This window comes from Eumetopias jubatus, unplaced genomic scaffold (assembly GCF_037043125.1).
Source record: "Eumetopias jubatus isolate StellerSeaLion01/CBP00866 unplaced genomic scaffold, mEumJub1_p1.0 scaffold_11, whole genome shotgun sequence".
Taxonomy (NCBI): domain Eukaryota; kingdom Metazoa; phylum Chordata; class Mammalia; order Carnivora; family Otariidae; genus Eumetopias; species Eumetopias jubatus.
Genome location: NW_028274817.1, coordinates 83,159,356 through 83,231,444, shown reverse-complemented (window position 1 = coordinate 83,231,444; position 72,089 = coordinate 83,159,356). Strand labels below are relative to the sequence as shown.

Genomic DNA, 72,089 nt, shown 5'->3' with positions numbered 1-72,089 from the left:
ATGTTCCAGGCCCCATGCCAGACTCTGGGGACACAAAGACAATCATTTAGTCTCGGTCCCAGAGCCAGGAGACTTCAGAAGATAGAAACATTCAGGCTAATAAATATAATAAATAAAAATATAATTTTGATAAGAACTATGAAATAACAACGCAGTGGGGTACTTGGGAACATAAGAGTATACTCTACCCCAAGAGATCAAAAGGGCTTCTCAGAAGTAGTGCTATTTATAAAGGTAGGGGATATGATTATCCCCATTTTACAGAAGAGAAAACCAAAGATTAGAGAGGTAAAGTAACTTGGCAGAGGCCACATTCAGTTTTGATCCATGGCCTGTTGGGACTCCAAACCACTGTTTTAATTTACAACCACCACCTACAGTTCCATTCCCCTGATTCTTTTTTTCTTGAAATTTTATTTTTTTTAATTTTATTTATTTATTTGACAGAGTTCAGAAAGAGCACAAGCAGGGGGAGAGGCAGGCAGAGGGAGAGGAAGCAGCAGACTCCCCATCAAGCAGGGATCCCGATGCGGGGATTGATCCCAAGACCCTGGGATCATGACCTGAGCCAAAGGCAGACACTTAACCGACTGAGCCACCCAGGCGCCCCCTGCCTTGAAATTTTAAAAACCTGCTAAAATTAGAGCAAACTCAAGTTAGGAAATGACTTCCAAAAAAAGAGAAATTTTGTGGAATTTTTCTGTTTCTTCTAACAGAAACCTTGGAAGGGAAAGCTCTGCCCAGCTGGGGCTAGTAAGGGACACTCTTAGGTAAACCTTTCACTTGGCCTTTTCCAAGAAACCGCTGTTTCTGGAGAACTGCTTGCTCTTGTATTGAAACACACTTAGAGAGCAGGAGTAGAATGGGCAGCTTCAGCTTCACAGTACTTCGCACTTACAAAGGTGTTCATCTTTCCTGGAAGGGGCCTCCAATGTTGTTCTTTCCGCCTGCTCCTTCTTTACTCACGAAAGTTGGGGCAGACCCCAAGTCTGTTGATTTCAGCACAGCTTCACTACTTCTGCCTTTACAGAATTCTAAGCACAGTCAAAAACAGAAGGAGGGGCGCCTGGGTGGCTCAGTTGGTTAAGCAACTGCCTTCGGCTCAGGTTATGATCCTGGAGTCCCAGGATCGAGTCCCGCATCGGGCTCCCTGCTCGGCAGGGAGTCTGCTTCTCCCTCTGACCCTCTTCCCTCTTGTGCTCTCTATCTCTCATTCTCTCTCTCTCAAATAAATAAATAAAATCTTTAAAAAAAAAACAGAAGGAATATCTACAATCTGGGATGTTAACTACTTACTCTTCTGTTTCACCTACCTTTGACTATAACTTTAAAGTTAATGAATATGCGGGGCGCCTGGGTGGCTCAGTCGTTAAGCGGCTGCCTTCAGCTCAGGTCATGATCCCGGAGTCCTGGGATCAAGTCCCACATCGGGCTCCCTGCTCTGTGGGAAGCCTGCTTCTCCCTCTTCCACTCCCCCTGCTTGTGTTCCTGCTCTTGCTGTCTGTCAAATAAATATATAAAATATTTTTTAAAAAGTTAATGAATATACAATTAACAAGTCTACAGCCACTATTTTTTTTTAAAAACTATTCAAAAATGGCATTATTGATTTTTATAAAATTCCGTAAATTTGTTCCCTGGAGACTCCATCTCTTTGCTCTTTCACATTGAATATGAACTAGACTGTATCAAATATCCTGTTCAACAGAACATGAGAATCCATTCCCATTTTCCAATCAATAAGAATTTAACTCTTTCTGTTTCAATGAGCTGAATTAAGAGGGAAAAAATGCTAACACTGGCCTGTATCAAGAGAAACACTTGCCACTCCAGAGTTTGTCAGCCCTCTCTTTTTGGGCATTTGACCTCCTGGGCTAGAAGAGGCAACTTGGAGCCAACATATTCTAAACAATCTAAAATTTTCCTTCCTCCTCTCTCTGTGCCTTATATATTAGCTTTATTAAGAACTCTGATAACTATATTAACTTTTTCTTATGGAAAATGTCAAACATACAAAAGTAGAGAGGAGGGGCACCTAGGTGGCTCAGTTGTTAAGCGTCGCCTCCAGCTCAGGTCATGATCTCAGGGTCCTGGGATCGAGCCCCCACATCAGGCTCCCTGCTCCGCGGGAAGCCTGCTTCTCCCTCTCCCACTCCCCCTGCTTGTGTTTCCTCTCTCGCTGTGTCTCTCTTTCTCAAATAAATAAAATCTTTTTAAAAAAAGTAGAGAGGAATATAGGTATATATAGAAATATATATAGGAATATAGATGAACCATCAGATAACCATCACCCAGCTTTAACAATTATCAACACAAGGCCAACCTTGTTTTATCTCTAATGCACTTAACATCCACTTACTATGAAGCAAATTCCAGATATCATTTCAACCATATTTAAGAATGTGTCTCTAAAAGTTAAGGACTCTTGTTTTCAACATAACCACAATAACATTATTCCAATGAATATCAAATATCAAGTCAATTTTATAATTATCTGGATTCTCATAATTGTATTTATTTTACTGTTTAGTCAAATCAGGATCCCAAAAAGATCCATATATTACAGTTGGTTGGTGTGTCTCTAAGTATCTTTTAATCTATAGGTTCATCCTCCATTTCTTTCTTTCATCCTGGCAATTCATTTACTGAAGAAACTGGATCATTTGTCCTATAATTTCCTACAGTCTGGATTCTGCTGACATCAACTCTGTGGTGTAATGTTTCTCTATTCCCTTTAGATTAGCAATGTCTAAAGACATAGACTGATTTAGGTTCAAACTTGTGGCAAATATATTTAATAGGTAGTGTAGGATACTGCCATCAGGAGGCACATGTCTGGGATGATAGAGACATATGAGTAAGAATTTTTGCTAATATCTCACGGTTGCCTTGAAACAGTGTATGACACCTGGTATACAAAAACACATATGTGCTAGACAGCAGTTTAGTGTCCTAACACCAGATTAGGTGGTGAATGCTTTCCCACTCAGTGTCATTACAAAATATGTTAGACGAATCTTCAGTAATGTCTACCATATTTCAAGTGATGTCTTGTAGATACATAAAAAGACTAAGGAAACTAGGTCCTTACACTCAAGGTCATATAACCAACCTGGTGGGAAATACACATAGTCATAAAAATACAAAAAAGGCCCTATGTGCCAAATTAGAAGTCTACAGATACAGTGGTAGTGTAACAACCTGGAGAATAGTCATTGTAATAAACAGGAAAGTGTCCAAAACCATAGGATGAGCTTGTCCTCGGGAGTGTGACAGAGCTCACCTGTGCTTCACAATTCCAATCATTGGGTTCACATACTTGATTCTTTCAAAGTAAACCTGAGTAACATCTATGCCATTTACCTAAAAAAATCTTATTGTTTTATTGGTTCATCAATTCCTCTAGGTACAAATATTGAGAGCCTACTAATGTTCATCAACCACTCTGTATTGGAACAGCCTTCAGTGAATTACCCAATTCAGTTCCACTCTGAGGCCACGTGAAAATAAGATTGTTCCAGGTAAAATATGAAGCTAAGAAATCAAGAATATACTAGTAGTCGACATTTCTAATCTGTGGATCAACAACAAATGTCTCCAAATTTTAGCCATTCTTCTAGGCTCTGACAATAGGGGCAGGATTCAGGCTGGGTCCTACTCCTCAAAAGAGTTCATAGTCTAGCAAGCCAACAATCATTCAGAAGGATGATTACAATACTAGAATGATGCTGAAAATATTTCCTGTTTTTCTTGGTGCTTCCACCAAAGGGACACTGAAAAAGAAAACTCTAGCCAGCTGTTAGTACTTAGGCTCTAACACAGATTTTTCACCTTCCTTCTCCCAGTTAACAACTTTGGATAAAGGGATTGTCTTTCTTCTAACTGGACTCCATTTAAAGGGGAAGTGAGAGGAGCAGCTCCAGCTTCAGAGCCCTTTAAATCATCTGTCCCAGAAAGGCCCTCGAACGTTGCTGCAACCTCACAAACTGCTTGTTCCTGCTCTTACACTCTTACACACACACACACACTTATTTGATGTTTCATAATATAAAAATGTTGAAATCTTTACAATTCTTTCAAATGAAACCATACAAAGGAATTCAAAATATTTATAGCCACCCTCCATCCCTTTCAGAGTTAATTCGTTCAACAGTGATTTGATAAAACAAAACACAGGTTTCTTAGAAAATAATACATTAGACCGAGGGAAATTATGTACCAAGCATATCAGTATCACCTTTATTCCAACATGTCTTTTTAAAACTTTTTAAAGATAAGAATAGGCACTTATCCAGTTGGGAAAAGAAAAAAAAAAAACAACAGCCTTTACAAAATCATGCTGAAAACAAATTTCTACCTCATATTTGAAAGTCTTATTTATCTTTGATCAATGCCTTTTTTGGGGTGCTATGAGCTGAAAGATTCATCTGTTCATTTTTTGTGCAATCATCACATAAATAATTCATGGATGCTATATACTGACTCTGCAAGGAGAAAATTCCAACTGTGCATCAAACTCTTAGAGGATGTAAGTTATAGACATGGTTAGGTTCGTTAGCTCTGTGCCAACTGTTTTAGCCGGAATTTTTTGGATTTCTCTTTTAAAATGAAAGGCTATTGTTTTGAGGTTCTTTCTTAATTTTTTTCTAGACTGAACTCCAAAAGCATATATAATAACTTCCCGTGTGACTTTGAAAGCTTAAGTGTGATAACTGTAAAATGTTCTGTTGCAACTTAGAAATTCAAGCCGTGAAAGTTTTACAAATTGCATAAAGATATCTGAGCACTGAAGAAAGTTCTAGCAAGTGACAGAACTCAATCCAAATGTTTCTGAATAAAATACAGTAAATATAGGCTACCAATTCTTAAGAGTTAACAACAACACTGTACTGTTCACATTCGTCAAATACATAGCTCAAAAGGCATAACATAAGATTGTGCATTATTATCTCCAAAAATTCCATGTGTAGGTTAAACCTCCCAGGTATTTGTGGCAGCATTTTAGATGAGGGTAGTTTTATATATGAAATAATCGTAAAGCAATAATCCAGTTCCTTTACTGTTAGTTTGTATTTTGAAAAATCTCAGGTTACAGAGAATATCTATCAGTCTATTTGGATTATTTTAACAGGAAAGGTCAACGTGTAGAATTTAGAAAGTTTAAAAAAATAAGACATGTCTTTCTGTACAAAGAAACATTTTTGAAAAACATTAGATGATTCTGCATAATTTACAATATGAAATTTATAATTGGCTTTTAAAAGCTGTTGATTTTCTACTCATTCCTTTAACAATAATTTTTGTTAACTAAAATATGTACTTTATTCAGACATATTTATATATGGCAAATATTAAAAAAAAACAAACGGTTGCACCAAAGTTAAAAAAAAAAAAGGTTAACAAGTCAATTCTACTAGGGACTGTGTTCTTTTTAAACGTTAATATGCAGAATAACAAAGTATGTAGATATTATCCACTTATATTTATTACTAGTTTGTAGAATATTTTCTAGATCTTAAATGTTATAGGTAAGGTGATATTACCCATCTATACTCTCTTCACAAAACAGGCTTTTCCTCAACCTTCCTGAAAGAAGATAAGGAGTTCCAAGAGGAATCGAGACTTCCAAAATTTCTTAATAGAGTGCAAAAAATGTGACCCTCAAAGTTAGCTGAGTGACACAAAAAAACACCTATCAGTAACGATTAAAGATATGACATATTCTCAGTTGCCCTAAAAATTAGGAATGATTTTTCCACCCCCCAATACCGACTTCGTGAAGTCGACTGTATTTTTACCTACTATTTAACATGGCTGGGGTGGAACACAGGAAGTTTCAAGACAGATTTAGGTATTTTAGATGGTATTCTAAAATACTTGCAAGTTAGCAAGGCAAATGCAAGAATTTTTAGTTTGGCACCAAAAGGAGTTTATCTTCTGACACAAAATATTTATCCTAAATCTTTAAGAGAGATTATTCAGGTGTCCTGGCAGTTTAAGAAGTCTGTAAAAGCTGAGTATCAAGAAAGGTACCTCACTGGATTGGGATCTTATCACCATATAAATTCCATTCCTATGGTTACTGGTAGTCAGGAATGTTAACTGGAATGTCACTACATTCAAATATGTGAAATAACTTTCAAAAACTAGTTTATATTGAGAGAACCATGGTTGTTCTAGGGTATTAAGAAAGGGGCAATGGAGTTGGAAGTGGAACATACTAAATCGCACTCTGTGAATACAGTTTTCATGATAGTATGTACATATTGGGATGTGTTTGGTTAACAATACTTTCCCAAGAAGATATTCTCTGTGTAAAGTAATATTTTGTTAAACGACATTTGGGCTATATGGGAAATGACCATTTCAAATAGGCAAAAACAAAATACCACTAGTGAAAATTCTTTTGAAAATCAAATCATGTACAAGAGTAATGAAACTTTTGAAAAGGGCAAATTAGATCACATTACTGAACACAAAATTATTGCCCGGTGCGGAAAGACCACAAGATGTAAAATTTATATATATATATATGTGTATATATATAAAAAACACTGATTTTTAAACCAATTCCCATCACAGAAGGGCTTGCAAGTTAAGAGAATTAAAGATGCCACACAACCAAGATGTTCAATTTTAAAGGTGTTCAACTACAAAACAAAGCACATGACTGGTACCAAAAACGCACACGTGCACACACACACGTGTGTGCAATGTAATAAAACAAACCACAACGTGTACGTACACACACGCTAAAGGCTGGGCAAGCAGTTAAGGCACCTTAAAAAAAACCCAAAAACCCATGTGGTTTAGGATTACCGAAATCTGTTACAGTGCTACCAAGCAGCGATTTTCAAAGCATCTGAAAAACGTGCAAGTTGTCTGAAAACTGTGCCTGGCAACTGAGACAGTTTGCAAGCGTGATTCAGAGGTCGGCCAAGGAAACAAAAGAAGCCCCCCCTCCTCCCCGTGAGACCGCACAAGGAGTGAGAGGTGCTCCGGGTACTATTTATTCTAAGGTAGGCGGAACGCAGAAGTCTGTGCAGGAGCGGTAGGTACATACTAGGGATCGCTCTGTGGCAGGGACGGGGCCACGGAGTTTCCACTGGTTGGGGAACCGCCCAGCTTTAGTTTTTCCAGATATTCGGCATGCATAGGCTTGTGGCACTGGAGAACCTTGATCGCATCTTCGATTTTGAACCACTCTCGCTTCCTCCCAATGCTAACCGAATCTTCCCAATTCTCCAGAATCTCAGTGACAGTCAGTACGTACACGTAGGTTCTGTGCTTGCGGTCTTGGTTCTGTTCGAAAATGCCCAGGAGCCGGCCTAACTTCCCCTTGACTCCCGCCTCTTCGTACACCTCTCGGACTGCCGCACCGCCCGGCTCCTCCTCGGGCTCCATGCCCCCGCCCGGCACGATCCAGCGGTCCGGGTACCGACTGCTACTCACTAACAGCACCTCGTCCTCGCGCTCGCTCCGGAAGCAAAGGCACGCCGCCCGCTTCTTGAACCCCTCCGGGTCGTAGGTGCGCGTCTGGTTTGGCTTGCACTTCATCGTCTCAGAGGCCGCCCGCTCCCGCCGCTCGCTGCTGCTGCTGCTGGAGTCGCGGTAGCTGCCGCCGCCGCCGCCGCCGCCGCCGCCACCGCCTGAGGTGCCTGGGAGAGAAAGGGCCGAGGAGAGGTGTAAGGAGAGAAGGCGCTCCAGGAGTGAGCCCCGGGAGCCCAGGAAGCCCAGGGGTAGATGAGGCGGGGGCGGGGGCGGGGGCAGGGGCGGGCGAGGTACGTCAGTCAGTTCGTCCCTCGTGCGGGCCGGAGGGTCCCGAACGCAGCCGCCTGAGTGGACGAGGCGCCACCGCCCCCGCCCCCGTGCCACCGCCCCCGTGCCGCCGCCGCCGCCGCCGCCGCCGCCGCCGCCCCCGTGCCGCCGCAGCCAGCGGGTCCGCCACTCCGCACACCGCCCACCCGCGGCTCCCGCGCGCGCCTCCCTCCCTCAGCCGCCGGCCGGGGGTTGAGCGAGGTGAGGCGCATTCGCGTGCGCGTCCGCGTCCGCCTCCCGATTCACGTGCGCGTTCACGTTGCAGGGCGAGGGGCGGGGGCGGGGGTCTCGCGGCTCCCGCAGCGCGCGCGGCGCCTTGGGCCCACTGCGCAGGCGCCCCGCACCTCCCAGGCTGGAAATCTCTTTCCACGCGAGGTTCAATTCCCGCATTGTGACCGGGGCCAAGATCGCTTCCACGTGGCCCTTTGAGTTGCACTTGGCTGTGGCGTGGCCGGACCTTTCTCCTCATCCTCGCCGGCAGGTTGTATGAAACACATACCCTTATTTTACAGGCGGTAAGGTCAAGGGCATCATCCTTGCCCATAATGAATGCTACCGCCTTATGTTTAGGAGGGCCCGGGGGTGTCAAAATGATCCTCAGTATTCTTGGCAAAATGGTACCTAATCTTTGCTGAGTCATATCATACCCTTTTAGTTCTTGAACAGGTTTGTCCACCTAAAAGGTAAAACAGCCGGTTGTAGTTTATCAGCAAAATGGGTTGATTTGGGTGTAGCAGAGGAATTGCAGTTTGGGGCAGGCAAACTATGGCACCCCATAGGCCAGTCTGGAGATCAGACCAGAGGAACTTTCTCTAGGGAAAAGGAGGCAGCTGGGAGAGATTGCTGTGAAGGAAAAGGCCGCTGGAGGAGAGCGACAGTTCCAGGTGCTGGCGTTTTTCTCATGGGCCCCGTTGTGGTATTTTCCTGTTGGCTGAGCTTGTTGCTGGGTGAGGAGAAATTCTTCCTTCCTGCTGCTGGAGTAGGAAAGTAAGCTGCTTCCTGCTGGGAATGCCAGGCACCCTTTGACTTGTTGGGGTCTGCAGTGAACTGCAGTGGTAGGGCATGAGAGGTCCCCCTGCTAGCCACCCGCCTCCATTTTAAATGAGGTTTCCTTGATTCCGGGTGGCAGGTTCTTGGCCTTGCTGGGCATGTTGGCACAGCCCATAACTTAACACTTTCCTCGAACTCCTATTGACCTCTTACCTGACCTCTGTTCCTCAGTTTCCTAGAGTAAACTTCTCGCCTACTTCTTTCAGCCCTTGGTACTTGGAGTCCTAGTCACCCAACAGCTGCAGAACCTACCCAAGTCGCCTTTTATGAAGTCCCAGCAATCTTCACCCTCCACACACTTCCACCCTTCTCTGTCTTTCTCACTGATAGGTACTGCTTCGGGTTTTGGAAAACATGCCTATAGAAATCCCTTCATTCTCAGTCTGATGCTTAACGAGGCTCCCGGTGTGGGACTCCAACAAGGCCCCTTGGTGCTCTCTCACCACCTCTCTGTTTGGTCATGCTGACCTCTTGGCCAAGACGTGGCCCATCACAGCCAAAAAGTTAACAAGCAAAAGCCTTCCCTCACCTTTTCAGTTTTTCTTACTGTTTCTCTGCTCTAACAGTAGCCTTATGGAGAAGACCTCTGATGTCCCCTAACTTTTGCCATACTGCAGCTTAGGCATCTTTGTCTCTGTCTTACCCACAGACCCTCGGCTGGCGTCAAGCAACCAGGATCATGAAAACTCCCTTTTCCAGTGAAATAATCCCTCATCAAAGGGAAGTAGAATCTGAAATGTAAGTGCGAAGGACTTTTTTTTTTAGAGAGAGAGAGAGGGAGAGAGGGAAGGAGGGAGAAGGAGAGCATGTGAGCGGGAAGGGGAGGGGCAGAGGGAGAGGGAGAGAATCTTAAGCAGGTTCCATCCATGCCCAGTGCAGAGCCCCATGAGACCCTGAGATCATGACCTGAGCCAAAATCAAGAGTCGGACACTTAACCGACTAGAGGCACCCAGGCGCCCCAACAGCCCAATTCTTAAATAACAAGTGAGATCAGCTTCCCAGGGTCTGCTGTCCTCCACGTATACTCAGAATAGCTCCTAAAAACGATCCTGTTCCCAGTGGCAACGGACACCTGCAATATCTAGAGGATAATAGGACAAAAATGTGTGGGTTGCATAAGAAGAAAACGATAAAGTGGAGACATAAAGAGAATGACTTCAACCACTAGAGATACTACTAGTGTTGACCATATCTTAATAGTATATGGATGATCAAAGAACATTTGATGGAATGTGACAGCCTGCAATTAAAAACAAAGTAGGAACGTAGATACTTGCAGGCTGTATTCCTCAGTGTGTCTAATATACAAATACACAAATGATGTTAAACAACTAGAAAAAATTCCATTACAATCAGGATCTAGGCAAATATACTATACCTATTATCACCAGTATTATTAACTTTTGCTTTAGATGGTCTTTCCAGTGTAAGGAGATTGTAAAGAGGAAAAAAAAAGCATTGTTTTAGTGAAGAAGACAGAATTTTCATTATTACCAAATGATATGAATATCTTCTTGGGAAAAGCTTAAGAAATGAGTAAAAATGAATTCCCTTCGATGGTAGAATGAAGGATTAATATTTAAAGCAGCAATACTTTCGTGTATGCCAGCAGTAATCACATAGAAAATATAATGGGGAAATGATGGCCTTCACGGTAGCAATATCAACCACCACACAGTAAATCAAATACCAAGGGATCCTGAACAATATAGTTAGGACGCTGTAGTAGAAAACGATAGAGCTCGGACTCAGCTTGGAAAGATGGCTTGAATGAATCAAGAGGAACTCTAGCAAAGCTGGGAGGTGGGGCTGGTGACTGCGGGGACAAGTGGCCCAACCAGGCCCCAGCCACATCACAAGTGTTAGGGTTAGTTAGCACGTAGCTTCTCCTCGTCTTACCAGAGGGGCCGCTTCCTAGTCTAGTCCATCACTTCCCCATCAGATGATGCCTATGCAGTAGGTCTCTGCTGGGGGCGTGTTTTTTGGAAGGGAGAGGAATAGCAGCATTATGATACGGAAAGAGGGGCAGGCTGCATTCCTACTGGCAGAGTCAGAGCACATTTCTGGATAAGGGGATCCACAATTTATAGGTATGGTACAATGCCAGGAAAATTTCAAACTGGTCTTTTTTGGCAGAATTTCATAAAATAATTTTATTGTCCACCTAGTAGACTGATAACAGGGCAAGATAGCTATGACTTTTTCTACAGAAGAGTAAAAGTCATTTTTGAGAGGCTAGCATTCATTCCCCTGTCTGGTGCACCCATAGTTAAGTATTTCTCTAATGATGAACAGGGTCATTTCACAAACTACTGTAACAGTAGACTGTTACAGTAACAACTGTATTTTGTACGTGCCTGCCCATATCTCCTCCCACATTGCCCTTGGCCTTGGCGATGGAATTTGCTTTGTTCACTGGAACACTAGCAAGTGTGAAGCAAGCGGAGAATTGAAAAGTGCTTGCACACCAGGGTTTGCCCTCTCTTGCTGCTCTTGACATAAGAGAACAACCATGTGAAGAAGCGTGGGTTAGGTGGATGATGAGAGACCCAGGGCCCGTGCATCCCCTCCACCACAGCTGACAGTGAACCAATTGCCAGAAATGTGGTGAGACCGTCGTGGGTGAGACCGTCATGGACCATCCAGCCCCCAGAGCAGAGCCAGGGGCACTGACCACAGATGCATAAGCAAGCCTTCTGAGAACAGCAAAAGGATCTCTCAGCTAAGCCCAGCTGAAGTTATTGTCCTGCAGAATTGTGAGCAAAAGAATTGGTTGTTTAAAGTCACTACATGTTGGATGGTTTGTTGTGCGTCAAAAACTGGCTGGCACAACCGGTAACTGCCAACCCATTAAAATCCAACCAAAAATGAGAGAGAGAGAGAAAATAACTTTTCATGGTGGAAATGTAACCTCTGCTTGCAAAGGTTGACCGTGAACTCCCCTGGAGTCTTAACGGAAGGGGTGAGGTTAACACATGAGGTATTTGGGGCGCCTGGGTGGCTCAGTTGGTTAGGCGACTGCCTTCGGCTCAGGTCATGATCCTGGAGTCCCGGGATCGAGTCCCACATCGGGCTCCCTGCTCAACGGGGAATCTGCTTCTCCTTCTGACCCTCCCCCCTCTCATGCTCTCTCTCTACCTCATTCTATCTCTCAAATAAATAAAATCTTTAAAAAAAAAAAAAGATGTGAGGAATCTGGCCCGTAGAGTCTGTGTGCCAAGGCCTGTGTTGATCCCTGCATCCTATTTAACAGCCCATTAAGTCTTAACGAGGAGGTTACTCTTTGCAGTTCATCCAAGAGAAGACTTAGAGTGGAGTTTGTATTTGAATTCACATCTTCATGTCTCTATAGCCTGTGCTCTCCCAACATCGCCATGTCTCGTCAAAAGGATTATTTTTTATCAAGAGCTATGGTTTGTTGTGTCAGTTTTTTTTAAATGATGTTCAGAGTTGACTTGTTACGTAAGGTATTCATTTGCTAAGAGTCACTGGGTTCAAAGAAAAGTATTTTCCATCTGGATGTTCTTCTCCTCACAATCAAGTGAAAAGAACACCTGAGTGCCTACCTCACGGCCATCAGTCAAGTGTGTCACCTGGGCATGTTACTTGACAACGCGAAGTTCACTATCTTCTGCACACATAAGATGGAATTAAGTGATGCAGTAGAGAAGTTATTTTGTTTTGTCATCACTCTAGGCATTGATTTTGAGCTATAGATGGTCTGGTTGGCTTTACACACTTAATATTTATCTACCAACAAACCTGAACAATGAGTATCAGAATCCCCGTCAACAGATTAAGAAACAGGCTGAGATGTGCTTAAGACAGTGAGGGAGCTGAGGTTCACACCTTTGGTCTGTGTGACTCCAAAGGTAATCCTCTTCCTTTCTCTCTGAGACGTGTCGTTGTATGTTGACAGTGGCTGACATGCACAGTACATGCCATTCCTGTGGTACGGACATCTTCCTTTTTTTTTTTTTTTTTTTTTTTTTACTACCAGGAAGACCCAGGCACCCGGGAGAACATAGCTTCTGTGGAATGTTCTAATGCTGAGGGGAACTGCTGTGAGACCAGCAAGTCTGATACATGTTTCTGCCTTTTTTCTAGAGTAGGAAGGAACAGGCAGATTGGAAAGTGACAGCGCAGTGACACTAGAAGCGTCTTTGTGGGACGCCGAGCACCTGACTTAGGTGAGATGGTGGATGACAATTCTAAGAGAGAGGAGCTCTCCAGAACAGCTGTTACCTGGGATAGAGACTGTTACAGGACTTCCCAGAGCCTTTTAGCACTCACAGCTGGAACCAGCTTGCGGGAGAGTGACCACAACATACCTGAGAGGATTTCAGGATCTAGTAAAGGGAAACAGTCAGGTGAAGTGATTTTTAGTAGTAGTCAGTGAGAGAAAATACGGTGTTTTGCAAACCAAATGACCTAGGATTTCAATCTGGCTCTCTCGAGTAGTTATGCAGCCTGAAGCAAGGGAATATCTCTGACTGTGTTATTTCTCCTCTGTAAAATGGGGCTTCTAAAAGTACCTACCTCATTAACCTCCCCTCGCCTGAAAGGGCTTTCCTGACCATGGGTGCTCACCCTCCCCGTACACTAGGATTCAGTTACCCCCCTCATTTTTTCTTTTCCGGGATCCCTTGACACTAGTTCTGTCGTCGCTCGAATCAAGGAGCTCTGTAATGATTGGCCAGCATGTTTGTAAGCAAGTCGGAGGCTGGGAGCCAGCCTGAAACATACTTATTCCCCCTGAGTCAGCCCAGTGCCCGGAACTTGGTGTCCAGGAAGGATTCAGAGTATATTGCTTGAGTGTAAGAGTATGACGGAAGCTCCATGGATCAACGGCCAGTGATTATTGTACCTGTTAATGGTTTATTAGTGATATAAAATGAAAGATGGGTGAACAGAGGCGTCGCCATATATCTTTTCACTGGCGGAAGTGGGGTGGGTCGTGTCTTTCAAATCACTCTGCACCTGTCCCCCAATTCGTTGCTTCTTTGTGTATCATGGATACTCTGTTTTTCCCTCCATCATAGAAGTGGCTCCGTAGGGCATCTACACTAGATAATTCAGTAAAATCTTCCCCAATACAAAGTGATCGGAGCAAAGAGTACGTCTCCAATTTTTCCCTTTGAGTAATGAGTGAGTCACAGGGTGACTACAGGCCTTTTACTTTTGTGATTTTGTGAGTCACGGCACAACTGTGCAACCCAGGGTGTGAACACAAAGCTCAGTGGATCTCAAGTCCAGGTGAGTGCTTCCGTTCTCTCCAAGAGGCAGCACTCCTTGATTTGTCCTGCTTCTTTGGTCACTCCCTCTAGTTCCCTGACTGCTGTGTCTCTCCTTTCCACTGACATTGTCCCGGTACATACATCTCATTCAGCACCTAAACCATTTCTTTCTAGTGCTCCTCTGTTCATGTGTCAGAGTCCAATGCTAAAGCCTCAGGAAGGTCTACAGGCCCCCACCACCCCCTATTATATATTGCTAAGTGCACTCCCCTTTTCCACCCCACCCCATGTTCCTGATCCCCTTTACCTTGGCCTGAATTATCACCTACCAGACTGTGTTATTTACTTCTTTATTGTGCTTATTGCCCCCCCCCATCATACCTCCCGCTTGAATAGAAGCTCCTTGATCTTAGGGATCTTTGTCTCTTGCCCACTGGTATATGTGAAGCAGCCCAGAACATTGCTGAGCACACACTGTAGTCATCCAGACCATATCTGTTGATGTAATGGACACGTCTGTCTCCTTTGCTGCGTTGTGACACCCTTGAGGGCAAGGACCATGTTTCCTTGGTCTTTGTCAATCCACCATCCAGGTCAGTTTCTGATACAAGTGGAAAGACGTTGCTGAATATCTGTTGAATCGGTCAGTTAATCGTTTGAAAGTGACACTGATTGGGAAAACATTCTGTTTCCAGACTGCGCTTGTTCTGGGAGGTGCCATCGGTGTCAGCACTATGTGTGTGTCAGCTGCCATGCGAACTCTGCTAGTCAGCTGGGAGATATTTGAGGGTTGAAGTCTGACTCACTTTTGTGGATCCGTCCTAGGGCTGGCACTGTTCTTCCTGCACAACAGGATTTAGAGTGGTGTTTCGGATAGCCATTCATCACCTGATGACTTGATCTGTGCAGGACTTGTACTATAATTTACATAGTATATATTAAAATAAAGCTGTATCTTTGGGGATAAATCATAGTTATATAATCAAACAGATCAAATGAAAACAGTTTACTGACAGAGTTGAAATAAATGTTGAGGCTCATGTGAAGTAATAGTGCACAAAATGACAGGCCCTACACTAGGCTCTTCATCGATGTTTCATTTAGTCCTAATAAAAGTGCTTCAAGGAAATACTGTCATTCCCATTTCACAAGGGAGGAGGATATTGAGATCAAGGACATAGTGGAAATTGCCCAGGATCTGAAAGCTGGTAGGTAGGTACATGAAGTGGAAACTCGGGGCTCATTGATGGCAACGCCCCAGAAAGTCTGCAGTGTAGGCCGGCCCCGCTTAACCTGCCCGCAGCAGTCCTGTCTGCTTCCCCTTCCATTTTCCACTGACACAGCTCTCCACTGTCTCATCCTGTCTCCCACCGTTTCAGAAGCTCTTCATCCCAGAGATCTTTCCCCTGTTCCTTTGGCCCAATGTTGATATATTCAACACTGATTCTGGCTTCGGCAGAGGAAAGATGACTGTTTCGAGTGCTTGTGAAGGAAAAGAGTAATTGTTATTTACCAGTCCTTCATGACTTTTGATGATTGTGGATCCTGAGGAGGGTCCTTCGTTGCAGAGCTGGTTTCCTTGTATGAGAATCCTGTTTTTGGCAGGATGCCCTTCCCTTCCACTAAGGCATCAAACCTGCCCAGGAGGGAAGATCGCTTACTTGTCAATGATGCTGCGCACCCACGGGCCCAGGCACCATGAGACCAGTTCCCTCAGAGGCAAAAGAGGTTTCTCAGGGCCACCAGGCTGTTCCACACATTTCACAGGCTGCTTAGATAAAGACAACAAGGCGCGTACAACCGATGTTTGGTATCAATTTGGGAAAAGGAAAATGGCTGCCTTCCTTCTTTCACGGTAAAAGCTTCGAGTACCCCCAGTAACATCAGCCTGTTCTGGAAAGATGCACCATTAGTGAGCACCATGGTAGAGTAGCTATGACCAAAGGTTCTGAGCCAGGCATTATTCTCTGGAATTTGAGATTGGTAGGAAGGCAGCTTTTCCTTTTCTTGTTTTCCATCTTCTTTTGGGTTACCTATTTCAAGGCAAGTTTGAAAATTAGTGTTTTTCTCAGAAGTCCTCTCAAAATCCGGTAGTATATCTCCTAGTAGAGGATACCAATGAGACTCTTAGTTTCTAAACTTCACTTTAACTTTGATCAAATAGCTTTTTCTAGCAGCCTACATCTCAAAAGAAGTATCCAAGATTTGTTGCTCTGGATGGACTTCCTGATGTATGTAATTCCCAAAATCCTCATAGAGGAGTCCTACGTGGTTTTTTGTTTGTTTTTTAACTACTGTATCAGAAGAGATCATAAAAGCTCTTTGAGGGCCTACCACGTTTCAGGCATTTTGCATATTTTGCTGATCACTTTCATAAAATTCCTATGACATAAGTACCATTATTCCAATTTCACAAATGAGGACATTCAGGCCCAGAAGGATAGATACGTTGGCCCTGACCCATGGCTAGAAAGTGACAGAGCTGAGATTTAGGACTGCTGTCACAGTCCATTGCCTGCATTGGCCAGCGTATACTGACATTAAAAAAAAAAATGAGGGGCGCCTTGGTGGTTCAGTCGGTTAAGCGTCTGCCTTCGGCTCAGGTCGTGATCGCAGAGTCCTGGGATCGAGCCCCACGTCGGGTTCCCTGCTCAGCAGGGTCTGCTTCTCCCTCTCTCTCTCCCCCTGTGTGCTCGTTCGCTCGCTCTTTCTCTCTCTCAAATAAATAAATAAAATCTTTTTTAAAAATGCCTGTGTTTTTGAAAGTCACCCAACGTAAATTAAAATATTCTCTACCATTGCTTTGTTATCGCTCTATTTACTTTTAGAGTTTTGCTCTCGCTGTTAATGCTTTTCCTTTACATGAAATACTAAGTTTATAACACTGTAGTCAGGGTGGTGGATATGGAAACGCATATACATGACCGAATCCTAGGAATTGTTGCTGTGAAGCCGTATTGTGTGCTGAAAAGTATGCCATGTGCTATGTAGAGGCACATGGACAAATGGACCAGATTTCTATTCCTCCAACACCTCCTAGCTTCTAGAAGGGCTTACATGGCACCTGATCCTCAAAAGCCACAGCTATGGTAGTGATATAGGAAACATCTAGTGGACTACCTGCACATTGGAAGTGGGTGTTCTTGCTGTCAGTGTTTCTTTATGAAATAGATGACTTCAACAAACCTTCAGCAATGCCTCCCGTGTGTCATGTAGTCTGCTTCATACAGGATATGCCAGGAACAAATCATGGTCCCGGCACTTAAGTACCTCACAGGAAAACGAGGAAAAAGCGGAATATAATTTGTGAATTAGAAGTCTCCACAGGATACATTTGCAGTGCAGGAGAGGGAAAGGGGCAGAGGACACAAAGAATTGGACTGAGGAAGAACAGAGGCAATAGGAACAGGAGTCAGGTCAGGGGAACTGAGTCCTCGTGACTATGAACGTGTATGCCTGTACCTGAAAATTCTAGACTTTGGGCACTCACAGACGTGATTCCTGTTCCTGAAATTTATAATTTTCACCAAAACAATAATCACATTGCAGTCTTCTATTTATTAATTTCTCCAGTTCAGTTGTTTTGCAGGTGTGATTTCTGTATATTAATCACTTCGTATTTATAAAGCCTAGGAGACTTTCAAAACTTCTCCCACTGAGAGGACATTTGGGAAACTGAAAGATTATTAGAAAGGCCAACACGGCTTAGGAGGCAGGAGGTCAGCAATACACTGATACTAGAAGCTATTGAACATAGGCAATGGGATGAAAGTCAGAAAATCCGTTTGTACCACACACTTTAGTAGGCTCTGGGATTAGAGGGGAGATCATTCAAGCTGATCCAGCTGTCTTAGTAGCGAAAATCATAGAGGCAGATCTTAACTCCAGTGGTCTGTAAAGATTTGTCAAGATTGCTCATCAAGGAAGTGTTTTACACACACACACACACACACACACACACACACACACACACACACTTAATAAATTAGAATTCTGGAATTCAGCTAGGATCATAGAGTGTTGGAGCCAGTCTGACTCTAATGCCTCCAAGAATGTCTATGACACCTGACCCTTTTTCTTATTTAAAGATTTATTGATTTTAGAAAGAGAGAGAGAGGGGAGGGGCAGAGGGAGAGAGCGAATCCTGAAGCAGGCTCCCCACTGATCGTGGTGCCCGTTGTGGGTTTTCAATCACAGGACCTTGAGATCATGACCTGAGCCAAAACCAGGAGTCAGCGGTTTAACCAACTGAGCCACCCAGCTTCCCCCAGACCCTTTTTCATAATAATTTTTTTCAATTTAACTCAGAGCCCTTATCTGCAATTCCCCTGACTGTGTATTTCTGTTGTTGCCCTGTAAGATATCCTCAGAACTGAATGCTCTGCTTTATCTAAAGGGCAGGGACTGAATGGGCAGCTTCAGCTTGCAACTCCTTCACACTAAGTATGGCACGCATCTTACCGGGAAATGTCCTCACGGTTACTGTCGCAATTCAAGCTGTCCGTTCTTGCCTCTGTAGTGCAATTAATCTTCACTACGTGAGAATTAGAGTTCTCTGCATTGTGACTTTGGCTGTGCTTATTTTAATTTGCACCTTAGAGCTACGTGTGGTTATGGCTGGGGCAGAAATTATGTCCCCTTCTCTCCAGTAAGTTGGATAATACAGAGAGTTACCTTAACCACAACAGATTCAATGTGCTAATAGCATAAATACCTGATACCAGTTTTCTATTGTTGCACAACAAATTGCCACAAATTTAGCATCTTAAACAACCCATATTTATTATTTCAGTTTCTGTGAGTCAGATGTGTGGCATGGATATAGTGAGTTCCCTGCTTAGGGTCTCAAAGAGCTGCTTAGGCTGGGATCATACCAGGAGGCTCTGGAGAGGAAGCTATTTCCCAGCTCATTCAGGCGGTTGGAGGAATTTAGCACCCATGGTGCAGGATGTTGTCAGGGCTGCTCTCAGATTCTAGAGGCTGCCTGTATTTCTCCTCATGTGGTTCTCTCCATCTTCAAGCAAGCAGTGGTGTGTCAAACCCTTCTTGTGCTTCCGATCTCTCTTGCTTCCCCTTCTGCTGCTAGCCAGAGAAAACTGTCTGCCTTTAAAGGGCTCCTGTGATTAGACTAGGCTCTTTTGGATAATCTCTCTATTTAAGGTCAGTTGTTTAGTAACCTTCATTATACCTGTAAAATCCCTTTAGCCATGTAACTGAACACAAATATGCACAAGATAATTCATCTTATTCATGGTATCTGAGATTATGGTGGGAAATCTTGGGAGACCAGTTTTAGAATTCTACCAACCACAACCTTTAATAACCATCACTTAATTATTTATGAAAACCTTTTTTTGTGACCCTGATTGTTTGAATCCTGTGAACATAGTGCCCACTCTTTACTGAGTTATATCATGTCATCCTGTAGTTGTACTTCAACAAGTGCTTGTGCCTTCCCAAGTGTATTAGAGTTTTCCAGATGAACAGAATCAATAGGATATATATATATATTTAGCTCTCAGGACAGAAAATCATACAGGCAGATCTTAACCCCAGTGGTCTGTAAAGATGTGTCAAGATTGCTCATCAAGGAAGTGTTTTACACACACACGCACACACACACAGACACACACACACACATTTAATAAACTAGAATTCTGGAACTGAGCTAGGATCACAGAATGTTGGAACCTGTCTGACTCTAAAGCCTCAAAGAATGTCTATGACATCAGACCCTTTTTCTTTTTTAAAGATTTATTTATTTTAGAGAGAGAGAGAGAGAGGAGGGAGGGCCAGAGGGAGAGGGAGAATCCTAAAGCAGACTCTCCACTGATTGTGGCACCTGTCATGGGGCTCGATCCCAGGACCCTGAGATCATGACCTGGGCCAAAACCAAGAGTCAACTGCTTAACCAACTGAGCCACCCAGCTTCCCCCAGACCCTTTTTCATAATAATTTTTTTCAATTTAACTCAGAGCCCTTATCTGCAATTCCCCTGACTGTGCATGTCTATTGTTGCCCTGTAAGTTATCCTTGGAACTGAATGTTCTGCCTTATCTAAAGGCCAGGGACTGAATGGGCAGCTCCAGCTTGCAACTCCTTCACACTAAGTATGGCATACATCTTACCAGGAAATGTCCCCATTGTTTTGTATATATATAAATATATATAAACTTGTTCTCTATGTGTTGTTTATATATATAAATATATTAAAATATATTTATTTTATATAATATATAAAAATATAATAAATATATTTCTATTTACATAATATATTAAATATGTATTGTTTACATATAAAATATATTGTTTTATGTGTATATATATATAGTTATATATACCACTGAATGTCCTCACTGTTTTATAAATATATATAAAACACTGTGTTATACATATATAGTTATATATTATATATATAAAACCTTGATATGTATATATATATATATTTAGAGAGAGAGTTATTACAATGAATTGGCTCACATGATTATGTGGTCTAGGAAGACCAACATCTATGCCAGCAAGGTGGAGAGCCAGGAGAGCTCTGGTGTAGTTCAGTCCAAGTCAAAAGGCCTGAGAACCAAGAGAGGCGATGGTATAAGTTGCAGTCCAACAGCTGCTGAGATCAGGTCTCAAGAAGTTCTGATCTTTCAGTTCGAGTGTAAAGGCAGGACAAGAGCAATGTCCCATCTCAAGCAGTCAGGCAAGAGGGGAATTCCCTCAAGCAGTCAGTCTTTTTGATCCATGTAGCCTTCAACTGATTGGATACAGGGCACCCACATTAGAGAGGGCAGTCTTTTTACTCGGTCTACCTATGCAAATGTTAGTCTCATCTGTAAACATCTTCACAGACACACTCAGAATAATGTTTGACCTAATATCTGGCCATCCTTTGGCTTGGTCAAGTTGACACATAAATTTACACATAACACCAAGCCTCTTGACACAGTCCATCGATTAACATTGATTTTTAAATTTCCTTTGTATCTCAGTTAAATACTCTATTTCCATGTTTCCTAACTAAAATGCATCTGTGAATGATTGCACTTTCAGTCGCATGTTAACTAATTAGCTTTAAGGTTATATGTGTGATAGGGAAAACAGATGTGCAAGCAGTTTACATTCTTTACTGTAAAGGGGAAATTTGCATCAAGTTGCATGCAAATTTAACACTACCTAACATTTATGAAATATTTACCATATTTGGCAAGTCCTTTTGTAAGCTCTGTAGGTGCTTTACCTCATTTGGTCAGCACAATACCATGACATATGTGTCATTAATAACCCCATTTTTATGTGAAGAACTTGAACACAAATTAAGTAATCTTTCCCTCATGACAGCTTGTGACAGGCCCAGAGTTGGAATCTATGGCTTCAGAACTGATGTTCCTAACTAATTCATGTGCCTATATAATTTATCATCTAACCTAGTACATAAAATTTATTATCTGAGCCAGAATGAGAGTATTTTTATAAATTATACCTGCTCAATAGGCATAAAACAGCAAATTTGTAGATATGCGTAGACATTGCTCACTCTGTTCATGAAAATTCTTTTTGTTGCAAGTATCGGAATTCTCACCTAGATTGGCTAAACCAAAAAAGAAATCCATGATCTCAGGGCATTTGTAAGATCATCATTACTTTTCCTCCCTCTGCTAGATTATTCCTTTCAGCCTACAAACTGGTGTTATTTGTTTTCATCTTTTTTTTTAAGATTATATTTATTTGAGAGAGAGAGAGACAGAGATAGAGAGCAGGAGCGAGGAGTAGAGGGAGAAGCAGCCTCCCCCCTGAGCAGGGAGCCGGACAAGGGGCTCTATCCCAGAATCACAACCTGAGCCGAAGGCAGATGCTTAACAGACTGAGCCACTCAGGCGCCCCTATTGTTTTCATCTTAAAAACAAAACCCAAAACAAAACAAGCAAAAAACCTTCTTTTTATCTCACTCCTTCTACCACCTGCAAGACCATTTATCCTCTCCTTGATAGCAAACCTCCCAGAGAGAGTTTTCTACACGTACTGTCTCCAGTTCTTCTCCCATTCTGTCTTAATCACATACCAATCAAGCTTATACACCTTCTACTAAACTAAAACTCTTCTGGTCAAGATATCGTTGTCATCAGTATTTCTAAATCAAATGGCCTCTCCTCATTTGACTTATCAATAATTTTGGATAGAGTTGATCACTCACTCCTCCTGGAAGTACTTTCTTTCCTGGTGTGTTTTTCAGGGTTCTCTAGAGAAACAAACCAAGTTGACACATACACACCTGGGTTCCGGGACAATACTTTCCTGGTTGTTCTCTGACCTCCTCAATCTCCTTGGCTGGCTCTCCTCCTTTCCTTGTGACCTTTTGACATTGACCTTCCTCAGAACTCAGTCCTTGCTTCCTTTCTCTTCTCTGCCTACACTCATTCCCTTGGTAATCACATCCAATTTTGTGGCTTTATATGCCATCTATACCCTTAAGGGTATGCCCAAGGACAGAAAACTCTTTATACTTGACCCAAATATTTCAATTGTTTATATTTTGCATATTTTGTCTCTCTTATTTTCTCTCCCTCTCTCTCTGACTCTCTCTTTCCCTTCCCTCTTTTTCTTTTCCTTACACACACTACATACAGATACACATCCATACAAATTTTTTCCAAAATATTTGAGAGTTAGCTGTAGATAAGTCTTTCTACCCCCAAATACCTTAGAGTACCTTCATAAGAACAAGGACATCCTTTTGCATAAACACACTACAATTATCAGGCACCTGGGTGGCTCAGTCGGTTAAATGTTTGACTTCGGCATTCAGATATAGGCATGACCTATATCCAATGTCATGATCCCAGGGTCCTGGAATTGAGTCCCGTATAGGGCTCCCTGCTGAGCAGGGAGTCTGCTTCTCCCTCTGCTCCTCTCCTCTGTTTGTGCTCTCTCTCTTGCAAATAAATAAATAAAATCTTAAAAAACACTACAATTACCAAAATCAATAAATTAACATTGATACCATATTATTATATATTTCATTACAGACCTTATTCAAATGTGGCTAATTATCTCAACAATGTCATTTATATGAGTGAAATGGTATAGTATTTATCTTTCTCTGACTTATTTCACTTAGCATAATACACTGTAGCTCCATCTACATCATTACAAATGGCAAGAGTTCATTCTTTTTGATGGGTAATATTCCATAATATATATAATAGAATGTTGTATATATAACATTGGTGTTATATGTATAATGTGAATAAGCATAATATGAATAAAACATACATAACATGAATAAAAAATCATAAAATATAACATGAATAAAATATATATATAAACACATCTTTATCCATTCATCAGTTGGTAGACATTTGGGCTCATTCCATAGTTTGGCTATTGTTGATAATACTGCTATAAACATTGGGGAATTTAAGAAACAAACAGATAAACATATAAGAAGGAAATAAAAGATGGAAGCAAACCATGAGTCTCTTAACAATAGAGAACAAACTGAGGGCTGATGGAGAGAGATGGATGCGGGATGGGCTAAATGAATGATGAGTATTAAGGAGGGCACTTGTTACGATGAGCACTAGGTGTCATATGTAAGTGATGAATCACTAAATTGTACTCCTGAAACCAATATTACACTATATGTTAACTAACTAGAATTTAAGTAAAACTTTGAAAAAAACCCAATGTCATTTATAGAAAATTTTATAAATTTTATAGTTTGTCCATTCTTCTTTCCAGTCTAGTATCACATTGTATTTAGTTGTTATTTCACTTCTTTTTCTTCACTCTGGGACAAGTTCTCAAACTTATTGTCTTACACAGCCATCGCAGTTTTGAGACGTATGAACCATTTACTAGAGTGTCCCTCAATTTGGGTTTACATGATTTTCTATTCTCATGATTAGATTCAGTTTATGCATTTCTGCAAGGAAGACCGCAAATTGGTACTATATCCTTTTCATTGCATTGTATCAGTTAGCACATGATATCCATTTATTCCATCATTGGTGATACTAAATTTTATCTCTTGGTTAAAGCTGTATCATCAGATTATTCCAACATAAAGTTAATATTTTCCCTTTGTGCACTTAAATATTTTGTGTGGAGATACTTGGAGGGTATGGAAATATTCCATTCTATCATCCATTGATGATTCTTCACTGAATCTATTAACACATGACGTTTGAAAAATTATGTTTCCAACTTTATCATTTCCCCCCATTTACTAGTAAGGATTCTTCTGCAATGAAGAGCTTTTCTCTCACCCTCATTTATTAATTATTCATGTCTTCATTTGTTTCAGTATGGGTTCATGAATATGTATTTTATTCACTTTGTAATGACCCATTACCATCATGATTTATTTTGAGGCTTGAATTTGCCCAGATTTGGTCACTGGAAGCCCCTTGACTCCTGTTCCCTTGTCCTTTTACATGTGTACATTTTTCTTTGAAACCTTTTTTGGTGCAGCAAGATGTTTCAGACTCTTTTTGTACTTTGGCTGTTCCAGCCCTGGAATCAGGCATTTTCCCAAGGAGCCCTGGTTTCTTATAGTATAGGATGGTATTTTGAATGGAGTCTGTGTTTTTAAGCATCATTCTTTATTGGCACTATGACTTGACAGTCCTCTACATTTCCTTTAACTCATTACCTAATATGTAAAATTGGCATAAAAATAGGATATTTGTCGTAGGTATGTGGCAAGGTTTAAACAGTAAAGAAAGCATTTAGTGTAGTGCTTGGCACACAGGTAATGTTTTAAGATGGGACAATTTGAGCATCATAATGAGAAAATAATAATAATAATAATGGATTATGACCCAATGAATAAAATAAGAATCTATAAGTACATTTGAAAACAAGTGGTAGCTATTTTTATCTTTTTTTTACTATCAAATACTTCTGGGTGTCGATAAGATCCACCTCTGGGGAAAACCTCAGGATTACAATATTTGTCTTTTCAAGTCAAGGCCTGCTCAAGCATTGCAGAGCCTGCAAGAATAGAAACATGAAGAATAATTCCAGAAGCAGACTTCAGGACTTGTTGACTGACAGACTTCAATATTAGAGACAAACAACATGAAGTGAAGAACATCAACCACTCCTACAACCCCTACTACTAGAACCCAGTACTTTCCTTATCATGGCCCTAATACCACTATGCTATAAACAGACAGTTATTTGTCTGCTCATTCATTAGACTGTGAACTGACAGATGTAACTTGTTTATGACTTACCCTTGACACCCAAAGCAGTGCTGGTCAGTATAGGAGACATTCAATAAGTGTGTGCTGAATGAATGAATGAATGAAAGTGTTGAGCAGTTTCAAATAGCCAATTAGCATAACTAACAAGAGGAGGAAATTAAGACTGACAAAAGTAGAGAAGCATCCCCAAAGTCATACACTTTTAAGAGATAGAGGTAGAATTCCATCCTGTTCTGATTCTAGAAGACTGAAGCCTTAGTTGTATTGTCTCCTTGGATGATGGGCCTTCCCTAAGTCTGCCCAGTTTCCATGTTTCCCAGAGTTCAAGTGGAAGCCCTGTATGGACCAGACTGTGTATCCTAGACTGGTTCAAGGGTCAGTTAATTATTTCAATGAGTATTTATGGATCACTTACTATAGGTCTTTCAGGCTTTGGGGATACAGCTGAGAGCACAACAGTCAGATTCCCTGCTCCCATTAATATTTCGTTCTAGTGTGTAGAGCTATACAATGAACAAAGGGACTCATAAAATTTTAAATGGTGGGGAAATCAAAGCTTGATTAACAAATGGAGAATCATCCAGCATGTGTGCGTACAGAAGGAAGAATGAATGTGGAGGTGAAAGAGAGCTTGCTGGGTTCAGGGAACTTGGAGTAGTTTGTTATGCTGGAAGTTGAGTGGAATATAGGCTGGGGTTCAAATGGGAAATTAGAAAGTAGGATCCACAAGAAGATGAGTCATGTAACTTCTCTGGGACTAAATGTTTTTGACAAGAAAAGAGGGATGTAAACATCTGAGAAAATGTGTGGCAAATGTCTAAAGCTCAAATCTAGAAACATTAATGTTCTTTTCTGTTATTGAACAATGACAAAAATTATAGCTGGTGTTTTTGAGTTTGCTATTTATTAGGCACTGTGCTAATTGCTTTACGTGTTTGTTTATTTCCCTATAATGAAGAGTAGTGGGGATTTTTATAGTTTACAATGTTGGGTAGCAGTAGAGGGCAAGTATTAGGATTAAATCCCAAATCTGTCTAATTTCAAAGTGCTTGTTCTTTTGTCTAAATATTCTCTTTTCTTTTTTCTAAAAGTGGCACTCAGGTAAGGGGCAGCAACCAAGATGAATTGAGTGGTACACTAAGTGTAAAATGGGGGCAGCTGGGTGGTGCAGTCAGTTAAGCATTTGATTCTTGGTTTGGGCTCAGGCCATGATCTCAGGGTCCTGAGATGGAGCCCCACCTCTGGCTCTGCACTCAGCACAGCGTCTGCTTAAGATTCTCGGTCCCTCACCCTTTGCCCCTCCCCCCCATACTCTCTCTCTCTAAAGTAAATAAATAAATCTTTGAAAAAAAAATTAAATGACAGTTTTGAAGATTAAATAACTAAGCATTTCCAGAGTGTTTAGTAAAAGGGAAATCAATTAAGTTTATCATTTATATTTCATTCTTAATTTTTAAACTTTTATAGTTTTCTTCATTGAATTAAAATTTTTATCCTTCAGAATTTTTATTTATAATAATTTCTACTCAACCGAGAGAAGTTAAACTTGTGCTTAATGAAATATATGATATATTTAGGGACAAGTAGTCTAAATTTCTAAGAAGACAGTGTTTATAGGTTATAAGACCTCTGATGATGTCATGTGCCATTCCCATTAATAAAGAGAGTCCTTCCTGAACCCAGCTTCCCCAATATGGAGACCCTTGAGAGATGTGGACAGTGTACTAGTTAGAAATCCAGGTATAAATGGATGTGTGTGTATGTGCTGGTGGTTTTAGAATATGAACATGAATTCTTGGATGCTCCTCCATTTAAAAGGTGGAGCTTAATCCCCTCCCCCTTGAGTGTGAGATGGACTTAGTGACTTGCTTCTAAGAAATAAAATGAAGTGGAACTGATCTTGTGCAACTTTAGAGACAAGGTCCTTCCTTTCTTGGATCTGAAGGAAGCTGAGGGAAGCCAGCTGCCATGTCATGAGGATACCCAACAGCCCAGTGGAGAGGCTCACGTGGTATGGAACCGAGGCCTCCTGCCAGTGGACTATCCAGCCCCGGTCAAGTCGTCAGATAACTGCAGGTCTGACTGACTTCTTGAGAGGAACTTCATGAGACACACTGAGTGAGAACCACCAGCTACACCATTCCTAGATTTGACCTTCCAAAACTGTGTAAGATAAATGTTCACTGTATTAAGTTGCTACATTTTGGATGCAATTTTCTATGCAGCATAGATAATTACTATAGTGTGTGTTCATTGATGAATAAGAGAGCAGTGTAAAGTAACTTTTCTAAACTTGATACTATTCAACTGGTGAAAATCTATCATCTTGACCCAAGAGCTATCACCACATTGCAGTAAGATGCTATGATAAAATGGTTTCTTTCTTCTTCCTGCCAGTTGCTACTTTTTATGTCACAAGCATGTCAGGGTTTGTCTTACCACTTAGCATAACTCCCTAGAATGTCTGTGATGAAGTTTGAGTTCAGTCTCAGTAAGATAGAGATTGTTAATAAGAGAAGGCTGGTAGCCTCTCTATGGAGAAGCCCCACAGAGTGAAGTTTGCACAATACAGTCTAGGTTTGATTTGTTCTTTGTCCTAAAGGGTCAGAAACTATTTTATCAGAATATCTAGAATTCATAGACTAAATTGACAGACTTGGGGGCTGAGCTATACAAAGTAAATTCATACAAGACTAATGTATAAATCAGAAAGCTTCTCTAAATTTACTGTGTGCAGAATGGAATTCTGGTGCTCTCATCCAGAGTTCCTTTTATCCCTGAATTTTAGTGTAGAGGCCATATTAGCAAATCAAAAGATGGTTCAGTTAAGCTTGCAATTAGTGCCCAAAGTGGTGAATCTCAAGGTATGTTCTTCCCAAACCACTGCAAGTCTTGATAAACTGATACTTCCTCACCACATGTTGATTTGATTAGTTTTACTCTTGGGGGTATCTTATTACCAAGTCCTTAGGAGGTATCTCACTGTTGTCTTCACACATTACTGGAGTTGAGCTCCCTTTCATAGTCTTCTTTAGGTGGTGGTAGTTTGGCAAGATTTTTATCAGGAAATCTATTTGTAGTATCTGGGGCTGTGATTGCTCAGTCTGCATACCACAAAGGCAGTCTGCACCATCGATCACTCTATTCTCAGGGATGACCTCAAAACATATTCAGGTTGCAACAAGCTGCAATGATGCAACCACTTGTCAATATTAGATTTCTGTCCACATATGCTTTTGATACAATAACATTATTATCTCCCATTTTCATGGCTTGGGAATAATAGCCAATTTCAAACACATTATTGGTGCCAACGATCATAGGTTTCAGTTATGGATCTTTAGCATTAGGGGTGATATCAGGTTGAGCATTTATGATAAGCACCTGTTCTTCTATTAGGTTACCTTCACCAGTCACTATTGGCTTGGCTTCTGTAATAATTTGTGCTTTAGAGTGGATCGCTGTCCTAGATCTTACAGTTACATCACCCCAGATTTCACTTTCTACATACACAGCTGCTTCAGGAGCAATCTTTACACTCTTTTGAGCCTTCTCCACCATGGTTTGGCCCCTGTCACTCATGGAATTAATTTTTAAAAATATTTACCATAGCATGTAATGCATGTTTTATATTTTCAGTACTGATATAAAATTTCCTTTAAATTGAGTTTGAGTAAAAGATGATACAATATAAATGAAAACATTAAGAAATACTAATCTGAATTTTGAGCATATTTTGTAAATCTTAAAGTTCTATCACATGCATGACTGAGGTGCTGTTAAAAACACTGTGCTAAGTTAGGCTTTATAATGAGAATTTTGCTAGATAGCTGGTGGGGCTGCTAAAATTTTTTTGTTAATGAGATTATCCCAGAAATCCTCACAGTACCCAAAAAGTTTGCTTGAAAGCTAATTTCAAAAGTCATAGAAATTATACCTACAAAAATAGCATCCACTATATCAAGTCCCTATTACAAGTGTGCATTTTTCCTATCTGTGTTGTCTATAAAATATTAATTTATTATGATAGCAGATAGTTCTGTCCACCATATTTACATAAGTGTTCTTTGCCCTGGATATTCAAAGACCAATGAAACATTGTCATAATCATGGATTTCATAACCTTATGTTGGAAGCAGACAAATAAAAACAAACAAACTGTCGACTCTGAAATATAAATGGGTACAGACTATAGTGGGAATGCTAAGGAGGGGCACAGGGGAAGTGGGCCAGAGAAATGGACAGAGCAGGGGTAGCTCAAAATGTAGAATAGGAAGAGAGCTGTCCGTTCCTTGCTAAGGCTGAAGTATTCATTTGTACATGACCATTACTTTCATCTTTGAATTCACATTCTTGGTTTTGTCAGTATAAACTTGATAAAATCTATCTTTGCAGTTTAAAATAATGTAATTATTAGACACATATTTGTTCAACTCGTTCTACAGCAAAACAAGTAAAAACTACTTAAGGAGATATGTTAAAAGCTAATCATTTTGTTTACATATACCACATCTTCTTTATGCATTTATCTATTTTTTAAATTCCATTAGCCAACATATAGAACATCATTAGTTTTTGATATACTGTTCAATGATTCATTAGTTACTTGATAGACACTTGGGCTGATTCCATAATTTGGCTATTGTAAATAATCCTGCAATAAACATGGGGGTGCATGTATCCTTTGGAATTAACGTTTTTGTATTTTTTTTGGTAAATACCCAATAGTGCAATTACTGAATTGTAGGGTAGTTCTGTTTTTTAACTTTTTGAGGAACTTCCATACTGTTTTGCACAGTGGCTGTACCAGTTTGCATTCCCACCAACAGTGCATGAGGGTTCCTTTTTCTCCACATCCTCACCAACACTTGTTTCTTGTATTTTTGATTTTAGCCATTGTGACAGGTGTGTGGTGATATCACTTTGTGTGTGTGTGTTTTTTAAATTCCAGTATAATTAACATACAGTGTTATATTAGTTTCAGGTGTAAAATATTGTGATTCAACAATTCCATACATCACCCAGTGCTCATCATGACAAGTGCCCTCCTTACTTCTCATCACCTATTTCACCCATCTCCCAACCCATCTCCCCTCTGATAACTATCAGTTTGTTCTCTATAAGAGTCTATTTCTTGATTTGTCTCTCCCTCTCGCCTTTTTTCTTTTGCTCCTTTGTTTCTTAAATTCCACATATGAGTGAAATCACATGGTATTTGTCTTTCTCTGGCTGATTTATCCCATTAACTATAATACTGTCCAGTTCCATTCATGTCATTGCAAATGACAAGATTTCGTTCTTATTTATGACTGACTAATATTCCATTGTACATATATATGTATATACACCACTTCTTCTTTATCAATTCACCTATCCATGGACACTTGCTCTGCTTCCATAAAGTGGCTTTTGTAAATAATGCTACAATAAATATAGGGATGCATCTATTCATCTGAGTTAGTGTTTTTGCATTTTGGGGGTAAATAGTAGTGCAATTACTAGATTGTAGGGTAGTTTTATTTTTTGCATTTTTGATGAACCTCCATACTGTTTTACACAGTGGCGGCACTTTTTTACACAGTTTGCATTCCCACCAAACAGTGTAAGTGTTCCTTTTTCTCCACATCCTCACCAACAGTTGTTTCTTGTGTTTTTCATTTTAGCGATTCTGACAGGTGTGAGGTAGTATGTCAGTGTAGTTTTGATTTGCATTTCCCTGGTGATGAATGATACTGAGCATCTTTTCATGTGTCTGTTTGCCATCTGGATGTCTTCCTTGGAGAAGTGTCTGTTCATATCTTTGGCCAATATTTAAGTTAGATTAGTTGTTTTTTTGGGTGTTGATTTGTATAAGTTCCTTATATATTTTGGAAACAGACCCTTTACCATATGTATCATTTGCAAATATCTTTTCCCATTCAGTAGGTTATCTTTTAGTTTTATTGTTTCACTCTGCAGAAGCTTTTTGTTTTGATGTAGTCCTAATAGTTTATTTTTGCTTTTATTTCCCTTGCGAGGAGACATATCTAGAAAAATATTGCCACTACTGATGTCAGAGTCATTATTGTCCGTGTTCTCTTCTAGGATTGTTATGTTTCACATCTCACATTTAGGGCTTTAATCCATTCTGAGTTTATTTTTGTGTGTGGTGTAAGAAAGTGATTCAGTTTCATTCTTTCACATGGAGCTGTCCAGTTCTCCCAGCACCATTTGTTGAAGAGATTTTTTCCTATTGCATATTCTTGTCTCCTTTGTTGAAGATTAATTGACCATAAAGTTGTGGGTTTATTTATGGGCTTTCTATTCTGTTCCATTGATCTGTGTATCTATTATTATGCCAGTACCATATGGTTTTGATTACTACCACTTTCTAATATAACTTGAAGTCTGCAATTATGGTATCTGCGGTTTTGTTTTTCGTTTTCAAGATTGCTTTGGCTATTCAGGGTCTTTTATAGTTCCATACAAATTTTAGGATTGTTTGTTCTAGTTCTGTGAAAAATGCTTTTGGTATTTTGATATGGATTGCATTAAATCTGTAGATAGCTTTGGGTAGTATGGACATTTTAACAATATTTATACCTCAAATCCATGAACATGGAATGTCTTTCCGTTTCTTTGTGTAATCTTGAATTTCTTTCATCAATGTTTTATAGTTTTCAGAGTACAGGTCTTTCACCTCTTTGGTTAAGTTTATCCTTAGATATTTTATTATTTTAGTGCAATTGTAAATGAGATTGTTTTTTTAATTTCTCTTTCTGCTGCTTCATTATTACTGTATAGAAATGCAACAGATTTTTGTACATTGATCTTGTATCCTGCAACTTTATTGAATTTGTTTATCAGTTCTAGTAGTCTTTTGGGTTTTCTAGATAGAGTATCATATCATCTGTAAATAGTGAAAATTTTACTACTTCCTAACAAATTTAAGTGCCTTTTATTTCTTTTTGTTGTCTAATTGCAGTAGCTAAAACTTCCAGTACTATTTGAATAAAAGTGGTAAGAGTGGGCATCCTTATCTTGTTCCTGACCTTAGGGGAAATGGTCTCAGTTTTTCCCCCTTTAAGGATGATATTAGCTGTGGGTTTTTCATATATGGCTTTTATTATTTTGAGGTATGTTCCCTCTAAACCTACTTTATTTGAGGGTTTTTATCATGAATGGATGCTGTACTTTGTCAAATGCTTTTTCTGCATCCATTGAAATGATCATATGGTTATCTTTTCTCTTATTGATGTGATGTATCATTTTGATTGACTTGCAAATATTGAGCCACCCTTGCATCCCAAGAATAAATCCCACATGATTATGGTGAATGATTTTTTAAATGTATTGTTGGATTCAGGTTGCTAGTTTTTTATTGAGAAACTTTGCATCTATGTTAATCAGGCTATTAGCCTATAGTTCTCTTTTTTAATGGAGTCTTTATCTGGTTTTGGTATCAGGGTAATGCTGGCCTCATAGAATAAATTTGGAAATTTTCCTTCCTTTTCTATTTTTTGGAATAGTTTAAGAAGAATAGGTGTTAACTTTTCTTTAAATGTTTGGTAGCATTTGCCTGGAAAGCCATCTGGTCCTGGTCTTTGATTGTTGGGAATTTTTTGATTACTGATACAATTTCTTTGCTGGTTATCAGTCTGTTCAAGTGTTTTATTTCTTCCTGTTTCAGTTTCAGTAATTTATATGTTTCTAGAAATTTATCCATTTCTTCTGGGTTATCCAATGTGTTAACATATAGTTTTTCCATAATATTCTCTTAGATTCTATTTCTGTGGTGTTGGTTGTTATTTCTCCTCTCTCATTTGTGATTTTATTTATTTGGGTCCTTTCTCTTTTCTTTTTGATAAGTCTGGCTAGAAATTTATCAATTTTATTAATTTTTTTTCAAAGAACCAGCTCCAGGTTTCATTGATCTGTTCTATTGCTTTTTTAGTTTCTATATCATTTATTTCTACTCTAGTTTTTTTATTTCCTTCCTTCTGTTTGTTTTGGGTTTTGTTTGTTGTTCTTTTTCTAGCTCCTTTAGGTGTAAAGTAAGGTTGTTTACTTGAAATCTTAATTGCTTCTTGAGGTAGGCCTGTATTGCTATAAACTTTCCTCTTAGAACTGCTTTTGCTGCATCTTAAAAATTTTGAACTGTTATGTTTTCATTTTTACTTGTTTCCATGTAATTTTTTATTTCTTCTTTGTTTTCTTCTTTGACCCATTCATCATTTAGTTGCATCTCATTTTTTTTCATTTTCTCATTGATTTTATTTTATTTATTTTTTTATTATGTTATGTTAATCACCATACATTACATCATTAGTTTTTGACATAGTTGCATCTCATTTAACCTCCATGTATTTGTCGTCTTTCCAGATTTTTTCTTGTGGTTGATTTCTAGTTTCAAAGCATTGTGGTAAAAAACAATGCATGATATGACTTCAATCTTCTACTTTGTTTAGATTTGTTTTGTGGGCTAATATGTGATCTATTCTGGAGGATGTTCCATGTGTACTTGAAAAAAAATGTGTATTCTGTTTTAGGATGGAATGTTCTGAATATTTCTGTTAAATCTATATGGTCCAGTGTGTCACCCAAAGCTACTGTTTCCTAGCTGATTTTCTGTTTGGATGATCTATCCTTCAATGTATGTGTGGTGTTAAAGTCCCCTATTATTATTACTGTATTATAATCAATTGTTTCCTTTATGTTTATTATGAATGGTTTTATGTATTTGGGTGCTCCCATGTTGGGTGTATAAATATTTACAATTGTTATATCTTCTTGTTGGATTGTCCACATTATTATTATACAGTGCCCTTAGCTCCTTGTTACAATCTTTGTTTTAAGTCTATTTTGTCTAGCATAAGTATTGCTACTCCTGTTTTCTTTTGACATCCATTTGCATGATAGATGTTTCTCCATCCTCTCACTTTCAATCTGCAGATGTCTTTAGGTCTAAAATGAATTTCCTGTAGGCAACATAGAGATTAGTCTTGGTTTTTTTTTTTTTTTTAATCCATTCTGTTACCCTTTGTCTTTTGATTGGAACATCTACTCCATTTACATTCAAATTACTTACAGATAGATATGTATTTATTTCCATTCTGTTACTTGCTTGGCTGCTGTTTTTGTAGTTTTTTTTTTTAAGATTTTATTTATTCATTTGAGACACAGAGATAGAGAGAGAGAGAGAGCATGAGCAGGGAGAGAGGCAGAGGGAGACGGAGAAGCAGGCTCCCCACTGAGCAGGGAGCCCGATGCAGGGCTCGATCCCAGGACCCTGGGATCATGACCTGAGCTGAAGGCAGACACTTAACCATCTGAGCCACCCAGGCATCCCTGTTTTTTTTTTTTTTTCTGATCCTTTCTTCTCTTGCTTTCATGTTTGTTTTTTTTTTTTACTTTCTTTAGTGATATACCTGGATTCCTTTCTCTTTATTCTTTACATATCTATTCCTGGTTTTTGATTTGTAGTTACTGTTGGGTTTGTGTATAACATCTTCTGCATATAGCAGTATATATTAAGTTGATGGTCACTTAAGTTTGAATCCATTCTTTACTCCTCTCCTCCCCACATTTTAGGTATATGGTGTCATATTTTCATTGTTTTATTTTATGAATACCTTGACTGATTTTTACAGAAATAGTTACTGCTTTTGTGTTTTTTACTTTTCATACTCTCACTTATGGTCTTTCCTTTCTACTCAGAATCTTTTTTTTAAGATTTTATTTATTTATTTGCAGAGAGAGACACAGTGAGAGAGGGAACACAAGCAGGGGGAGTGGGAGAGGGAGAAGCAGGCTTCCCACAGAGCAGGGAGCCCAATGCAGGGCTCGATCCCAAAGGTAGACGCTTAACGACTAAGCCACCCAGGAGCCCCAGAATCCTCTTTTTAAAAGAATTTATTTATTTATTAGAGAGAGAGAGAAAGTACATGAGTGTGTGAGGGGAGGAGCAGAGGGAGAAAGAGAATCAGACTCCTTGCTGAGCAGAGAGCCCAATGTGGGACTCGATCCGAGGACCCCGGGATCATGATCTGAGCTGAAGGCAGACGCTTAACCAACTGAGCCACCCAGGCACCTCATCCACTCAAAGAGTCCTCTTTAATAATTCTTGTAGAGCTGGTTTAGTGGTCATGATCTCCTTTAGTTTTTGTTTGAGAAACTCTTTATCTCTCCTTCTATTGTGAATGATAACCTTGCTGGATAGAGAATTTTTGGCTGCAGATTTGTCCCTTTTGGCACTTTGAATATATATCCACTCCTTTCTGGCCTGCAAAGTTTGTGGTGAAAGATCTGATAGCTTTATTGGCCTTCCTTTGTGTGTAACTGTCTTCTTTTCTCTGGCTGCTTTAAAATTTTTTCTTTAGTACTACTTTTTGCCATTTTGATTACTATGTGTCTTGGTGTAGACCTTTTTGTGTTGATTTTTTGGGGAATCTCTCTGCCTCCTGAATCTGGATATCTGTTTCCTTCCATGGATTAGGGAAGTTTTCAGTCATTATTTCTTCAAATAAATTTGCTTCCCCGTTTTCTCTCTCTTCTCCTTCTGGGATCCCTATAATGTGAATGTTATTACGCTTGATTGACCACTGAGTCCCCTAGGACTATTCTTCATTTGCATATTTTTTCCTTTTATTTGCTCAGCTTGATTACTTTTAATTACTCTCTCTTCCAGGTCATTAATTAATTCATTTGCTTCATCTAGCATCCCCTCTATTCTATCAAGTGTTTTTGTGTTCTTCATCTCTGCTTGCCTCTTTTTAATCTCTTTGTTAAGTTCTCACTGATATCTTCTACTCTTTTCTCAAGTCCAGTGAGTATTTTTATGATCATTACTTTAAATTCTATATCAGGCATATTACTTATAGCTGTCTTGGTTGGGTCTCTTGCTGTGATTTTGTCCTGTTCTTTCATTTGGGAAATATTCCTCTGTCTCCTTATTTTATCTAACTCTTCTGTTTCTGTATTTTAGAAAAGTCAGCTACGTCTCTTGCTCTTGAAGGTAATGGCTTTATGAAGAAGAGGTCCTGTAATGCCCAGCAGTTCAGAATCCCCTCCTCCCCAGGACCTGGCACTTCAGGGAGTGTCTTCTGTGTGTTGTATGTGCCCTTCTGTAGAGTTCTGGCTGCTTTTTCCTTCAGTCCGGTTGTCTACAGTGGCTCTCTTTGCCTGCTGTGAGCTGTGTTTGGTTCCTGGTGAGGGTGGCATGTGTTTTAACAAGGTATGCACCAGTCTGTTTGCTGAGTGAGACCTGCTACCACCACCACCAGAACTGAATTCCCATAAAACGTATGGGTCAGGAGATGAGGTGTTAGTTGGGTTTGTGCAGTTCTTCTCGGGGAGGGGTCCATAGTGCTGGAACTGAGACAAGTGTGGCTGGGAAGGGTGCATCCACAGAAGCACAAGGGGCAGGTTTTGGTGTAAGTTAGGTAGTGAGTGTGGACACCATGCAGGTTCCCACAGGTGGCTTTGTGTTTATGCTGGGTGTGTTGGGGAGGAAAATGGCATGTGCCAGCTACTTTGTTCCTGGAGGTATCTCCCCATGATCCCTGCCTCTCTGGACCACACTCTGAGATGAGTAAATCATTCTCCCTCTTGTCTGCCCCCGTCGTTTTTCAAATTGCTGCTTCCAGTCTGTATCTCTGTGGACTGTTTGTCCTACTGTCTTTTCAAGGGTGGGGACTCAGCTTCCTGTTGTCCTCCGGGCTCTCCTAGAGCAGATCCTGCAGATTTTTAAAATTCCAGGCTTTAAGTTCCGCTGGTTGTAAGAACTCATGAAATTCAGCCCCTCTCACTTTCAAAGCTAAATATTATGGGGATTTGTCTGCCCCATGCAGGATTCCCAATGTGATAGTGTGTTTCTTGCCCTTCTCTGCACCACTGGCTTCCTCCCCACCATGGACAGCCAAGGTCCATTTTTCTCCCAAACCATGTCTTCACCCTTCCCACCTTCTCTGATGTGACCTCTTCTGTACTTTTAGTTGTGGAGTTTGTTCTGTCAGTCTTCAGATCATTTTCTGGTTTATTTATGCTGATGTGAGTGTTACCTAGTTGTATCTGTGGGATGAGGCGAGCTTAGGATCTTCCTACTCCACCATCTTCCTAGCCTCTCTCCTGTATGGATATTATTTTCAACTCATTTGGGCAAATGCCAAGGTGTTTGATTGATGGATCATATTCTATGGTTATGTGTAGTTTTGTGAGAAATTGCCAACTGTCTTCCAAATTGGCTGTACTATTTTGCATTTCCACTAGAAATGAATGAGAATTCATTCCTTTTGTTCCTCATCCTTGCCAGCATTTGGCAGTGTTTTGGATTTTAGACATTCTAATAGGTTTGTAGTGGTTTCCTATTACTATTTTAATTTACAATTCACTAAATAATTATGATGTTGAGCATCTTTTCACATGCTTACTTCTCATCTGTTTATCTCATTTTGTGAGATTATTTGTTCATATCTTTTGCCCATATTTAATTATGTTGTTTGTTTTGTTATTGTTGAGTTTTTCCTTTGTATATTTTAGATGCCAGTCCTTAATTAGATACGTATTTTACAGATCTGGTTTGTCTTTTAATTCTCTTAAAAATGTGTTTTGCAAATAGAACTATGCTACAATCCAGCAATTATACTACTAAGTATTTACCCAAAGAATACAAAAATGCTAATTCAAAAGGATATATGCACCCCAATGTTTATAGTAGCATTATCTACAATGGCCAAATTATGGAAACAGCCCAAGTGTCCATTGACTAATTGACTAATGAATGGATAAAGAAGATGTGATATATATATATATCACACACACATATATATATAACATTCACATCAGCACACACACACACACACACACACAATGGACTATTACTCAGCCATCAAAAAGAATGAAATCTTGCCATTTTTAATGGCATGGATGGAGCTAGAGAGTATTATGCTAAGCAAAATAAGTCAGTCAGAGAAAGACAAATACCATATGATTTCACTTATGTATGGCATTTAAGAAACAAAACAAGCCATCATAGGGAAAAAAGAGAGAGAGGCAAACCAAGAAACAGACTCCTAACTACAGAGAACAAAATTATTATTACCAGAGTCAGGGGTTAGATGGGGGAGTGGATTAAATAGGTGATAGGGTTTAAGGAGTGCACTTGTGATGAGCACTGGGTGATGTATGTAAGTATTGAATCACTAAATTGTACACCTGAAACTAATATTACACTGTATGATAACTAACTGGAATTTAAATAAAAACTTTAAAAAAAGGAAAAAGAGTGTGTTTTGCAGAGCACAAGTGTTTAATTTTAATTGAGTTTAAGAATCAGTTCTTTCTTTCATGGGTTGCACATTTGGTATTGTATCTAAATTATGATTGCCAAACCCAAGGTCACCTAGATTTTTTCATATGTTATCTTCTAGGAGTTTTATAGTTTGTGTTTTACATTTAGATCTATGGTCCAGTTTAGGTTAATGTAAAGTCTGTGTCTACATTTATTTACTTTGCATGTAGATGTCCTGTTGTTCCAACACCATTTGTTGAGAAGTCTATACTTTCTTCATTAAATTGCCTTTGTTCCTTAATCAAAGATTATTTTTGTATATTTGTATGGATGTGTTTCTGGACTCTCTTCTGTTCCATTTATCTATTTGTTTATTATTTTGCCAGTGCTATGCTACCTTGATTACTGTAGGTTTATGGTAAGCCTTGAAGTTAGATAGTGTCAGTCCTCCAGCTTCTTTCTTCTTCTAATTTGTGTTGAGAACTCTTGTCTTTTGTCTTTGCACATAAATATAAAATCATTTTTTCAATGTCTACAAAACAACTTGCTGTTACTTTGGGATTACACTGAATCTATAAATCAAATTGGGAAGAACAGATGTCTTGACAATACTGAGTTTTCCTATATGTGTATATGGACTATTTCTCCATTTATTTATTTCTTTGATTTTTCATCAGAGTTTGGTAGTTTTCCACATGTAGATCCTGTACATATCTTGCTAGATTTATACATTTCACTTACAGATTTAATACGATCTCAATTGAACTCAACATAACCATGTTAATATGCCCCTATTAGAATTACATTGAAAGAATATATAGTTTAAGAATAGTAAAATCATTTCTAAGAGTACAGCATTCCAATGTTTGGATTTGCAATTATTATTAAATATTTCACTAATGTTGCTTAAGTATTATTTCCTAATTGTTTGAACTTTAACTCCCATCTTTTACCTTCACCGACAAGGAGAGAGACAAGAACAATCATCAAACTAGTTTTTGTAACAGAAATTTTATCTATGGTCAGGGGGGTTAATGTTTAACATTGCCTAGGATCAAAAAAAGGGGTGGGTCATCCAACATTGATAGAGAACAAGTCTATGCACCAGGCCCCAGGTTAAGCATTTCATCTTTTAATTCTCATAACATCTTGCTTTTAATGTCAGTTATATGAAAGGAAACCAAAAATTAGAGTGGAGTTGGGATTTGAGTTCATTTTCTGGTTCCCTAGCCTATGCTCTCACACTATTACCATGACTTATCTAAAGAATTATTTCATTGACTGCTGGTTTTTTGTTATGGCATTTTTGGTGGCATACAGAATTTACAGCTTAGATAAGATCCTCACCTGCTTGAAAACGCTATGTTCCCCAAACTGTTTGCTGTGTTGTTTGTTTTTTATTCTTCATTATATAGTGAATAATCTAGAACTTTATCCTAGTATAGATCTGCATTCTAATCGCATTTCTACCAGTTAATAGCGGTGTAACCTTGGACCAACTGTTTAAATAGTTGGAAACTCAATTCCCTTGGCATGCATAAAACTTCATAAAGTAACTCAGAAAAGAGGATATTTTGTTTTGTCATGACTCCATGCAACCATTTTGATAAAATCTACACTTTCACAAAGGATTCAGTAACATTTTGGGTAATGATAATATTGTTGTATTTCCTCTATTGTGCAACGTTAGGTGTATTTATCACCCAGCCTAGTGTAGAATGTGAAGAAACAAATCTGGCCCACATCTAGCCACATTCAAATCAAAGCCTCAAATAAAAATAAGCAAATGAAAAATTGTAATATAGGAAAACATGAATTCTCTGTAGGCATGCTAGTAGTTTCCATAGATCTGTTGGGTATAAACTGTGAAAAGAACTTCTAAATGGAATCACATCACCTTGCAGAGGAAGAGAACAAGAATGTATTTGATCAACTAGAGTACACTGACACCAAGTATATGTTAGGTACTGTGCTAGGTATGGAGGACACAGAGATGAATCATATAGAAATCCTGTCTTCAAGATGTTCAGAGGAGAGTGGGGAGAAATATAAACAAATCATAACCTTTCTTGATTATTCTGTGCCATGCAAATTTACACATAAATATATATATATAGGAAAACATATATATATATGTTTTCATCCTTTGAAATAAAATTTACCTTTTAAGATGAAATATAACTCTAAGGTTAAAAACTGAGAATACAAAATAATGTTATAAAATACTTTTAAATGAAATTAAGTTTCAGTATAAGTAATAGTAAGCCAATGATGTGTATTATACTATTATATATATAATTTTATTATATATTATATTTCACTATATATAATATATATTATGTATAATATATATAACTTTTTTCTCAATGGGGTTTTGTGTAGGTATCCATGTTACTGAGAGGGTAAATAGCTAGTGAGTGCTGGAGATGGGACTTTACACTTAAGTATGCTTGACACTAAGCTGATCATTTTTCTGCTTATTATGGCAACACTTTACTTCATTTGTAGTGGCATGTGTAATTCCCAGTGAGACAGTTATCCTCAAAAGGATTCACATTTTGAAAATCCAGACACACAGCAAGCCTTAGCATCCCCATAAAGGTCCAAGTCACTCTCAGTCAAAACTCAGATAAGTAATGTGCTAAAACCAACAGGTCATTTGTACATATCCTGACTTTTGTGTGTGTTAAGAAGGAGCAGAGAACTTGGGAAGTGAGAGCCACAATATTGGGCCCTTTTGTGGAACAGATGTTTTACCCAGTATAAAGGGTTATGAAGCTGAAGTTACCTGTGTTTCTGCCATTTCAGTGGGGTCCAGTGCTAAAGAGATCAGTTCCTCAGAAACAGTTGTCATCTGGGAAAGGGAAGATGAAATGGCTCAGAGCCTTGAACCACTCACAGCTAGACAGAGCTTTCACCTCCAGGTTTCCCCTGTGAGGAAGTACCAGAAAAAGGTTTTTTAGAGACTTTAACAGATTTTAAGTAGAGCCAAAAGAGCTATGGGACATGTTTTGGTAGGCAGAAATGAAAACATATTGCAGGTTGGAGTCAAGAGACCCAGAATTGAAGACTGACTCTACTACTAGCTAGCTGGGTGGTATTAAGTATAGAACAGTCCCTGACACATAGTATTCACTCAGTCAATATTCACTGAATGAATGTGTTTCCCCACCTGGACTGTGAGACCCTTGAAAGGAAGGACCCTATTTCATTGTTTGTTTGGTTTTTTTTGTAAATTCAGCATCCAGTTCACTGTCTAAATCCTGTTAAGCACCACTAAATTTTGAATTAATTATTGTGTAACATTGATAAGAAAATCATTTGCCCAATGTGGACATAGTACCAAAGATATTATTGATGTAGGCACCACATATTTTGCTTTTGTGTATAGATGCCAAGCAAACCCTTTTAATAAGATGTGAGTTTTTGAAAGCAAAAATATCTGACTCATTATTTTTGGCATTCCACGCAGTAACTAGTATTTATAGTACATGTAAGAATTTACTGCAGCTTTTCCTTGATCTCAATCATTCTAGTGTCACTCTTTTGGTTTTTGCTTTATCTGTGCACAATCTGAAACTTAACATGTTTTTATTTTTTGAAAGAAAAATTATCTTTTAAAATGAATCATAGCTCTAAGATTAAAAACTAAGAACACAATATAATGTTATGAAATATTTTTAAATGAAATTAAGATTCGGTACAAGTAATAGTAAGCTGGTGATATGCATTATGCTAACTACTTTATATATCTTCTCTCTTTCAGTCATCATAATAGCTCTTCTAAAAAATATTCTTCCATTTACCACAGATGAGATTAAGACCCAGGGAAGTTAGGAAATAGTCCAGGGTCACACGAAGACAAAAAAGACACATAGGAGAGAACAAAAATTCTGACTCAAGTTTTTTGGTTGCTAAAGCCCAGTTGGAGTGGACTGTAGGCAGTTCCAAATTATTCCTAAGTGCTTCCTCCTGATTCCTTTCCCTCTTTTCTCACTGATCCAGCCCTCTGGTTTTCAGGCCATCTCTTCTTCATACTTTCAACAGTTTCTCATCCCACAGGCCACTCCCCAGATCCTCTGGCTCACTGCCTGTACATCTAACACTGAGGCCTGCTAGAACAGAGGAAAATGGATATTTTTAAGTCTTTCTGAGAACATAAAGCAATTGTTATTTACACCTTCCTGAGAACTATTAAGGAGTGACCATCCAAGGAGGGCTCTTTGTGATCTAGTTTCTGGGTGTGAGAATGCAGATAAAGGGCGGAGGGAGAGAAGGAAATTGTCCTCCTTGTACAAAGGACTGGGGGAGGAGATGGAGCCTGGAAGATCTAGAAGCTTCTGTGGAGGGAGGCAGGGACAGTAAGATATTGGCTGCAGGAACTGTAGGAGATAAAGGAGGGTACAAAGCTCAGCTAATGATAGGCACCCACTAAATGTCCTTGGGTCTTAACTAGAAAGATGTGGTAAATTATGGTGAAATGTGTAAGGAGGAAATTGCTTTCCAAGTTGAAGCTGTGAGCAGGAAGTTTGCCAGTGAGTTCACAAAAATCTTCCTTGTGTTTTCAGAAGCTGAGTAGCTAGATCAAAGAGACGAGGCAGCAGTGATTTAAGGCCAGACAGGATTCAAGGAATAATGGGTCTGGGGCTGGTAATCAAAGCCAAGGGATAGAATATGCAGTAAGAAGAAGAGGGAAAGGAACTATATCATTTATTGGCACCCTCCCTCCACCATGTCAGGTATTTTAGGTATACCATGAAATTTTCAGATCCAATCTGCAAAGCAATGTCCCCCCCACCCACATGACAGATGAGGAAATAGGTTCAGAATGGCTATGAAGGAATTAGCAGCCCACCAAAGTGGTATAAAGATGATTTTAAATTGAAAACATCTGAACAGATAGCAGCCATATAAAGAAACGTTACTTAAATTTAAGCAGAACCTACCAAAATTACAACTGCCATTGACCTGTCCCTCCCAGGAAGTTTCCTGATTAAAAGAACACTGACCCTTAGTACCAGAAAGTGTGAATTCAACTTTCATAACCCCCTCTCCAAATACACAACACACACACACGGAAATTTTGAGCCTAGAAGGAGATAGATTACCATTATCATTAGCATCAAAAAACCCGATAGAGCCTTCCATAATTTTCCCATTAAAGTCCTAACCTCTCTCCCTTTTAAGTTGGTATATATACCTTTCTTTCTGGCTATTCATTGAGTTACTCATTATTGGGTGCTCCCACTTATGCATATATTTTCTCTTGTTAATCTATTTATTGTCAGTTAATTTACAGGCCTTGACCATTTGAACCTAAATTAGAGGAAAAAATTTTCCTCCCAACAGCGAAATGTCTTGCTTAGGTTCACACAGATTGCAAATAGCAGGGCACAGGAATTTACCCCTGATCATTTGTGCCTCAAAGAAAAATGTTTTGAATTTTAGAGTAGACATGTGTATTTGATGAAGGCCTTTCTACCTCCTTGGCAGACAGAAATATGGTTCCCTGGAACAGACCCTAGAGCACCCACAGAACTGATCCGGGACATATCCAAGTTCCTTAGATAGTCTAGGCTGCAGATCCCAAACCCAATGAAGCTGAAGCAATCTATATGAGTGGGTGGGCCACAGAAAGAGCCTGTGTCCCTGCAAATATTCTTCAGTCAAACTCAGAGCAGAGTGACGTTTAAGGCCAGTAAATGGTCACTTTCCATAATTATCTTTGTACTAGAATATTCTGGAGGAGTCAGAGATCCTAGGAAAAGGCTGACTAGAGATAGGAACATGTGTCAGAGCCAGGACAGTCTTTGGATTTAATGAGATTATGGTATGTAATTGAGGACAAGTCACTTTACATCACTGAGTCTCAGGGCTATAAAATGTGGAAGCTCTTATCTACTGCCAGGATCTTGTGGAGAACAGATATATTAGCCAAGAGTTTGCCACAGCTAATTAAGCTTATAATATTAGCAGCTCTAGTTTCTGTTACCTTTTTAAAAATTCTAATACACTTTGTAGATAACTCTATGTGTGTTTGCATATATAAAACATATTTAACACACATCCAAGTGTGCTTACATGTGCACAAATAATGTTCTTTGTCTTGGTAACACACTATTTTTTGAAATCCACAGAGTGCAAAGTCAGAAGGTTTTATCAGGGAAACATATTCCTTGGGTACCACTATAGGATTTGAGAGAAATACAACATCATCATTGCCTACCACCAACAATTTAATCAAAGATTCTTCTATACTACTTTAAACTTATAACAATACTCACTATTATGCTTGAGTAAGTCCCCCTTTAAGGCTAAACCTTATGTGTGATCTATAAAATATATGAATATGGGAAGCCACACACATTGTTTTATTTCTAAAATTTTTGCTTTTGCTGTACTTTCTTACTCTTAGTTATTAAAAAGACAAATCAATATTTTAGAGGCATAAAAAAAGAACATAAAATTATTTGTAGAAAAGAAGAAAAAGCCACTTTGGAAAATAATGTGGAGACTCCACAAAAAATTAAAAATAAAACTATCATATGATCCAGTAATCCTACTTATGATTATTTATCCAAAAGTATTAAAACCGGATCTCAAAGACATATTAGCACTCTTCTGTTCATTGCAGCACTTTTCACAATGGCCAAGTATGAAAACAACATACATGTCCATCCACAGATAAATGAATAAAGAAAATATGATATAGGTAGATCTCAAAAGAAAATTCTGCAATATGTGACAACATGGAGAAAACTTGAGGACTTTATGCTAAGTGAAATAAGCCAGTCATAGAAAGACAAATACTGCAAGATTCCACTTACATGAAATATCTAAAGTAGTCAAATTCATAGAATCAAAGACTGGAATGATGGTTGCTGGGGCTAAGGGGAAGGAAAACAGGGGAGTTATTAACAGGCATAAAGTTTCAGTTAAGTAAGATGAATAAACTAAAGATTTGATGTGCAACATTCTACTTATAATCAACAATAAGGCATTGTACCCTTAAAATTTTGTTCAGAGGGTAGATCTCATTAAGTGTTCTTATGATAAAATCAAATTTTAAAAATACTTTATAGTTTTCAGAGTAGGTTTATTCCTAAGTATCTTATGGTTTTTGCTGCAATTGTAAATGGGATTGATTACTTCATCTCTCTTTCTGCTTCATTATTGGCATATAGAAACGCAACAGATTTCTGTACATTGATTTTATATCCTGTGACTTTACTGAATTCATGTATTAGTTACAGCAGTTTTTGGTGGAGTCTTTCAGGTTTTCTATACAGAGTATCATGTCATCTGCAAATAGTGAAAGTTATTTCTTTGCTGATTTGGATGCCTTTTATTTTGTTGTTGTTGTTGTTGTTGTTGTTGTTGTTGTCTGATTGCTGAGGCTGCAACTTCCAATACTATATTAAGTAATAGTGGTGAGAGTGGTCATTTCTGTCTTGTTCCTGACCATAAAGGAAAAGCTTTCATTTCCCACCCCCCACTGAGGTTGGTATTAGCTGTGGGTTTTTCATATATGGCCTTTATTATGTTGAGATATGTTCCCTCTAAACCAATTTTGTTGAGGGTTTTTATCATGAATGAATATTGTACTTTGTCAAATGCTTTTTCTGTATCAGAAAAGATCATATGGTCCTTATCTTTTCTTTTATTATGTAGTGTATCATGTTGATTAATGTGTGAATATTGAAATACTCTTGCAGCCCAGGAATAAATCCCACTTGATTGTGAATGATTTTTTAAATGTATTGTTGGATTTGGTTTGTTAGCATTTTATTGAGAATTTTTGCATCCATGTTCATCAGGGATATTGACCTGTAGTTCTCTTTTTTAGTAGGGTCTTTATCTGGTTTTGGTATCAGGGTCATACTGGCCTCATAGAATGATTTTGGAAGTTTTCCTTCCATTTCTATTTTTTGGAATAGTTTGAAAAGAATAGATATTAACTCTTCTTTAAATATTTGGTAGAATTCCCCTGTGAAGCTATGTGATCCTGGGCTTTTGTTTGTTGGGAGTTTTTTTATTAATGATTCAGTTTCTTTGCTATTTATCTGTCTGTTCAAGTTTTCTATTTCTTCCCTTTTCAGTTTTGTTAGTTTATATATTTCAAACCAAGAAACAGACTCTTAACTTGAGAGAACAAACTGATGGTTACCAGAGGGGAGGTGGGTGGGGGAGGGTGGGTTAAATGGGTGAACTGGATTAAGGAGTGTACTTGTGATGAGCACTGGGTGTTGTATGGAAGTGTTGAATCACTATATTGTACACCTGAAATTAATATTACATTGTAAGCTAACTGGAATTTAAATAAAAAGTTAAAAAATACTTAAAAATTATGTAATCAGAACTTTCATGGAACAGATTGTGGTGGGCAAAGTATAGTTCATAATGGTACCACTCGGGACAAAATTGGAAGACAAAACGAAGATGAACATCCAGCTTTTCTCAGTGTGGCTTTTTTTTTTTTTTTTAAAGATTTTATTTATTTATTTGAGAGAGAGAGAATGAGAGATAGAGAGCATGAGAGGGAAGAGGGTCAGAGGGAGAAGCAGACTCCCCGCTGAGCAGGGAGCCCGATGTGGGACTCGATCCCGAGACTCCAGGATCATGACCTGAGCCGAAGGCAGTCGCTTAACCAACTGAGCCACCCAGGCGCCCACTCAGTGTGGCTTTTTATATTGTCAGTAATGCTCTTGCTATGGTCAAAGTTTTTTTCAGGAAGGCAAACAAACAAGACAGAACTCTTCTCCCTCTAGATGAGAGATCAATTCATTCTTCACACAGAGAGAATTAAGTTCACCTTATGAAATAAACACATGAAATTAGAGAAAAACTTCAAAATAAATTAAAAAAGGACAAAGTCTCCCTCTTTCCACCTCCAGATATGAACAATGTTAATTTAATTTAGTTCTTCCTGGTTTTCTTTCTTCTTTGTAGTGGGGGATAACACACATAAGTGATGTGGGAAACAAAGGCAAAAAGAAAAATTAAATTTCCTTACTACATACAGCCCACTGACAAGTCCTTGAAACAGGCAGAGTGACATTCCTCTAGGAATTCAGCTGCCTCGATGTTAATGCTTTGCTAAGGGCAAAAGGCAATCTTAGCTTAATATTATCCCCACCCAGGATCCTGCAAGTCTGTTTTAACATATAAAAATTCCTTTGGAAACTTCCTTTATCTCTACCCCCCAAGATATATGTTGGCAATCATTCCCCAAGCATATGACCCACTGATATACATCTGAAGGGTCTCATGACTAAGGTTTTATTAGACAGTAATGAATGACCTTTTCCTGACAATAACTAACCCCCTCAAGGTCCTGGAAACCTGGCTTCCAAAATACCTTAGAGACTTAACGCAGTCCCTAACCCCCTCCCAACTTGAAAGTATATAATCAGCTACTCCTCATGACCCCAGTGTAGCTCTTTCTGCCCAGGGTCTTGTCCTCATAAAACCACTTTTTTTGCACCAAAGACGTCTCAAGAATTCTTTCTTGGCTGTTGGCTCTGAACTCCAACATCTTTCCTACATCATAAGAAGTGTACAAAAAATGAATTAATGCAAATAAATACAAATGTAACCACCCAGGTCAAGAAATATAAAGGTCTCCAATTCTTAGGCATTTTTTGTTTTCAATTTTTATAGTTCTCATGAATGCTGCAGTAAGATCCTTCACTACAAAGATTTTAATAAAACTCCTTTGACAGCAAAACATCTAATAGAATTCAGTTTGTGTCAGTGTATATGTGTGTATATGTCAGTGTGTGTATACAATCTACTTACTCTGTTTAAACATATCTACATACATCAGAGATACTTAATAAATACTTACGAATTTATTTATTTAAAAAAGAACATTTATAATGATTCAGCAGTTCCATACATCACCTTTGCTCATCACAGACATGTGCACTCCTGAAACTAATATATCACTGTATGTTAACTAACTGGAATTAAAATAAAAACTTAAGCAAAGAAAAATAAAATAAAAAATAAAACATTTATTTTCTAATCCTAAAATGAATACATAAGACTTATATAAAATAAGAGAAATTTCAAAAGAAAAGAAAAATTATCAAATTTTTGCTGTTTTAAACAACCTGTAGTATGTGACACAGTAATTAAAATTTAGATCACTGGGGTGTCTGGGTGGCTTAGTCGGTTAAGCATCTGTCTTTGGCTCAGGTCATGATCCCAGAGTCCTGGGATCAAGTTCCATGTCAGGCTCCCTGATCAGCAGGGGTCTGCTTCTCCCTTTCTCTCTCCCTCTGCCTCTCCACCTGCTTGTGCTCTCTCTCTCTCTAGTAAGTAAAATCTTAAAAAAATAAAATTTAGATCACAGAGTTACATTTCTAGAATTATAGAAAACCATATTGGTCAGACCAACTCTCTCATTGAAAACAGTTCAAAATACTATGGTAAATAAAACTGTAATCTCTACTTTCAGGAATATTTTGTCTGCAATTATTTATCATTTTTGTAAGAAAATAAGAATTGATTTTTATTATGTTCTAATTCAGAACAATCAGACAGCTCTGCAGTCTTTCTAAAATTTTATGAAAAAGGGGACTTCTTTGGCTATTCCTGGACCAACTCAGGAAGGAGGAGGTTAGCAAGTGGCATACCATTAATATGCATTTTTTTAAAACAGCTTTATCGAGGTATCATTTACATACCATAAAATGCAATGAATTTTAATCAATTTAAATTTACAGAGTTATGCAGACATGACTATAATCCACATTTCTTTCTTTTTTTCCTTTTTCTATTGTGGTAGGAACACTTAGGATGAGATTTACCCCATTAACAATATTCAAATATACTGTACAGTATTGTTAACTGTAGGTACCACATTTTATAGCAAATCTCCAGAACTTATTCATCTTGTATTAAGTGAAATTTTATATTTATTGAATAGCAACCCCCTGTTTCCACAGGGGGTGGAAAGCCATTAATATGCATTTTAAAGAAAATGGTTCTGACAAATACTTGTCAAATGAGTGCTTCAAGAGCTCCTCCTCTACAATAGTCTCTTACTGTGATTTTACTATTCCATACCCTCTGAATGCACAATGTCTATTTTAGAATAGATTTTTCTAGAGCAGATTGAAAAATAGCTATGATTTATAGGGGTGTTAACTGTATTTCAGGAACTGGCTTGAATCACCCCAAATCCAAGAGAATAAAAATTTAAATCCACAAAATAACATAGGCAATACAGAGAATTATTGATTTTAAATATTAGGAAAGTGAAGCTCAGAGAGGATAAGCAACTAACCCAGGGTCATATAGTTAGCAGCTGGAGAAACTAGACTTGGAATTTTACTTGATCAGTTGTATGCTGGTAAATGTTTGAAAATCAAGAGAGGAAGGCGAGATCTGGGAGTGCATGCTTTGTAGAGTTCTCTGATTTGTGTGGTGAAAATACTCACCATCACCAATTTCAAGGAAGAGATGCATAGGATCTTAGAGCCTCTTTTTAGCCTCTTAAGAGCCAGTGTGAGCCAGTTTCAGCATACTACTAAAATGGGGCAAGCCATTAAACACTCAGCATTAAAATTCCCTCATTGTCAACGGGGAATGAGAATAACTGCACTGAATAAATGCTCTGAAGACTTACAGGGATAACAAAATGGGAAACTGCCTAACAGTGTGCTTGGCTCACAGGTGCTCAAAAAATGTTTGTTTAGAGTAATGATAATGACAAAAATAACTTTTCTGTGTAATAATAAAACAAGATCATTACTACTGTCTTTAACTTCTTAATTGAATCTACTCTATATGAGCAGTAACTACCATTCTTACCAGAATATTCCTGTGTGGACCTTTCCTGAAGACAAATTTAAAAATTAACGTTCGAGCAATGATTTATAACATGTAGCCCAGAAAACCATAGGCTGACCAGGTTCTGAGTGGCACACTTTAATTCATAGTTATCTGACCTTTCTGAGTCATAGCTCTTATTGAATAGGCATCCTATGAGCTACATTCCAAGTCTGTTAGGATAGTGGCAGAATTTGGTGGCACATCTAGCACAGAGTCTGGTACATAATGCAAACATAACAGCTGTAGCTGCAGTCTGATATAATTCACCCCCTGAAACTTTCCCCAAAGCATTAGAAAGTAGTGATACCAAACAAGACTAGTAGAGAAGATCATTTACTTACCAGTAGGATAATGTATGTTGACAGGCAGAGGCTCTGGGACACTAGTCCCCACAAAGGGTATACATGCTTCCCAGGGTAACCAAGCAGCTTCAGAAATCTCACATATTCCTGAGACTTAAAAAAAAAAACAAAAAACAAAACAAAACAAAAAACTCACAAGTACACTTTTGGTCTCAGAATGTATGGTCAGTACATAAAATGGCTTACATTTTCTTTTCATTTTTAAAAGCTTCAATTACCTTTCTGTCTGATCAGCCTATTCTGGAGAGATGCTTCATTAACAAGAATCAATGGTAGAGTGGTTCTGACCACAGGCTTTGATTCAGGCGTTATTTTTTTGGAAACTGTTTGGAAGGAAAATGGCTTTTTCCTTTCATTTTATTTTATTTCAGGTTATGTATTTCAGGACCATTTTTTTCCTAATGAATAGCTGTGTTTAGAATTTTCTCAAATTACAAGAATGTTCTCTAGGAGGATATCAACTAGATGTTTAGTTTAGGAGCTTCTCTTTAGCTTAAATCTGATAGCTTTCAAAATCAACATACACCTCAGAAAGAATCATCCTTGACTTTTTTTTTTTTAGATTTACTTGTCTGTTTTGCAGTTACCAACCATGTGTCAGACACTTTATGGATTCGTGGTGTAAGACCAAAAATTAAGGCTCAACATTATGTACTGCTTTGACATCTGGTAAAATTGGGAAGTCCTTGAATGGTCTAACCAGGAGTTTTCCTCCCCACTTATCCCATGAATAAGATCCCCTAGCCAAACCATCTTCCCTATCAGAGTAACCAGGCACAGTTCCTGCTTATCCCTGAATAGCAGGTTTCACGTCCCTGACTGCCCATGGAATTATTTGAACAAGCAATCAAATCTTCCCATGGGAAACAGGGGGCTCCCATGTTCTTAATACTGTAAAGCCTTCTTCCCATGGCCCAGGTTGTCCACTCTGTTACCAAGTGCAAGCCCCGTGTGGCCCTGTATGGCATGCAGTGTCCTTCTCCTCCAAGTTGTGAATGTATGTGACTAATAAACCATTATGAATATCATCTGTTCAGTATTGGGTGTCATGTGCTTGGCCATCCCCATAAACCAAGGGCAGGAATACCTCTATCAACAATGTAGTGAATAAGAGGCAATCTAACTGCTAATCATCACAAAGATCCTGTGACAAAAGTATCTTTATTACAATTTCACTGATGAAGAAATTAAAGTTCAGAAAATGATAGGTAACTTGCCCCCAATCACACAGCTAGAAAGGTGCCAAACTAGAGTTTAATTTGGTCCTTTCACACTTCAAAACCTGTGCTCATGTTAGCCAGCATACCCCAAATGTCCAAAAATTTGGAAAAATCTGCTTATTTTAAATATCCAATGCAATAAACTTCTTTTAAAGTGCCCATATTAAAACAAGCCAGATACTAGGTTCTTCTGTTTTCACTTGCCAGTCATCTGCCTCAGAGATGCAAACGATTCATGGAGTTTGCTACAATTTTCTGATCTCTGGGAGATAGCAGAAACTCCTACTGTTCTCTGAATTCTGAGACAAAGGACATAAAAACTAGAGATGTCCTCCCCATCAACTTCACTCCTCTAATTCCACATATTAAATCTCATCCACTGATAGCTTCAATTTTTTCCCCATGCCCATTACATCTTCAGGATTTTTCACTCATCCCTGTAAATAGATGACCAATTTATTTATTTTTCTTTTTAAAAATTTTTTATTAACATATAATGTATTATTTGTTTCAGGGGTACAGGTCTGTGATTCATTAGTCTTACACAATTCATAGCGCTCACCATAGCAGATACCCTCCCCAATGTCCATCACCCAGGCACTCCATCCCTCCCACTTCCCTCCACTCCAGCAACCCTGTTTGTTTCCTGAGATTGAGAGTCTCTTATGGTTTGTCTCCCTCTCTGGTTTTGTCTTGTTTCATTTTTCCCTTCCTTCCCCTATGATCCTCTGTCTTGTTTCTCAAATTCCTCATATCAGTGAGATCATATGATACTTGTCTTTCTCTGATTGACTTATTTCGCTTAGCATAATACCCTCTAGTTCCATCCACATCGTTGCAAATGGCAAGATTTCATTTTTTGATGGCTGCATGATATTCCATTGTATATATATGTATATATATATACCACATCTTCTTTATCCATTCATCTGTTGATGGACATCTAGGCTCTTTCCATGGTTTGGCTACTGTGGACATTGCTGCTATAAACATTGGAGTGCATGTGCCCCTTCAGATCACTACATTTGTATCTTTGTGGTAAATACCCAGTAGTGCAATTGCTGGGTCGTAGGGTAGCTCTATTTTCAACTTTTTGAGGAACCTCCATACTGTTTTCCAGAGTGGCTGCACCAGCTTGCATTCCCACCAACAGTGTAGGAGGGTTCCCCTTCCTCCGCATCCTCACCAACATCTGTTGTTTCCTGACTTCACTTTAGCCATTCTGACTGGTGTGATGTGGTATCTCATTGAGGTTTTGATTTGTATTTCCCTGATGCCGAGTGATGTTGAGCACTTTTTCATGTGTCTGTCGGCCATTTGGATGTCTTCTTGGCAAAAATTGTCTGTTCATGTCTTCTGCCCATTTCTTGATTGGATTATTTGTTCCTTGGTTGTTGAGTTTGATAAGTTCTGTATAGATTTTGGATACTAGCACTTTATCTGATGTCATTTGCAATATCTCCTCCCATTTTGTCGGCTGTCTTTTGGTTTTGTTGACTGTTTCCTTTACTGTGCAGAAGCTTTTTATCTTGATGAAGTCCCAATAGTTCATTTTTGCCCTTGCTTCTCTTGCCTTTGGCGATGTGTCTAGGAAGAAGTTGCTGTGGCTGAGGTTGAAGAGGTTGCTGCCTGTGTTCTCCTCTAGGATTTTGATGGATTCCTGTCTCACATTTAGCTCTTTTATCCATTTGGAGTCTATTTTTGTGTGTGGTGTAAGGAAATGGTCCAGTTTCATTTTTCTGCATGTGGCTGTCCAATTTTCCCAACAGCATTTGTTGAAGAGACTGTCTTGTTTCCATTGGACATTCTTTCCTGCTTTGTCAAAGATTAGTTGACCATAGAGTTGAGAGTCCATTTCTGGACTCTCTATTCTGTTCCATTGATCTGTGTGTCTGTTTTCTGTGCCAGTACCATACTGTCTTGATGACTACAGCTTTGTAATAGAGCTTTAAGTCCAGAATTTGATGCCGCAAGCTTTGCTTTTGTTTTTCAACATTCCTCTGGCTATTTGGGGTCTTTTCTCGTTACATATAAATTTTAGGATTATTTGTTCCATTTCTTTGAAAAAAGTTAATGGTATTTTGATAGGGATTGCATTAAATGTGTAGATTGCTCTAGGTAGCATAGACAGTTTCACAATATTTGTTCTCCCAATCCATGAGCCTAGAACGTTTTTGCATTTCTTTGTGTCTTCCTCAATTTCTTTCATGAGTATTCTATAGTTTTCTGAGTACAGATTCTTTGCCTCTTTGGTTAGATTAATTGCTAGGTATCTTACAGTTTTGGGTACAGTTGTAAATGGGATCAACTCCTTAATTTCTCTTCCTTCTATCTTGTTGTTGGTGTATAGAAATGCAACTGATTTCTGTGCATTGCTTTTATATCCTGCCACTGTACTGAATTCCTGTATGAGTTCTAGCAGTTTTGGGGTGGAGTCTTTTGGGTTTTCCACATAAAGTATCATATCATCTGCAAAGAGTGAGAGTTTCACTTCTTCTTTGCCAATTTGGATGCCTTTTATTTCTTTTTGTTGTCTGATTGCTGAGGCTAAGACTTCTAGTAACAGTGGTGATAGTGGACATCCCTGCCGCGTTCCTGACCTTAGGGGGAAAGCTCTCAGCTTTTCCCCATTGAGAATGATATTCGCTGTAGATTTTTCACAGATGGATTTTATGATATTGAGGTATGTATCCTCTATCCCTCTACTCTGAAGAGTTTTGATCAAGAAAGGATGCTGTACTTTGTCAAATGCTTTTTCTGCATCTATTGAGAGGATCATATGATTCTTGTTCTTTCTTTTGTTAATGTATTGTATCATGTTGATTGATTTGCGGATGTTGAACCAGCCTTGCAGCCCAGGGATAAATCCCATTGGGTCGTGGTGAATAATCCTTTTAATGTACTGTTGGATCCTATTGGCTAGTATTTTGGTGAGAATTTTTGCATCCATGTTCATCAAGGATATTGGTCTCTAATTCTCCTTTTTGATGGGGTCTTTGTCTGGTTTTGGGATCAAGGTAATGGTGGCCTCATAAAATGAGTTTGGAAGTTTTCCTTCCATTTCTATATTTTGGAACAGTTTCAGGAGAATAGATATTAATTCTTCTTTAAATGTCTGGTAGAATTCCCCTGGGAAGCCATCTGGCCCTGGGCTTTTGTTTGTTGGAAGATTTTTGATGACTGCTTCAATATCCTTAGTGGTTATGGGTCTGTTCAGGTTTTCTATTTCTTCCTGGTTCAGTTTTGGTAGTTGGTACATCTCTAGGAGTCCATCCATTTCTTCCAGGTTATCTAATTTGCTGGCATATAGTTGCTCATAATATGTTCTTATCATTGTATGTCTTTGGTGTTGGTTGTGATTTCTCCTCTTTCATTCATGATTTTGTTGATTTGGGTCATTTCTCTTTTCTTTTTGATAAGTCTGGCCAGGGGTTTATCAATCTTGTTAATTCTTTCAAAGAACCAGCTCCTAGTTTCGTTGATCTGTTCTACTGTTCTTTTGGTTTCTATTTCATTGATTTCTGCTCTGATCTTTATTATTTCTCTTGTCCTGCTGGGTTTAGGCTTTATTTGCTATTTTTTCTCCAGCTCCTTTAGGTGTAGGGTTAGGTTGTGTATTTGAGACCTTTCTTGTTTCTTGAGAAAGGCTTGTATTGCTATATACTTTCCTCTCAGGACTGCCTTTGCTGTATCCCAAAGATTTTGAATGGTTGTGTTTTCATTTTCATTTGTTTCCATGAATTTTTGTAATTCTTCTTTAATTTCCTGGTTGACCCATTCATTCTTTAGTAGGATGCTCTTTAGCCTCCATGTATTTGAGTTCTTTCCGACTTTCCTCTTGTGATTGAGTTCTAGTTTCAAAGCATTGTGGTCTGAAAATATGCAGGGAATAATCCCCATCTTTTGGTACCGGTTGAGACCTGATTTGTGACCTAGGATGTGATCAGTTCTGGAGAATGTTCCATGGGCACTAGGGAAGAATGTGTATTCCATTGCTTTGGGATGGAATGTTCTGAATATGTCTGTGAAGTCCAGTTGGTACAGTGTGTCATTTAAAGTCTTCATTTCCTTGTTGATCTTTTGCTTAGATGATCTGTCCATTTCAGTCGGGGGGGTGTTAAAGTCCCCCACTATTATTGTATTGTTGTCGATGTGTTTCTTCGCTATTGTTATTAATTGGCTTATATAATTGGCTGCTCCCATGTTAGGGGCATAGATATTTACAATTGTTAGATCTTCTTGTTGGATAGACCCTTTAAGTAGGATATAGGGTCCTTCCTCATCTCTTATTACAGTCTTTGGTTTAAAATCTAATTTGTCTGATATAAGGATTGCCACCCCAGCTCTCTTTTGGTGTCCATTAGCATGGTAAATGGTTTTCCACCCCCTCACTTTCAATCTGGGGGTGTCTTTGGGTCTAAAATGAGTCTCTTGCAGACAGCATATTGATGGGTCTTGTTTTTTAATCCATTCTGTTAGCCTGTGTCTTTTGATTGGGGCATTTAGCCCATTTACATTCAGGGTAAATATTGAAAGATATGAATTTAGTGCCATTGTATTGCCTGTAAGGTGACTGTTACTGTATATTGTCTGTGTTCCTTTCTGGTCTATGCTGCTTTTAGGCTCTCTCTTTGCTTAGAGGACCCCTTTCAATATTTCTTGTAGGGCTGGTTTCATGTTTGCAAATTCCTTTAGTTTTTGTTTGTCCTGGAAGATTTTTATCTCTCCTTCAATTTTCAATGACAGCCTAGCTGGATATAGTATTCTTGGCTGCATATTTTTCTCGTTTAGTGCTCTGAAGATATCATGCCAGTCCTTTCTGGCCTGCCAGGTCTCTGTGGATAGGTCTGTTGCCAATCTAATATTTCTACCATTGTAGGTTACATATCTCTTCTCCCGAGCTGCTTTCAAGATTTTCTTTCTCTCTGAGACTCGTAAGTTTTACTATTAGATGTCGGGGTGTTGACCTATTTTTATTGATTTTGAGAGGGGTTCTCTGTGCCTCCTGGATTTTGATGCCTGTTTCCTTCCCCAAATTAGGGGAGTTCTCTGCTATAATTTGCTCCAATATACCTTCTGCCCCTCTCTCTCTTTCTTCTTCTTCTGGGATCCCAATTATTCTAATATTGTTTCATCTTATCGTATCGCTTATCTCTCGAATTCTGCCCTCGTGATCCAGTGGTTGTTTATCTCTCTTTTTCTCAGCTTCTTTATTTTCCATCATTTGGTCTTCTATATCGCTGATTCTCTCTTCTGCCTCATTTATCCTAGCAGTTAGTGCCCCCATTTTGTATTGCATTTCATTAATAGCCTTTTTGATTTCAATCTGGTTAGATTTTAGTTGTTTTATTTCTCCAGGAAGGGTTTCTCTAATAACTTCCATGCTTTTTTCAAGCCCAGCTAGTATCTTTAAAATCATGATTCTGAACTCTAGGTCCGACATCATACTAATGTCCGTATTGATTAGGTCCCTGGCAGATGGTACTATCTCTTGTTCTTTTGCTGAGGTGATTTTTTTCGTCTTGTCATTTTGTCCAGAGGAGAATAGAAGAATGAGAGAACAAAATGCTAACAGGTTAACAACGTCCCCAGCAAATATACTCTAAACAAATCAGAAAAGACCTGAAACCAGGGGAAAAGAAAGGGAAAGAAAGAAAAAGGAAAGAAAAACAAAAGAAAAAGATAAAAACAAACAAAAACAGAAAACAAAAGAAAAACAATATGATCAACTATGATCAGGCTAGTGCATAGATCAGTGCCACACACTAGATTTTGGGTGTATTTTGGTCTGATAGAAGAAAGTGCCTCCTAAAATTTTAAAGAAAGACTTATATATATACAAAATAAGGGTTGATACAATGAAGGGATGGAAGATGACTCTAAAGATGAAAAGTATAAAAGATTTTATAAAAGGAATTGATAAGAAGTTGTTTGAAAAAAGAAAGAAGATTTAAAAAAGAAAGGGAGAGAATATGATCAGGCAGGAGACTAGAACAAAGCCATACACTAGTGATTTAGGGTATATTTTGATTTGTTAGAAGAAACTATCTCAAAATTTTAAATAGAGAACAACTTATATATATATGCCAAAAATAAGGGTATCTACTATGAAGGGATAGGATATGACTCTAAAAATGAAAAATAAAAAAATTTTTTTTCAAAAAGGGATTGATAAGATGTTGGTTGAAAAAGGGAAAAAGAAAAATTCAAAAAAAAAAAACAGTTAAAAAATTAACTTTGAAAAAGTAAAGAATCATGGTAAAAAAGCCATGAATTCTACGTGCAGTATTCCCCTAGTGCTGGAGTTCTCCCATTCTCCTTGATCGGTAAACTTGGGCTTGGCTGGCTGTTCGTGCTGATCTTCTGGGGGAGTGGCCTGTTGCTGTGGTTCCCAAATGTCTTTGCCGGAGGTGGAATTGCCCCGCCCTTGTCGGTCCGGGCTAAGCAAGCTGCTCAGGTTTGCTCTCAGGAGCTTTTGTTCGCTGCATGCTCTCGGTACAGCTTTGGAGGACCAGGGCGAAAATGGTGGCCTCCCAATCTCCACCCAGAGGAGCCGAGAACTCGGGGCCCCACTCCTCAGTGCACCCCCAGAGAAAAGCAGTCACTCCCGTCTCCCCAGTCTCCGGCCGCACTCTGTGATCACCTGGCCTGTGACCGAGCGTTTCTATCTCTGGCTCCTGACCCCGTGTGCAGTCTCCAAACCCAGCAGATCCCTGCGGTGCACTCCCGCGCCGCTCCTCCCCGGGGGAGGAAGGGGAGTCTCCCCGGATCTGCCGCTTGTTGGGTCCCTGCTGGAGGAGCAGTGGCCCAACTGGGCCGCAGATCACAGTTTATGGCAACCCCAAGCTGAGAGCCCGCTCTTCGGCTCTGTCTCTGCAGCCGGCTTCCCTGCTCCAATACCTGGGAGCTCTGCCGCACTCAGGCACCCCCGGTCTTTCTGTGACCACGAGGGTCCTGAGACCACACTCTCCCACGAGGGTTCCACCCCTCGCTTAGCCACTGGAGCGACGTCCCTCAGCGGAACCGACTTCTAAAAGGTCCGATTTTGTGCTCCGCGGCTCTCTCACTTGCCAGAAGCGGCCGACGGAGGCCCCCTCCCCCGCCATCTATCCTCCTGAATATCGCCTCGGATTCACTTCTCCGCACGTCCTACCTTCCAGTAAGTGGTCACTTTTCTGTTCAGAGAGTTGTTGCTATTCTCTCTTCGATCTCCTGTTGAGTTCGTAGGTGTTCAGAATAGTTTGATCCCTATTCAGCTGAATTCCTGAGACCAGATGAAATCCAGGTCTCCTACTCCTCCGCCATCTTGCTCCGTCCCCAATCACTCTGTTATACACCTGAAAATAATATAAAACTTCATGTTAACTACACTGGAGTTAAAATAAAATTTAAGAAAGAGAATGCCACTAAGAGTTCTTTAATATTCTTTTGCCACAAAGTGAAGGATTGCCCCAGGAAAGACTGGCGTTAAGACCATAAGAACAAAGCGTTGAGCATAGTGAAGTTTCTGCATAGGTCTGACAAATCCAAAGATGATGGTGACTGCCTAGAGCCAGTGATTTCTGGAGACTAAAGACTAAGTTTAGATTAAGGTCCTTGAGGTTTAAAAGAAAGGTACTTTTAGGGAAATACTGTCCTAATTTTAGTCCTGGAGTTCAGCTGGACCAGGAGCGTAGAAGATGGAGTTCTCTTGTGATGGATTGGTTAGGGTCTGCCTCAAAGTTACATGAATCTGTGGAGAGAAGGGGCTCAAGACCAGTGATACATACCAACTTGTTATAGGTGATGATTGAAAATTAAATTATATGAACTTAGAATAAATTTAATTATATTAAAAAAGAAAAAATACTCAAAATTTATTGTTTCCTAATTATTACATTTTACTATCGTCTATATGTTCTTGAAGTTATTTTTGTGTTTCGTATGTGTGTTTTGGAAATGTTATATAATGGTATACAACAGCACATCTCTTTTTTTTGATTGAAGTATAATTAACATGCAGTGTTATATTAGTTTCAGGTGTACAATATAATGATTCAACAATTTCATACATTTCTTAGCACTCATCACAATAAATACTCTTGATCTCATTTATCTATTTCACCCTTCCCCCCAACCACTTAACCTCTGGCAACCACCAGTTTTTTCTGTCTATTTAAGAATCTTTTTTTTGTTTGTCTCTTTTTTTCTTTGTTTCTTCATTTGTTTTGTTTCTTAATTTCCACATATGAGTGAAATTATATGTTATTTGTCTGCACATCTCTTCTTAGGTATGTATTCAATGACTTCACATTGGTAACTTGAAATAGGCCATGGTGTGGGTATTTACACCACACAGTGGAGATCAGGAAATCAGGGTTCAATTTATGGTTATGTTGATTGTCTAAAATTAAGAAAGTGAAGTAAAATATATTAATAATGCAGATTAAACTGAAATGTATTTTGTGTCTGTGGCCATTAGAGGGTGAATAGGACACAAAATTGAAGAATTAGTCTTTTAGTATTTGATAGCTATTGTCCAACTCAACAAAGAGAATCCTGAAGTCACTGATGAATTAGTGAAATTCTGATATAGGTCTTTACCTATATCTGAGTTTTGTCTTACTCATTAACTTAAACAAGTTAAAAACCAAAATTCATGCCAGAATTATACTTAGAAAAACATGTTAAGCATTTATCAGTATATATCAAGTTAATACCTCAACTTCCCACTCTCCACACACACATCAAATGACCTGGCCTCCCAGTGCTGACTAGTGGTTCCAGAGCAGTGCAGGTGACATCTGAAGAGCTGGTTAGATAAAATGGGTCATAAGACCTTGAAGCAAGGTATAGGAGTGAAGGACAAAAGGAAGAAGGAGGTAGAGGTGATGAGGGGGGATGGTTAAGCCATTTCTGTGAGTACACATGTGTGAAAATATATATTGTTTACTTTGGATTTGTTTATTTACAAATTTTAATGCATATTTTATGCACATCCAAGAATATACGTGTATACACATGTACACACATAGATATTCAAGCATATAAATATGATAAATTTAATGGATTTTATTTATTCATGTTTAAACAGGTTAATGCATGGACATAATAGCATGTACAGTAAATGTTCAAGAATTCTCAAAAACACTGGTTAGTTCATCAGAGAAAAGCAAATGAAAACCACAATGAGATATTAACTTATACCTGTCAGAATGGCTAAAATCAAAAAGGCAAGAAATAAGAAATGTTTGTGAGGATGTGGAAAAAAAGGAACTCTCATACACTGTTGGTGGAAATGTAAATTGGTAAAGCCACTGTGGAAAACAGTATAGAGGTTCCTCAAAAAATTAAAAATAGAAATACCATATAATCCAATAATTCCACTAGTGGTTATTAGAAAACACAATAAAACAGAAACAGTAATTCAAAGAGGTATATGCACCACTATGTTTATTGCAGCACTATTTACAATAGACTAGATATGGAAGCAACCTAAGTGTCCATCAAGAGACAAATGTATAAGGGAGATGTCGTGTACATATACAATGGAATATTACACAGCCACAAAAAGGATGAGGTTGTGCCATTTGTAACAACATGGATGGACCTAGAAGGTATTATGCTAAGTGAAATAAGTCAGACTGAGAAAGACAAATATCATATGATTTCACTTTTTAAAATTTTTTTTAAATTTTTAAATTTTTTATTATGTTAATCACCATACATTACATCATTAGTTTTTGATGTAGTGTTCCATGATTCGTTGTTTGTGCATAACACCCAGTGCTCCATGCAGTACATGCCCTCTTTAATACCCATCAACAGGCTAACCCATCCCCCCACCCTCTCCCCTCTAGAACCCTGTTTGTTTCTCAGAGTCCATAGTCTCTCATGATTTCACTTATATATCGAATCTAAAAAACCAAATGAATAAACAAACAAAAAGCAGAATCAGACCTATAAATACAGAGAACAAACTGATGGTTGCTAGAGGAGAGGGGGTGGGGATTGGGAGATACAGGCTTCCAGTTATGGAATGAATAAGTCACAGAAATAAAAGGCACAGCATAAGGAATATAGTCAGTGATACTGTAATAGCATTGTGGTGAGCATAGCATAATATATAAACCTGTTAAATCACTATGTTGTACACCTGAAACTAATGTGACATTGTGTGTCAACTATACTCAAATAAAAAATTTTAAAAAAGTACGCAACAAGGAAACTTTTGGAAGTAATGAATATATCTATTACCTTGATTGTGGTCAAGGTTTTATGGTTGTGTGCGTATGTCCAAATTGTATACATTAAATATGTGCAGGTTTTGTCTATCAATTATCCCTTAATAAAGCTTTTTTTAAAGAAGAAATTTTATTTTATTTTTGAATTTATTTGAAAGAGTGAGCAAGGGGAGGGGCAGAGGGAGAAAGAATCCTCCAGCAGACTCCCCACTGAGCATGGAGCCAGATGCAGAACTCGATCCCAGGACCCTGAGACCTGAGCCAAAATCAAGAGTTGGCCGCTTAACTGACTGACCCACCCAGGTGCCCCAAAGCTTTTTTTTTTTCTTTAAGATAAAGTATATGGAGATGTTTATACTTGGCTGTTTTGTGGTAATAGTATAATAATTTTTTTCTTTGCAATTTTATACTTTTCTGTTTTTCCTTACACTGTACATTTGTTGTTTTTGAAATCCGAAATAAATATGTTTAAAAAAAAAGATAGCAGGAAGGGAAAAATGAAAGGGGGGAATCGGAGGGGGAGACCAACCCTGAGAGACTATGGACTCTGAGAAACAAACTGAAGGTTCTAGAGGGGAGGGGGGTGGGGGAATGGGTTAGCCTGGTGATGGGTATTAAAGAGGACACGTACTGAATGGAGCACTGGGTGTTAGACGCAAACAATGAATCATGGAACACTACATCAAAAACTGATGATGTAATGTATGGTGATTAACATAACATAATAATAATAATAATAAAAAGAATTGAGGAACTCAGTAAAAAGGCAAATTCTTGAACCCTACCCCAGACCTGCTGAATCAGAATCCTTTGTATGGGACCTGGAAATCCTGGTTTTTATCAATCGCCCCAGATGATTCTAGGGCACTGGGCTAAAGATCAAGCAAAAGCAGAGATTCCTATAGGAATTTCTGGAATGGGTGGTAAAAAAATAACTCTTGTGTTAATTAGTTTTTGTTTTTTTTAATAAATTGGTTGCTCAAAGCTAAAAAAAAATGATGTAATGTATGGTGATTAACATAATAAAATTTAAAAAATGTACTTTCTCTGTGTAAAAACAAAAACAAAAGCGAAACATTGGTTAGTTGTTTCCCCACTCCTTTTTACTCAAATGATACATACATTTTTCTGAAATTTTTTTTTACCATTGGCAAGAAATAGCTATGTTTTAATTTATATACTTTCTAAATAAGTCTGAATTTTATCAAAATACAGTAGTAGCTCTTTTTCAGTGCCTGGCACATAGTGGGTACTCTTAGTTTATACATACATAGATATTTATTGAATACTGATATGTCAGATACTGTACTAAGCACTTGGAGTTCATAAAGAATTGGATGGGATCCTTACCCTCAAAATGCTTACAGTAAACAACAAGCAAATACGATTTATGATTTGATAAAGAGGTCAGAATAGAAGTCTGTTCCTCATGTGCATCATACTCTCTGACTTCCAAGACCTCATATATATTATTCCCTTTCTCTGGGGAATTCTACTTCCCTTTCCACCTGACCAACCCCTATTTATTTGTTATGTCTCATATGGAAATTCTCCTCCTTTGAAATGCTGTGGCTTGCCCTCATCTGGATATGTATTATCAGGACATCTCGAATTCCCCCATCACTGTGAGAACCTACTACAATTTTTTGAAGTTTCTTGTTTTGTTGTCTGTCTCCTTCAACATTCTGTGAGCTCCACAAAGACTGAGACCAGGTACGTATCCCACAGCCTACTTCAGGATTTGGCATACTAATGTAAGGGAATGCACTATGATACCTGGAAGTCTCAGTTCATAGTATAAGGATAAAAAGCAGAAAAAAAATGCGTCCACATCAATTTCCTATTCATATGTCACCAATAAAGCTGGATGAATAGACAGGCTAAAGACTTGAAATTTACTGATAGAGGTTCTTTTCTTAATATACTAACTAGTGCAAGATTTCATTCAGTGAGAAAAGGGAAACTGGAAATAGTATCCGGGGGCAATGATTTTATGAAAGATCTCCTTCATGAAAAGAGCCCCACAGAAAGAGACAAGTCTTTTTCTACTTGAAACTGTTCTTGTTGGTTGTAATTCCTGGAACACTTATTGTAGGGAAAAGCAACCCAACTACTGGGCTTCTTTCCCAGAGACTCTGGGGAAGAAAGCATCACCCATCCCCTTTGAATTTCTCAAGGGTTCAACAGTAAAATCATCCAATAATGTGACATTACTTACAATGTCCACCAGAGGGTGATATGCCACTGCGGGTATCCCCTTTTATAGCATGACCTGTGAGGACTAAATTTAGTTACTTACAATCTATAATTTTAAGAATACATTATAAATAAAAGAAGCCCTTTCGGTAGATGTGAAGACATAAAGAAAAGATGGGAATGGCACAAATCTTGCCCCCATTCCGCAGAATAGACTAGATTCCCGGGGTCTTAGAATGCTTTGCCTCCAACCTGATATGTGACTAACGGCACAGAGTTTGTGGTTTCTCCTGGAATATAGCTGGTCTCTTTAGGTTCCTTCATATCTCACCCTGGAGAAAGGACAAGATTAGGAAAGGAGTATTATTATTGTAACCATTTTAGAGATGAGGACCCTGAAACTGAAGCCCAGAGAAGTTTATTAACTGATTCAAGAGTAGGGACTTTTTTTCTGTGCTCCCCCAGCACCCTGTTCTTGTCCTAGCCACACTCTGTGGTAAGCTCATGGTTATTTGTCTCTCTCATCCAGCAGGCAGAAATGATAGGGGCCTAGGCACTGCATATTGTTCATTGCTCTATCCTAGCATGGAGAGCAGGGCTGGACAACCAGTAGGGATAAAATAGGGGTAAAGTGGAGAGAAAATAAGGTATGAGGTGGGGTAGGATGACGTTCCGTCTAGGGTGATTCCCCTCTTAACAGCTTGGATGGATGAGGACAGGAACATGTCTATGAGGACAGAGAGGAAACAGTGGATATAGTTTGATGAATCCATTAAAAGGGGATGGAGCATTTAGCATCCTGTAGACTTGTGGCTTACTGCTCCTTTTTTACCCCATCACTGGACTGCTCTGACTCTCACTTTAAGTTGCTCAAAAAATGGCACCTGAGAGAATGTATATGGAGGTGTCTTAATCCTAGAGCTGAATACAATTATGACCATTGATTCTGTTTATCAATGTCCTGATCTAATAAGAGCAATAACCACAGCAAATTCCTGGTGTGTTATCAGTCACTGGGCCAGAAGACTGTATGTATGACTTCATTTAGTCCTCACAGTGAGGGAGAGTGTGGGTTTTACAGATTTTATACCTATAGTAGTAGGTAGAAGAGTTGGCATTTCAGCCCAGACCCACAAGCCAAGTCCTTGCACTTTCTTTGAAATAAGAGATGCCTAAAAAGCATGGCACACAGACCACTATCAGTGTCCATGATGACTTTAATGGTGCATGGACAAACCTTTATTATGTAGTTTTTAAATGATATTTTTTGTGCAACAGAAAAAAAAAACTAATGCAGAAGGGGAAAAAAACACTGACACCACACAACCCGTGCCCAAACTCCCAAAGACTCCCTTAAACCCCTCTGTCCTTTCCCCAGCATTCCTCATTGGTTCTGAGCTGCTTATTGCTTCTCTTTCTCTCCAAATCTCCATCCTCAGATATCTGGGAGATCATTCCCTTTCCCAACAGCTTGTCCATCCTCAGGTTCTAGCACTGTCTCCCATCCCTTTTCACCACACAACTGTCTCCTACCTGCATTCTCACACGTGGAAAGCAGCCTAGGACCCATAACTAGTATGCAGGTTAACAATGCTCTCTGAAACTCTTGAATGTGAGTTTTTAACAAAATGAATTCATGAATGATTTGCACATGGCACAGAGAAGAAGAAACATCAATATTCACTTTGAAAGAAAAGTCACTCAGAAACAGAGAAATTATACATACACACATTTATTGGTACAGAAACACTGACGTGGTAGAAGCATGAAGTCTTGAGCCATCTTCTTTTATTTCTCTCTGGATCCCATCCATGCAATGGACCATGGAATGTCATAGAGGTGTAACTCTAGGTGTAATTTGGTCTTTTCTGACCACCAGGATGACTGAATCTCGTAGGGGCATATGTGCATGTTCATGTTCTCTCCCTCTCTCTCTGCCTTTTCTACCTCAACCCAACCTCTAGATGGTAAAGGGATAGGCCAAGCTATTCCAAATAATAAAGGAGGAAGCTTGAGGAGTAGAGGGTCATGTTAGGGAAACCAAGTCATAAATTTCCTTCCTCTAGGATGGGGTGGGGGGGATGATGGAAAATGAGAGGTAAGGATTGAAGGATGATAGCGTCTCTGTGTGATGGCTGTCGTGTTATTTGCAATACATGGAAACACATACCTATTTAGTTCATTTTTAGGTTATTGATAGATATGTCGTTAATTCAATGTATACTGTATGCACATCTAATGAAATATATGTACAGAAGAGAGACAGACAGCAAGAAAAAGAGATGGAAAGAGTTCCAGGCCCTTTTATCCAAGGGAGAGAACACTGAGAGTCTTTATTCATACTTTTCTCCTTCAAAATATTACCATTATAGTGAAAAGCTGGGAAAAAAGGCAACTATCCATGAGAAGAGGTTGGTTAAATAGGTTATGGAAGATCCACATTTTTTAATTCTACGAAGCTATTAAATGATGGTCTTTATACATATCATTTGATTGGAAAAGACACCTATTGTTTGATAAAAATCTCAGGTATCAAGAAATTACATATAAATTGATGCTGATTTATAATGTACAACATAGAAATGCATAGTTTTCTAGTTACTAAGTATTTATTTCTGGAACACTTTTTATCTGAATACTTAACACATGTTCAAGATAGGAATTTCAAAACATCAAAGAAGGCGTACATACAGTGCACAGACATCTTTCTCATTCTTCTCTCCCCCCATCACCCTACCCACAGGCAGTTTCTAAAACAAAACCAAGCAAAATGGCAGCATTTGAAAACGTAAGTGCAATGAGGTATGTCACACTAATGAGCCTTAAACATATTACACAAAAACACATTAAATAAGCAATGTGGCTGAAACCAATGCATATCTCTAAGTAGCGAAAACGTGAGTGCTTAACCTAACACACACACATGCACACAGATAATCAATAGGAAGCGTCCTAATAAGTGTTCACAGAAGTGTTTGGATATAGTGAGTGGTCCTACATACCAGGTGCGGCCGTTAAAAACAATCTTGTTCACAATAGCACCATAACGGTACAGTACGTATGAATGATCTGAAAATGACCTATGAGAACTCTATGAAGAATAAAGAATACAAGGGAGTGTTACACAAGGCGACTTGAAAAAGTAGAGACGCTACTTATTGGATTGGAAGATTCGGGCTGTGGACAGACAAATGTGTGCTCAGTTTTTTAATCATAAGCAAGTCCAAGTCCGTCACAAAACACTGAAAGGGAAGGGGTGGGGGGCTGGAGAGACATCACGGGTTCACCAGTCCAGAAACCGACCTCTTTCATACAGCAATCCTCGAGGGGAGGGGTGAGGATGGAGGGGGGAACCGGGCATGTTTCAGGCGTGTTTCGGCCCCAGTCACCGCTCCTCTTCGGGAGGAGAGGCAGGGGCTCACTCGGGGGACGCGTGCTGGATGGCCTTGGGCTCCTTCACGGCCTCCTCCCCCAAGTCGCCCCCGTCGACCTCCTCGATGACCACACTGCGCACCGTGCCGGCGTCCAGGCAGTGCGGGGCGACGCCATACACGCCGGGGTCAGAGACAGAGGCGTGGAAACTCTGCACCCCGCACCTGCTGCAGAAGCTGTGCAGCGCCGGGTGCGCGTGGGATCTATAGGTGACGATGCTCTCGGCGCCCAGCAGGAGAGTGAAGCGCGAGGCCGGCACCAGGAAGTGTCGGTGCTGCTTCTTCCTGCACAGCCTGCAGCTGCAATCCACCACGCGCAGGTCTGCGGGGGCCCAGACGGCGAAGCGGACCGCGCCGCAGTGGCAGCCTCCCGTGTGATACACCAGGCCTGGGTACTCGAAGGTGTCCAGCAGGAACTTGGCGGCGCCCTCGCAGCTGAGGCCCCGCCGCTTCCTGAACGTCTCCCAGCGCTCCCGCTGCGCGCCCAGGTCCATCTCGCCGGGGGACACAGCGGGCGCCGGCGGCTTCGGGGATCGCAGCGGCCCTTTGGAGCCTGCCTCCCGGGCCCGCCGCCACCAGCGCTTCCGCCGCAACCTTGCGGGATCCCGCCTGGCCGCCACCGGCTTCCTTCCCGCCGCGTGGCTCCCCACGCGGACTTGGAAAGGGGGGCGCCGCACGCCCATCACCGCGATGGCTGTGCAAGCGGCGGCGGGATCCCCGGGCCGCTTCCGCCCCCGCGGCTGGGTGCCGGCGCCGTTCCTCACTCTGCCCATGGCGCCTGCCGCCTTCCAAGCGCGTGCCCACCGCCGCTGGTTTCCTAGTAAGTTGCTGAGCAACCTCATTGCGTCAGCCTGATTGGCCACTTGTTGAATGTGATGTAGAGACCCTTTCTTTGACCCTATCAAAATAGCTTTTACTGGCCTGAAATTCTGGCTAAGCCTATCAGCTGTCCCTTCTCCTAAATACTATTTTCTATTGTTCATTCAAATTAGAAGCCCACCCTTAGAATATTGAAACACTGAGAATGCGGCAGACCTTTTATCTAGCTTGCATGCAGCAGCAGACAAAACAGTTTAAAATAAGCACTGTTCATCTAGTGTAGAAGAGACAAACTGAAACATACACAAAATGTGTAGTGTGTAATTGTACTATAGTCGGGGCTAATAAAAATGATGGCCCACGATACTATGTTACAACACACCAGTGGACCCAAAGAGAGAAACTGGGTGTTAACTTCAATACAGGACAAGAAGTTTACTTGTGTAAATTTGTCTTCAAAGAATAAGAGGTAAAAGAAGAAACAATGCATTAATTTGTCCATCTATACCGAGAAAAATTAACAGCTATGAGAATCATAAATATGAAGCTGAAACTTTGGAAATTGATGTGATCATTGGGCATGGCCAGAGGAGAGACACCATAAAATGAGCATGGATCCTCCTTCTGGCAGTATAATCAGTACCTGGGAAAACAGTGAGGAATCTTCCAAAATGTGCTTTCTGAATTAAGTAGTGACATCTACACACACTGGGTGCAAGCAGAGATCCACACACAGATTTAATAATTCTTAATATTTTGTCATATATATCCATGCGTATGTGTGTATACTTTTTGAAAAATACTTTTAAGTAAGATACATCAATGCCACTTAATCTCTCAATATTTCAGCACTCATGTCCTAGGAATAGAGACTGTGACAATAAATAAAGGAAAATCTCACTAAAGTGGACTGGGGATGCTAGAAGGGGAGGCTGGTAGGGAAACTTCCTGAAGAATTGTCAATTACAGACCCCTATCAGAAGAATCTCAACAGGAAAGAATGATCAATTATAGGCCTGTCTTAACAGGGAAAGATGTATATTGCATCTCCTACAAGAAATCCACTACCCCTGCAACTCAGCCAATGAGAAATGTTCATCACCCTGAGCTCTTTCTTTTCTCCAATGGACTTTTGTTCAAAACAACATCTCCCAAATGCCTCCTTCTTTCCCATAAAATAACATTCCTCTCCTTTGTTGGATTTGCCTGTGGTTTTGCCATAGCTTGCTTGTCCTGGATTGCAATTCTCTGCTATTTCCACATAAACCCATTTTTGCTGGTAAAATTACTGGCAGCTTTATTTTTAAGGCTAACAAGACCTAATTTCTTGTATAGCCACAGTATCATCACATCTACAAATCAATATAATTTTCCAATTTCATCTAACTCCCAGTATATATTTAAATTTCCTAAATTGTTTCCTAAATGTGTTTTATAAAAAGATTTTCCCCCTCAACATGATCTAATGAAAATTCACACATTAACTTTGGTTAATTCTTTTTAGATCTTGCCTCCCAGAGATCTGGAGGCAAGGGAAACAAAATCAAAAATGAACTATTGGGACTTCATCAAGTAAAAAGCTTCTGCACAGTGCAGGAAATGATTAACAAAAATTAAAGTCAGCCTTCAGAATGGGAGAAGATATTTGCAAATGACATATCCCATAAAGGTTTAGTATCCAAAATATATAAGGAACTTATCAAACTCAACACCCAAAAAACAAGTAATCCAGTAAAGAAATGGGCAGAAGATGGGGCACCTGGGTGGCTCAGTCCATTAAGCATCCTACTCTTGATTTTGGCTGAGGTCATGATCTCAGGATCTTGGGATCGAGCCCTGCAGGGTGTCGGCTTGTTTCCCTCCCCCCTCTGCCCCTCCACCTGCTCATGCTCTGTCTATCTCTATCTCTCAAAGAAATAAATAAATCTTTTAAAAAAGGAAATGGATAGAAGATATGAATAGACATTTTCCCAAAGAAGATGTACAGATGGCTAAGAGACACATGAAAGATGCTCAACATCACTCATCATCAGGAAAATACAAACCAAAACCATGATGAGATACCACCTCACACCTGTCAGAATGGCTAAAATTAACAACACAGGAAACAACAGATGTTGGCAAGGATGTGGAGAAAGGGGAACTGTTGGTGGGAATGCAAGCTGGTGCAGCCATTCTGGAAAAGAGTGTGGAGATTCCTCCAAAAGTTAAAAATAGAACTACCCTATGACCCAGCAATTGCACTACTAGGTATTTACCCAAAGGATACAAAAATACCCATTTGAAGGGATACATGCACCCACAATATTTATAGCAGCATTATCAACAATAGACAAATTATGGAAAGAGCCCAAATGTCCAACAACTGATGAACGGATAAAGAAGATATGGTATATATATACAACGGAATATTACTCAACCATAAAAAAGAATGAAATCTTACCATTTGCAACAATGTGGAGGGAGCTAGAGAGTATTATGCTAAGCAAAATAAGTCAGTCGGAGAAAGACAAATACCATATGATTTCACTCATATGTGGAATTTAAGAAACAAAGCAGATGAACATAGGGGGAAGAGAAAGAAAGGCAAACCAGAAAACAGACTCTTAACTATAGAAAACAACCTGAAGGCTACTAGAGGGGAGGTGGGGGGTTAAATGGATGATGGGTATTAAGGAGGGCACTTGTGATGAGCACTGGGTATTGTATGTAAGTGATGAATCATTAAATTCTACTCCTGAAACTAATATTACACTGTATGTTAACTAACGGGGACTTAAATAAAAACTTGAAGTTAAAAAAAATAATCAACCAGGCCAGTCAATTGCTGATTTTGCCCGATTCTTTCCTTGTAGTGTCCTTTAGATTGATCTACCCAATATTTGCCCTCTACAGCTAAAAATCAAATCCAAAGGCTTAATTAGATTCAAGTTACACATTTTTGGCAAGTATGTTGTTTTGGCAGATGTTGTATACTTCATATCACATCACATCAGAGGTTCATGATGTCAAGTTATTCCATTAGTAATGATACTAAATGCTCTATCTTCATTAAGATAATCATTGCCAGATTTCTCCTTTGTGGAGGTAGAGTTTTCCTTTTGCAATAAGCAAGTAATCTGAGGGGTGTTATTTTGACACTGTGTGAATATCTTGTTCCTTTCCAACTTTTGCCTAATGGTTTAAGAATCCATAGATAACCTTTGATTGAACCAATTATTTCAATTGTTTGATTACAAAATGGTAATTTTTAAAAAAGATTTTATTTATTTATTTGAGTCGGGGGGAGAGTAGCAGAGGGAGGGGGAGAAGCAGGCTCCCCGCTGAGCAGGGAGCCTGACATGGGGTCCAATCCCAGGACCCTGAGACCATGACCAGAGCCAAAGGCAGACACTTAACCAACTGAACCATCCAGGT

The 72,089-nt window shown here is 39.2% G+C and overlaps 1 protein-coding gene and 2 pseudogenes across 1 annotated transcript; all 3 read right to left on the bottom strand.

The window, feature by feature from the left end:
* Positions 1 to 7,062: 7,062 nt before the first annotated feature.
* Positions 7,063 to 8,458, bottom strand: LOC114200686 (diphosphoinositol polyphosphate phosphohydrolase 3-beta). The gene is made up of 2 exons (XM_028092956.2): positions 8,430 to 8,458; positions 7,063 to 7,591 (listed from the first exon to the last, which is right to left on the bottom strand). The coding sequence occupies exons 1-2, from the start codon at positions 8,456 to 8,458 to the stop codon at positions 7,063 to 7,065; spliced, it is 558 nt and encodes a 185-aa protein (XP_027948757.2).
* A 19,791-nt stretch (positions 8,459 to 28,249) lies between these two features.
* LOC114200693 (dynactin subunit 6 pseudogene) lies at positions 28,250 to 28,883 on the bottom strand (annotated as a pseudogene).
* Positions 28,884 to 66,214: 37,331 nt separating this feature from the next.
* LOC114200697 (centromere protein V-like protein 3 pseudogene) lies at positions 66,215 to 68,633 on the bottom strand (annotated as a pseudogene).
* Positions 68,634 to 72,089: the final 3,456 nt, after the last annotated feature.

Excerpts from the sequence above, each read along its gene's own strand:
- LOC114200686 (XM_028092956.2), bottom strand. The coding sequence starts at position 8,458 with ATGACTCAGCAAAGATTAGGTACCATTTT. Across the intron at positions 7,592-8,429 it reads CAAAGATTAGGTACCATTTT|CAGCGAGCGGCGGGAGCGGG; the intron begins GCCAAGAATACT and ends CAGCAGCAGCAG.